Source organism: Nicotiana tabacum, chromosome 23 (assembly GCF_000715075.1).
Source record: "Nicotiana tabacum cultivar K326 chromosome 23, ASM71507v2, whole genome shotgun sequence".
In the NCBI taxonomy this organism is placed as follows: domain Eukaryota; kingdom Viridiplantae; phylum Streptophyta; class Magnoliopsida; order Solanales; family Solanaceae; genus Nicotiana; species Nicotiana tabacum.
Genome location: NC_134102.1, coordinates 82,186,319 through 82,258,407, shown reverse-complemented (window position 1 = coordinate 82,258,407; position 72,089 = coordinate 82,186,319). Strand labels below are relative to the sequence as shown.

The following is a 72,089-nucleotide window of genomic DNA, read 5'->3' as shown; positions in this document are numbered from 1 at the left end:
AAACTACATACTCAATTAGCCAAGGACCTTCCATTTGATTTCATCGAGGAGAAATTCACTATACACCACATGCTCCTCACTCCTGCAGGAAATATATCCCTCGAACCTTGGTAAAAACCATTGAGAACTCTTCGAAACCCATTTACACATAACCAAGCTATCTGAACCGAATCTCTCTAACTCAACCCAGCCATGCAGGTTGCCAAAACCCAAGAACATTGCCACGAAACACCTGTAGAGACTAGCCACATCATAAGTACCCAAAGAACCGATCATACCCATTACTGTGCTAACCCAACCTACTATCAAGTTGTCCTATTTCTCCAAGTCCTTTCCAAATTGCCTTCAAATTGATACTTCTCCTTGCTAGAACACCATGATCCCTAACCAAAATTCACCACACAAGAGACCCTAGTATAAAACCATAATGCCCTAAGGCCCATAAGCCGCTGACTCTCTTCTTAAGCACCCCAAGGCAACACAACCGAGACACCCACTCTAAAGAGACCTTATGTGAACCTAAAACTGTTTCCTTCACCTTCTTGATACTGAAATGCATAATCCACAATGATATAAAAATGCTACGAGTCTCGACACTGTCCAATGCAAATATCAGATCCTAGCCATATACAAATCTCAAAAATTCCAAATCGCTATATATAAATCTTGAATCCATTAGAACCATTCTCAAGAGTCATCCACTCTACCCAAATCTCAATTGAACCGACCAAACGGACCGAACGACCTGTTCCCCATTAGTACACCAACATCCAAGGGAGTAACCCACACCCCTAAGTAACCGAGCAAATTCTCCATTCCATGTACATTACATCCTTCGTGAATAACCACTCGATTATTTTATGATTCCCATATACCCATAGAGTGTAATACCACTCATATCCAGAAATTCCCTTACCCGAGTCATCCTCAATCTCAACTTCTGCAAGTCATAACTGATTCACCAATATACCTCAAACCGAATCCAATATAATACATAATCATGTAATTAACTTATCGATAGCAGACTCCTCCACTTGGCTCAAAGCCATAGATCAAAACACACAACTCACAATGCCCGTACGCTATTACTGCCCTAATACCGTAGTGAGAACCAAATCCTTCCTGAGCTCCTATAATGTAAACCATCTAATACTTCACATTATTTGCAAATCTCGCATTCACCCTTGTAATAGTCAAGCCAACTTCCACAAGCGATCCAAACTCAAATTGCAATATATATCATTCACTGATAAATGAGAACTCTCTACAAAACATCATAAGGACCACACAACCTCAAGAACCTCGCAGGAGATACCCGCCTGCTCTGCCTCAAACCAACATCTCTTTATACTCTTCCACAATCATAACTATTACACAATCACTTAATCTTCATGAGTTTGAACTCATAACACGACATGAAATCTACTGCACTCCACAACTAAACAACATAAAAGGTCCTTCAACACACCCATAACTCGAGGCCATACGCCAAATCAAGACAGAAATCAAACACCCAATAGTTCTTGCTACATCTCAAGTAAACTCTTCTCGTCACATTCAAACTATATGAACACATCTCGCAGTCACATCATACTCGTCACGTGCCATCCAGCCACAAATTCCACTAATAGGGACATTACCAGACATATATATCCAAAAGCACGTGCTCATATAATCAACATCTCTGCGCTCAAGCCACAATCAAAACTCGGCCTCAAGTCCTACAGACTGGCCCATCATCAACATACTGAAATCACATATCGTACCTCATTCATAGAATCACAAGACGATGAATGCATAGCTGATACCGAGTGCTCACATACGCATACGAATGCGTGGAAGGAATTCAAAGAGTTACGCTTCAAACTGAATCAATTCCGCACTATAAGGAAAGAAAGATGGGAAGTATATCCTAAATGTCCTGTAGCCTCTCGAAGATAGGTATGGATGTCATCATACGGATCCGCAAGACTCTACTAGACACTTTCTCATGACTTGTAGAACCTATGAACATAGAGCTCTGATACCACCTGTCACGACCCAAAATCTGACTAGTCATGATAGCACCTAACCCAACCCGCTAGGTAAGTCAATTAACCACTAACCAATTCCAATAACAATTTATAAAGCAATTAAGTAATGAAAAGTCTTAATCTTATAAATTCCCCGAGAACTGGTAATACAAATCATGAGCTTCTAAGAATAGAGTTTACAAAGCAAAAATGAAATAAATACATAGTCTGTTTGAATAGTACATAAACAGAGTTTTACAGATCTAAAGCTACCAAGAACAAGAGGCATCTACAAGCGGTACACCGGTACATATTCAATCCAGCTCCCATGGGACACAGCAACAACATCAGCCAACATCTGCACGCAAGGTGCAGAAGTATAGTATGAGTACAACCGACCCCATATACTCAAAAAGTAATAAACTTAACCTTAGGTTGAAAGCTGTGATGAGCTAACACAAGGTCGGGTTCAATACCAAAATCCCACAACAGTTCATAACAACACAAATACAAGGATAAAAGAGGTATCTCAGAAGTAAAAATGCTCAGCTCGTTAACAGTTCCAGAAAATGGTCATTCTTTTCAAGTATCTCAGTGAAAAACCCCAAGTCTCTTACCGAAAATGCCAAAAATACGAGTAAGTTCGAAAATTGTAATTTTCCAAATATCCTTTCCACAATAAATAAAATTGTTTCATTTTCTTTCCAGATAACAAGTATAAAATACCTCTCTATGCCTATATATCAATGTGTATATAAAAAAATCATGAATGAAGTGATACCGTATAGCACGAGGAAAAATGCATCTCTATGCATGTATGTCATGCGTGCATGCAAATGCCATGTATCTCAAAGATGAACTCGTATAATCACACTCTCAAAGTACTCAATCTAACTGTCTCGCATCCTCTCTCACTATGCTCAATGCTCAGCACACTCAATCACTCAGCGTTATACAATACACACACACACACACACACACACACACACACACACATATATATATATATATATATATATATATATATATATATATATATAGTCGACTGCGCTCACTGGGGGGTGTACAGACTCCTAGAGGGGCTCCTTTCAGCCCAAACGCTATATCGTTGCGGCGTGCTGCCCGATCCCATAATATATAAATAGCCATAAGGCTCGTTGCAGCGTGCAACCTGATCCATATACATCCCTAAGGCTTGTTGCGGCGTGCAACCCGATCCCATAAATGTAATCAATATATCATGTTGCGACGTGCAGCCCGATCCCAAAATATCACTCTCACTCAGGCCCTCGGCCTCACTCAGTCATCTATCTCTCCAGTCTCACTCACGGGCTCACAATATCATTAAACTAGCCTGGCAACAAATCAATAAATAATAACTGAGACTGAGATATGGCATGAATGCATGGATATGACTGAGTATGAAATATCAATGACATCAGTGAGGTGATAGTAAGAAACGACCACTATGGGTCCAAACAGTATCGGCATAATGCCTAAACATGATATCTAGCATGATTGACATCTTAACTACTTTATCACATAGTGAAAACACGGATATCAACAAAGTTCGACCATTATACTGTGCCATGGAAACAACAGAGTCCCAATTCACATGGTGCAAGCCCGTCCCCTAGCATGTGGGTTACCTCAATACCAATCACATAATACGTATTTTGGGGCTTCATACCCTCAGCACTAAGATTAGAAAAATTACTAACCTCGAACAAGCCAATACCAATGTCGAGCAAGCCAAGCGATGCTCCAAAGATGCCATCCCGCACGTTCAGACCTTCGAACGGCTCGAAACTAACCAAACACAACTCAAATGCATCAAACAATGTTAAAGGAAACAATCCTGATCGAAAAAGATCAAATCGGCCAAAAAAACCCCACCCGGGCCCGCAACTCGGAACCTGACAAAATTTACAAAATCCGATAACTCATTCAATTACGAGTCCAACCATACTAGTTTCACTCAAATCCGACTCCAACTCCATGTTCAAAACTCAAAAATTCATATTATAAAACTTTAGGCCAAAACCCCTAATTTCCTCTTTAAATTCCATCAACTAAACGCTAAAATCGAAGATAGATTCATGAAATATAACCAAAAGCGAATAGAGAACACTTACCCCAATTCATATGGTGAAAATTGCTTCACGAATCGCCTCAATCCGAGCTCCATAGCTCCAAAAATGTAAAAATGGCTGAAACCCTCAAAATAGAGTACTTTATACTTCTGCCCAGGCATCCTCTTACGCGAACGCGGTAGAAACCTCGTGTTCATGAAGCACAAATCCATACTGCCTCACTTTGCACTACACATTCGCGACAAAACCCTCGCGAACGTGAAGAAACACACTACCATACTTCCGTGATCGCGAACAACTCCCTGCGAACGCGATGAAGAATCCATATAGACTGGCCAACCCCCACTCAACACTACGCGAACGCATAGCCATGGACGCGGACGCAAAGACTACAATCTTTAATCCAGTGCGAACGCGACCTCAGAAGCGCAAACGCAAAGTACAAATAGCTCCACTGACCAAACACCTTTAGCGATCGCGGCCAAGCCTTCACGATTGCGAAGAACGTCAGAAGCAACAGGTAACAGCAGAAAAACCAGCAATGCGAAAACTATTCGAAATGATCCAAACTACGTTCGAAACTTACCCGAGCCCCTCGGAACCCCGTCTAAATATACAAACAAATCCCATAACATAATACGGACCTACTCAAGGCCTGAAAACACACAAAACAACATCAAAACAATGAATCACACCTCAATTCGAAATCTATGAACTTTGAAACTTTAAACTTCCACAACCGATGCCGAAACCTATCAAATCATGTTTGATTGACCTCAAATTTTTCCCACAAGTCACATTCAAAATTATGGACCTACTCCCACTTCCGGAATCGAAATGCGACCACGATATCAAACAACAGAAATGAAATAAGCAATAGAAAGCATGTTTAATATAGCCTATTGCATGCCAGACATTATTTTTAACCCATCTCCTAGACCAAGCTCCAAATCTTGAATGAGATGACCTAAGAACCAACTCCAAGAATTTTAGTTTCTTGGTCAATAACTGCCCATGCTATTGGGTATATGTCACGACCCAAATTTTCCTCTCCGTAGGATATTGGGATGGAACCTAGTCTCTAAGACAAGGTAAGCCTAACACTTATTGAATTAATAAAAAAATTTGACCAACAAGTTAAATATGAAATAGAACTTTATTATACAACTTACAATTCCCAAAACCGGTAGTACAAGTTATAAGCTCTATTGAGTTTACTAGGAAAATTTCTAAATACAACTGTTTGAAATGGAAGTTAAATAGTACAAATACAAAATCAGAGGGTGACTCTGAGGCCTGCAAATGCGATGATAGGTTTACCTTGAGTCTCCACAGCTCGACCAACCAGCTAATTATCAACAACAACTGTGACACCTGGATCTGCACAAAAAATGTGCAGAAGCATAGTATGAGTACATCACAATGGTACCTAGTAAGTATCAAGACTAACCTAGGTGAAGTAGTGACGAGGGGCAGTCAAAAAACCTACCGGACTAACATCCTGAACAAATGTTAAGGTGAACTAGCAGAGAAACAATATTAATATAAAGCTAAGCACGATAAGAAACACAAAACAATAGTTGCAATGATACACTAATAACAATAATATTTAATGGGAAGCAGTCAAGTAGTAATGCCATAGAGTAAGCTGGACACAGTCTTAGTCCGGTGAAACCAAATAAAGGAGACCCAACCACAACTCAATAAGAACAACCGCTTTCATACCATATCTGTTCGACCATTTCCACAAGGTACAGAACCTCAAAATCACAGCTCACGGGTCCCAATTCTTGAACCCTAATCACTTGGCATCTTGTGCCCACATTACAATTCATAACCGCACATACGACTCACGTGCCAAGAGAACAACTCTCACACAGAAGGCAAATAGATGAGAGTACATGCAATGGTCAACAACGTCAGGATTTCTCTTCTTAAATCGATAGGGTGATTTAACTATGTGTATGCTTGTGTAAGTGTGCTACCACAGTTCAAGTCAACCGATAAGAGTAGAGACAATGAATTACACAAAGAAATGATCACCACAAAAAGTACAGAGTAATAAAAGCAACATTGAAGTTGAAATAATGACTAGCACAACAAAATTAGCTACACAGAGTTGAGCAAATAGTTCAACACGAAGAAGGACAATTAATAATATGCTAAGAAAATAACAATCAAAGATAAGTGCACATAAAAAGGGGAAATGACAACATAGCCCTCCCGAGATACCGCCTCGTAGTCTCAAATCGTAAGTGAATCACAATGGCATGGTAGAAACCTCGTGCAAATAATAACAACCGCACGACAGAAACCTCGTGTAATAATAATGACCGCGTGGCAAAAAACTCATGCCACAATAACATCCGCATGGTATAAATCTTGTGCCACAATAACATCCGCACAACAAAAACCTCGTGCCACAATAACACTGAATACTACAGCAAAACGACAATAACACAGGAATACAATAAGTAATTCAACTCAAGAACTCCGTAACACAAAAAGACAGAAGAACGAACTCACCAGGAAAGACACAACAGTAGATAATGGTACAACATAAAAATAGCTTAACAAGGAAGAGATACTGTGTAGCAATGATCCCACATAAGTATAATTCAACGATAAGAGGGATGTAACGACCCGACCGGTCGTTTTGAGCATTTGCACTTTGCTCGGTAGTTTACAAGCATGAGTAGCTCTGTATGATGCAGTATGACTTATGTGAATCATCAGTTTTGATTTTAAGGTTATTCGGAATCGAATTGGAAGAATGGATTTCATTCTCGAAGGTTTAAATTGGGAGAGTTGACCAAGTTTGACTTTTTGTGAATTTGAACCCGGAACGGAGTTTTGATGGGTATGTTTGCTTCATTGGGTGATTTTGGACTTAGGAGCGTGTATGGATTGTGATTCGGATGTCCGTAATGGAATTTGTCTTGAAATGACGAAAGTTGAATTTTTGGGAAGTTTGACCGGGTTCCATTCTGTTTCCTTTTTTTATGTCTATAAGGATCTTATTCCAGCTGTTCAAGAATTACTTCCTAATGCTGAAAGGAGGATGTATGCAAGGTATATTTGGGCAAACTTGCAAAAAACATGGAGAGGTGAAGCAAGAAGAAAAGCTTTCTGGAGATGTGCTAAGGTTAGTTTTGAGGTAAAATTGAAAGAAGAATTTGAACACTTGGATAAACTAGGGCATAACATTTGTGAATCCCTACTTAGTTATAAAGGAAAATGCATAAGTACCCCCCCATGCATAAGTACCCCCCGACCTATAGCCGGATTCCCAACTACACACTCTACTTTTGCAGGAATTTTATTACCCCCTCCCCCCAAACTCTTTTAAAGTAGAATTATTTGCACTCTTAAAGCATATGTGACAGAATGTGTGTACTTCACTCTCCTTGGGCGAGTGAGAAGCAAGAAAAATGGTTTTCAGATTTATTTCTTTATTTCTTTTTTACATTTTTAGTGAGATATATAATTTCTTACTTTTTTTTCCTTTTCCTTTTCCTTTTTCTTTGTCTTTTCCTTATTCTCCTCTACTTCGCTATTCCCGTCAATAATATACAACACTCGCCGACGACTTTTATGGCCCTCTTCTTTAATTATTTTGGTTAGTCTTCTTTCTATCCCTCTCAAATACACAAATCAAACTTTCATAAAATAAATTATACATATGTGAAGCAAAACCACTTAGATATGGAAATATCCATCACCGGAAAATCTTTTTTCTGCCGGAAAAAATGGAGTTTTTGAATTTCAAACTGGAAGAAGCCTTTTCTTACCCAGCAGACATACATATACTCACATAATTCACCATCACTCCTCCTATTAATCATAAGAGCCACTATTTTTATGCCCCCATAATTACCGGTGAAAGAAACCATCCAAAACGCCATCACCACAATAGTCATTTAAAGTCCTCAAGCCTAGCTTAGCAACCCAAAAAAAAAACAGACCAGGGGCCAAAAATTAGAACATGGGGTGAAACCTTGTTGTTTAGTGTGGTGGTGACGAGAGTAAATGAAAAAGAGAAAAGAGAAAGAAGAAAATAAGGGAAAGAAAAGAAAAAATTTTTTTAAATAAAATATACAATTGTCTAGGGCGTGTAATTCACCTCCCAGTAGAAATCTAGTTGTAGTATTTCAAGGGTGGAATTATTCTGCTTTAAAATAGTTTGGGGGAGGGGGGGTAATAAAACCCCTGTAAAGGTAGAGTATGTAGTTGGGAATCCAGCTAAAGGTTAGGGGGTACTTATGTATTTTTCCTAGTTATAAGAAAGAGTACTGGTGTAGGGCTTATTTAGTGAAACTGTTAGGTGTGATATTGTTGAAAATAATATATGTGAGACATTTAACTCTTGGATTGTGGGTCCTAAGCATAAATCAGTAATTAGTATGCTTGAAGACATTAGACATAAGATAATGAATAGACATAGGGATATGATCAAATTTGCTGAAACATATATCGATGCGACATTTCACCCATGGAAAGATTAGTTTTAGAAGAAAATAAAGAAGTTGGTAGGAGATTAAAAGTGATGTGGAATGCTGATACTGGCTTTGAAATTGAGGAAAGGTAATATAGGTTAATTGTTAACATGGTTAGGAAAACATGTAATTGCAGATTGTGGCAGTTGAGGGGTATCCCTTGTGCCAATGTAGTTTGTGCATTATCTCATATTGGGGAAGATCCAGAAGATTATGTTGAGCATTGGTATAGAAAATATACATACTTGAATGCTTACATGTAGTTCATTTAACTAATCCCCAATATGAAGATGTGGCCTGAATCAAATAACCCACCAGCCGAGCCACTTAAAGTTAAATCTGTCACGACCCAAAATCCACTATAGGCCGTGATGGCACCCAACGTCGCCGTTAGGCTAGCCAAAACTTAATTATTCATCCTTATTACCTTCAAAATCATAAATTTTATTAAGGAAGGAAGTTTACGCTTTTAAATCCACGAAAACATATATAATTAGTAGTTTATTAAATGAAATGAGAGTAGATTATAATATATACATTCGTAAGCATCACTAGCATATCCCAAAACCCGATGTTATGAGTGCATGAGCCTTCACTAAGGAGTATAATAATAATACAACATATGTCTAGAATATAAAGGAGACATGATAAAATAAATAGTACGATAGAGACTCTGTGGACTGCGATGTGTAGCCTGGAATGCAGCCCACATAAAGTCTCCTCAACATCTACGCCTACGGGCCAAGATGGTCACCAAATGAACCAGACAGATCCTACACATTTAGTGCAGAGGTGCAGCATGAGTACGTAAATAAACGTGTACCTAGTAAGTGTCACGACCCAAAATCTCACCAGTCGTGATGGCGCCTATCTCAATACTAGGCAAGCCCACAATCTTAATAAACCACCATATATTTTAAATTTGAAAACAAAATAATTAAATTCAGTAGACGAAATCTCACAAATACAAATATAAAACTCCCAAAAAACCCGGTGTCACTGAGTACATGAGCAACTAATATGAATACAATTCCTGACTGATACAAACCACTGTCTGAAAGTATAGAACAGTACAATAACTAAAGGAAAGAGGGACAAGGTCAGCAGACTTCAGGCAGCTACCCTGATAGTTTCCAACTGGTAACACACTGAGGTTTAACAGCTGTCGTGTCCGGAAGCACCTGGATCTGCACACAAGGTGCAGAGTGTAGTATGAGTACAACCAACTCAATAAGTAGCAAGACTAACCTCTGGGCTGAAAGTAGTGACGAGCTCTGTAGGTACAGTCCAGTATAAATAATGGTACAAAAATATAGGCATGCTTTCAAGTTCAACACTAAAACTCAGTACAAGTGAAATAGATCAATACTGCATGATATGAGAAATATGACATCTCAGTAGAAAGACCTCATGTAAATACTGGTCATAAATTATTCGGTCACTCGGTACAGTTTATGGCCAATCCAGCCCAGGAGTTTCCAATCCGTATATATATGGCCAATCCGGCCCAGGGGTGTTCCAACACGTATATATATACACATCTACTGACAGTCAGTCGCTCAGTACCGTATAAGGCCAATCCAGCCTTGGGGAAATTTATCCCCAAATGTAAATGATACGGACAAGATCCATATCCAGGTAAATTCATTACAATATAAATAAGTAAGGTAAGTCCATGCCCTGGGAAAATCCATCCCGAATATATATATAATCATCTTAAGTAAGGCAAGTCCATGCCCTGGGAAGTCCATCCCGAATATATATAATCATCTACTCTCAATGGGGGTGTGTACAGACTCCGGAGGGGCTCCTTCAGCCCAAGCGTGATATAAAGCCTTTATGGCCTACTGTAGGCGGGCAATCCCGATCCGTATAATAGTAAAGCATGTAAGGCCTGCTGCAGGCGGGCAACCCTGATCCATATAATAATAATGTATTAAGCCATTATGGCCTACTGCAGGCGGGAAACCCCGATCTGTTTAATGATAACATATATAAAGCCAATATGGCCTGCTGCGGCGCGCAGCTCGATCCCATAAATATCCTCACAATGGACGAATATGACCGAGTGTGAAATGTATATTTTTGAAATAATTAATTCAACAGCAACACGACCCCATGGGTCCCAAATATATCGGTACATAGCCTAAACATGATCTTTAATAAGAGTCTCAACTCAATTTCCTAACACAAGGAGAATATTCGGATAATAACATGATTCCTTATATTTTACAACTCCACAGAATTTATTAAGTCACAACTTCTCTGGTGCACGCCCACACGCTCGTCACCTAGCATGTGCGTCATCTTCAACAATTGATATAACACCAAATTCGGGGATTCATACCCATCAGAACCAAGTTTAGAAGTGTTACTTACCTTAAATCGTGAAATTCTTTACTCCGCTAGGCTCCTTGCCTCGTGAATTGGTCTCCAAATGCCTCGAATCTAGCCACAAATAATTTGATTCAGTCAATAAAAATTATTGGAATTAATTCCATAAGAAGATACAAATTTTCCATCAAAATCCAAAAATGGCCTGTGGAGCCCACATCTCGAAACCCGACAAAAGTTACAAAATCCGAAAGCCCATTCAACCACGAATCTAACCATATTAATTTTACCAAATTCCGACCTCAACTCGACCGCCAAACCCTCAAATCTTATTTTTAAATTCCTAGGTTCAAATTCCCGATTTACGCCTCAAAAACACGTAATCTAGTCGGATTATTCGATGATAATTCAATATTATGAAGTAGAAATGATCACAAGTGACTTACCTCAAGTTCCCCTTGAATTCTCTCTAAATATCGCCCCAAAACCCCTGCTTGAAGGTCCAAAATGGCAAAACTCGGAACTCCTCTAATTTTATTCTGTCGAGGGCTTGTCGCACCTGCGACTAGATTATCCGCATCTACGGTCTCGCAGGTACAATGAAATGTCCGCTTCTACGATCTCCCACAATGCTCCCTCCGCTTCTGCGCGTTTCCTTTCGCACCTGCGGCCTCGCAGGTGCGGAAAAATGCTCGCACCTGCGCACTCTGCCACACCAGCCCCTTGCCACTTCTGTGCTTGTCAAGCTCGCTTCTACGGGCTCGCACTTGCAATGGAATTTGCGCAGGTGTGATTGTATCAGATGACATAAACTTCAGATTTTTCTTCTAAGTCCTAATTTGGTCCGTTAACCACCTGAAACTCACCCGAGGCCTCCGGGACCTCAAACAAATATACCAATAAGTCCTAAAATATCGTACGAACTTAGTCGAGCCTTCCAATCACATCGAACAGCACTAAAAATACGAATCACACATAGATTCAAGCCTAATGAACTTTGAAACTTTCAATTTCTACAAACAATGCCAGAACCTATCAAATCACGTCCGATTGACCTCAAATTTTGCACACAAGTCATAAATGACCTAACGGAGGTATTCCAACTTTCAGAATCGGATTCCGACCCCAATATCAAAAGTCAATCCCCCCGGTCAAACTTTCCAAAAATTTAACTTTCGCCATTTCAAGCCTAATTCCACTACGGACCTCCAAATAATTTTCCGCACACGCTCCTAAGTCCAAAATCACCATACGGAGCTATTGGAATTATCAAAACTCCATTCCGGGGTTGTTTATATATAAGTCGACATCTGGTCACTATTTTAACTTAAGTTTTTAATTATGAGACTAAGTGTCTCATTTCACTCCGAAATCTTTCTGGACCCGAATCAACTAACCCGGTAAGTCATAAAACAACTATAAAGCATAAATTGAGCAGTAAATGGGGAAAACGAAGTTTTATTACTCAAAACGATCGGTCGGGTCGTTATATTCTCCCCCTCTTAAACATACGTTCGTCCTCAAACGTGCCAAGCATTGTTTCCAAGCCATCACATCACTATTCTATCTACCACACACATACCCGGGGGTGATCCCATGCCACCCTATTCCGTGTAAATTGTATAGGCCTGACAACACAACATTATTAAAAATCATTACTTCAATCTTAGCCCATAAACCTTGGAATTCAATTTCCAACATTCATAATTTCTTTTCAAGACCTAAATATCACATCAACACGATGTATGAGTCTGAACAAGCTGTATTAAGCCATAACCATATCCTCAGATATAATCACTTAACATACTACACAACTCGCATGCTCGCAACACCATTTTCGATGACATTAACTACTCCAAAGTAACCCGGTAATAGTATTAAACCCCATATCAAACAAAACCTCGTTCTAAAACTTTCGCACACTGCTGATAATGAAAGAAATATGCGAAATCTCATAACATCTTATCAGATCGACAAGTCATGCAGCTCTCCCGCCCCAACCAGAACCAAAATCACTTTCTAAGCCGACTTTCAATATTATCCTCCCAATATACCGTAATCAAACCTGATAGTACCCATTCTAGGTCCAATATCCTTATAGTATTAAACACAACTATCACATTGACATGCCACACCAATACAGTTCAATCCATAATTGCGCAACCTTATAGCCAAAATGGAAGATGTCTCAAGGTAGAGAACCGTATTGTAAGTTCAACAAACACCACCACAACTGTAATGCTATAAGCTCATTATATATATAGTAGAACCAAGACACACAAATTTAATAAGAGTGACCAGCTCTTCTATAGATCACATTAACATCACTCGCACGGACAACTCACGTGCTATAGTATCAATATCTGGACCCGCACGGACAACTCACGTGCTATAGTATCAATATCTGGACCCACATGGATAACTCACGTGCCAATAATATAAATATTTGGACCCGTACGGACAACTCACGTGCCAATAATATCAGTACATGGATCCGCATGAAAAACTAACGTGCCAATAACATAATTCGCCTGGCATGATCACATGCCTTTAATTCAAGCATATCATACAAGAGCAATCAAATAAATACACATGAACCATCGTAACTTATCACAACTCCAGCACTCGCATGTCTATCACATCCTTCATGCACGATTATCCCACTAGGAATGTTCCCATAATTCCTCCATACCACATATCAATAACTCGTATATCAGTAGTCTATTAACTAGGTGAGTATCGCAATATCGATGACATCTGAAAGTGAGAACACAATGCGCCTTTTGAAATGCGCACCCTTCTCAGGGATTACCGAGCAGTTATAACATTCATTTAAATATCAGAAGTTGACCATATTGTCCAAATATTCGGGACCTTCCCTTCAAGACTGAATTGTCACCTCGTATATGTAGATTTTAATCCCGCACAATACACCGCATTTATCATGATATCATGTGACAAGCACAAGAATCTCGTTATCATCTTTGAGTCACCAACAATTTACATACCCTATTAGTTAGAAACCTTTCTCTTGCTTCTTTCCAGGAGAAAGCTACAATACACAACACGTTCCCTATACCGGTATGAGATATCCGGCTCAAACTATGGTAGAAACCATCAAGAACACTTTGAAATCCATTTTCACATGACTAAGCTATCAGAACTGAATTCCTCTAACTCGACCAAGCCACACAGGTTGCCAAATCTGAAAGTATTGCCACAAAACATATGTAAAGTCTTACCACATCGTAACTACCCAAAGGACCGATCATACCATTACCATACTGGTCCAGTTTACTACTCAGTTGTCCTATTTCTCCGAATCCCTTCCGAATTTATCTTCAGATTGATACTTCTCCTTGCTAAAACACCACGATCTTTAACCACAACTCACAATAAGACACCCTAACATAAAACCACACCGCCCTAAGGCCCATAAGTCAATGTATTCTTCTTAAGTACCCCAAAAACACCACAAACTAGACATCCACTCTGAAAGACCTTATGTAAATTTGAAATTATTCTTCTTACCTTCCTTATAATAAATGTATAATCCATAGTCATACAGAATTTTCGCAAGTCTAGGCACCATCAAATGCAAATCTCAAATTTTATCCATACACAAGTCTAGAGAAATTCTCAATAGCTATATATAAACCTCGAACCTATTGGAACTTTCTCGAGAGTCACCCACTTTGTTCAAATCCAAATTACACCGCCCAAATAGGCTGAAAGACACGTGCCACATTAGCACAACATCACTCAAAGATTAATCCTGCCTTGAGACCACCGATCAAATTCATACTCCGTGTGCACTACATCATTCACAAATAACTACTCACTCATCCCATGATTTTCATATACTCATAAAGCGCAATATAACCCGTATCCAGGATTTTTCTTACTCGAGTCATTCTCGAACCCCACCTCTGCAAGTCATCACTGATTCCCAAGTATGCCTTAGGCCAAAACAAAAAATTGACACATAACTATGAATTGAATTGTCAATAGCAGACTCCCCCACTTGGCTCAAAGCCATAAATTTAAACACTCGATAACTTACAATATCAATACTCTATTATTGTCATAATACCGTAGTCAGTACAACAAAAATTCTCCTCAAACTCATGAAACGCCAACCATAAAAATACCCCAAATCATCTGCTAATCTCGCATTCATTCTCTTAACACTCAAGTTAAATTTCTCAACTAGATTCAAATTCAAATCTCAACACATACGCCCCACTGGCAGAAAAGAAACTCTCCACTCACATTATAAGGAACATACCTACGTAGATTACTCCGCAGGGGATAACCCACCTGCTTAGCCTCAAATTGGTACCTTGTTATACCCTTTCGCAGTTACAATTACTATGAAATCACTTAATCTTTATGAGTCCAAATTCATTAACCAGTCATGAGAATTTAATTTATTCCAAAATTTAACAATGTGAAAGATCCTTCAAAACATTCACACTCGAGACTGTACGTCACATCAAAACGAAAATAAAGCACCCAATGGCATTCCTTTACATTTCAAGGAAACAATTCTCATCACATTTCAAGGAAACAATTCTCATCACACTGAAATCGTCTTAACACATCCCGCAGTTACATCATACTCATCACAAGGCCATTCCACCGCTCATCGAGCCACAAATTCTACTCGTAAGGACATTACCGGACATATGAGTCCAAATGTACGGGTTACAACTGAAGCTACCGAGCCTAAGCTGCGGTCTAAACCTGGCCTCAAGTCATCCACATTGTCCCATCACCAGAACACGGAATACACATATCAAACATCATTCATGGAATCACAAGCCGGCGATACAGAGCTGATACCGAGCGCTCATGTGCGCATACGAATGCATGGAAGGAATTCAAAGAGTTATGTTTCAAGTTGAATCAATTTCGCATGATAAGGAAAGAAAGATGGGAAATTATCCTAAATGCCCTGTAACCTCTCGAAGATAAGTATGGGCATCATCATACCGATCCGCAAGACTCTACTAGACACTTGCTCACGACTTGTAGAACCTATGAACCTAGAGCTCTGATACCAACTTGTCATTATCCAAAATCTCACCAGTCGTGATGGCGCCTATCTCAATACTAGGCAAGCCCACAATCTTAATAAACCACCGTATCTTTTAAATTTGAAAATAAAATAATTAAATTCAGTAGACGAAATCTCACAAATACAAATATAAAACTCCCAAAATGTGTCACTGAGTACATGAGCATCTAATATGAATATAATGCATGACTGATAAAAACCACTGTCTAAAAGTATAGAACAATACAATAACTAAAGGAAAGAGAGACAAGGTCAGCGGATGCCAGGCAGCTATCCTGATAGTCTCTAACTGATAACACACTGAGGTCTAACAACCGTTGTTTCCGGAAGCACCTGGATCTGCATACAAGGTGCAGAGTGTAGTATGAGTACAACCAACTCAATAAGTAACAAGACTAACCTCTGGGCTGAAAGTAATGACGAGCTCCGCAGGTACAGTCCAGTATAAATAATGGTACAAAAATATAAGCATGCTTTCAAGTTCAACAGTTAAACTCAGTACAAGTGAAATAGATCAATACCTGCATGATATGAGGAATATGACATCCCAGTAGAAAGACCTCATGTAAATACTGGTCACAAATTATTCGGTCACTCGGTATAGTTTATGGCCAATCCAGCCCAGGGGTGTTCCAACCCGTATATATATATATATATATATATATATATATATATATATATATATATATATATATATATATATATATATATATATATATATATATATATATACACACACACACACACACACACACACACACACACACAGTCAGTCACTCAATATCGTATAAGGCCAATCTAGCCCTGGGGTAATTTATCCCTAAATGTAAATGATACGGACAAGATCCATGTCCAGGTAAATTCATTACAATATAAATAAGTAAGGCAATTCCATGCCCTGGGAAATCCATCCCGAATATATATATATATATATAATCATCGTAAGTAAGGCAAGTCCATGCCCTGGGAAGTCCATCCCGAATATATATAATCATCTACGCTCATTGGGGGTGTGTACAGACTCCGGAGGGGCTCCTTCAGCCCAAGCGTGATATAAAGCCTTTATGGCCTACTGCAGGCGGGCAGTCCTGATCCGTATAATAGTAAAGCCTGTAAGGCATGCTGTAGGTGGGCAGCCCCGATTCATATAATAATAATGTATAAAGCCAATATGGCCTACTGCAGACGGGCAGCCCCGATCAGTTTAATGATAACATATATAAAGCCAATATGGCCTGTTGCGGCGCGCAGCTCGATCCCATAAATATCCTCACAATAGACGAATATGACTGAGTGTGAAATGTATATTTTTGAAACAATTAATTCAACAGCAACACGACCCCATGGGTCCTAAAAATATCGGCACATAGCCTAAACATGATCTTTAATAAGAGTCTCAGCTCAATTTCCTAACACGAGGCGAATATTCAGATAATAACATGATTCTTTATATTTTATAACTCCACAGAATTTATTAAGTCACAATTTCTATGGTGCACGCCCACACGCTCGTCACCTAGCATGTGCGTCATCTTCAACAATTGATATAACACCAAATTCGGGGATTCATACCCTCAGAAATAAGTTTAGAAGTGTTACTTACTCAAATCGTAAAATTCTTTACTCCGCTAGGCCCTTGCATCATGAATTGGTCTCCAAAGGCCTCGAATCTAGCCACAAATAATCCGATTCAGTCAATAAAAATTATAGAAATTAATTCCATAGAAGATACATATTTTCCATCAAAATCGGAAATTTCACCTAAAATTGCCCGTGGGGACCACATCTTGGAACCCGACAAAAGTTACAAAATCCGAAAGCCCGTTCAACCACGAGTTTAACCATACTAATTTTACCAAAATCCGACCTCAACTCGACCTCCAAACCCTCGAATCTTATTTTAAAATCCCTAGGTTTAAATTCCTGATTTACACCTCAAAAACACGTAATCTAGTCAGATTATTCGATGATAATTCAATATTATAAAGTAGAAATGATCACAAGTGTCTTACCTTAAGTTCCTCCTGAATTCTCTCTGAAAATCGCCCCAAACCTCGTGCTTGAAGGTCCAAAAATGGAAAAACTCAAAACTCCTCCAATTTTATTATGTCCAGGGCCTGTCGCACATGCGACCAGATTAGCCGCATCTGCAGTCTCGCAATGCTCCCTCCGCTTCTGCGCGTTTCCTTTCGCACCTGCGGCCTCACAGGTGCGAAAAAATGCTTACACCTGCGCACTCTGCCACACCAGCCCCTTGCCACTTCTGCTCTTGTCAAGCTCGCTTTTACGAGCTCGCACCTGCGATGGAATATCCGCAGGTGCGATTGCATCAGATGGCAAAAACTTCAGCTTTTTCTTCTAAGTCCTAATTTGGTCCGTTAACCACCCGAAACTCACCCGAGGCCTCCGGGACCTCAACCAAATATACCAACAAGTCCTAAAACATAGTACGAACTTAGTTGAGCCTTCCAATCACATCAAACAACACTAAAAACACGAATCACACATAGATTCTAGCCTAGTTAACTTTAAAACTTTCAATTTCTACAAACAATGCCGGAACCTATCACATCACGTCCGATTGACCTCAAATTTTGCACACAAGTCATAAATGACATAAAGGAGGTATTTCAATTTTGAGACCCCGATATCAAAAAGTCAACCCCCGGTCATACTTCCCAAAAATTTGACTTTGCCATTTCAAGCCTAATTCCACTACGGACCTCCAAATAATTTACGGACACGTTCCTAAGTCCAAAATCACCATACAGAGCAATTGAAATCATCAAAACTCCATTCTGGGATGGTTTACACATAAGTCAACATCCGGACACTATTTTAACTTAAAGCCAAATGTTCCAAAACTATTCAAACAACGTGCAAATCAATCAGAATATACTTTAATGCTTACATTTTAACAATTGATAATGATTCTCAACTCCACTTAAAAAGTCAATAAAGTCAACCCTCGGGCCCACATGACCGGATTCTGAAATTCTTCGAAGATAAACTTTACCCATAACATTACGAACTCAAAAATATGATTTATCCCTGATTCCATGTCCAATCTCGTGGTAAAAATTCCAAAATACCAATTTCTAGGTTTCTTTCAAAGATTCTCGCAATTTCTACTAATTTTCATATTTAAATCACATATAATCCATGTATTTCACTAACATTAGGTGAAAATTACTTACCTTGTAATGGTTGATGAAAATCTCCCCTTGAAGCTCTCCAAAAATCGCCCAAGCCAAGAGAGAATGAAAAAAAATGGGCCAAATCCCGTATAAAAATCAAGTCTGCCTAGTGCTGCCTCACATTTGTGGAACAGTAGCTGCTTCTGCGGCTCCGCACCTGCGAAAATTCCCATCACAGGTGCGGTTCCCACTAACCCAGCCAAGTTCTCTTTTACGGACAAAATATCTGCTCATGCGGTCTCGCTTCTGCGACCGCTCCTGCGGTCCAACATCAAAGGCCTAGATTCTGCATTTGCGGTCCCACCTCCGCTTCTGCGAGACCAAACTCCGCACATGTGGCACTTCGTCCAGCTGGCCTCCTTCGCTTCTATGATGACCTTCTTCGCACCTGCGTGTCTGCACCTTCGGCCAAACACATCGCAGGTGCGATGGCACCAAACTTCAGCAGCCTTCCGCATTTCCTCAAATCCAAATTTCGATCCGATTTCAATCCGTTTCAAACCCGAGGCCCCCGGGACCCCATTTGAACATACCAACACATTCCAAATCATGATACAAACTTAGTCGAAGCCTCAAATCACGTCGAACAAAATCAAAATTACGAATCGACGACCGAAATCTTTCCTTAAATCTTTCAAACATTCAAACTTCGCCGAACGCGTCCGAATTATACTTAAACATTACGGAATGACGCCAAACATTATGCATAAGCTACAAATAACAATACAAACCTATTCCAAGACTCGAAATCCCAAACGGACATCGATAACATAAAAATCCACATCGAGTCAAACTTAAGAAATTCTTAGACTTTCAAAATGCCAACTTTCCATAATAAGCGCCGAAATACTCCTGGACTACCCGATACTCAACCCAAATATACGCCCAAGTCCGAAATCATAATACGAACCTAGTGGAACCTTCGATTCCCGATTCCGAGGTCGTTTACTCAAAAGTCAAACCTTAGTCAATTCTTCCAATGTAAAGCTTTCGAAATTAGAATTTTCCATCTGAATCAACTCTGAACTTCCCGAAATCTGATTTCGACTACGTGTACAAGTCATAATACCCGACGTGAAGCTACTCAAGGCCTCAAACCACTGAACGACGCACTAGAGCTCAAAACGACCGATCGGGTCATTAAATTCTCCCTCACTTAAACATACGTTCGTCCTTGAACATGCTAAGGACTGCTCCAGAGTTGTCCAAAATCCCTGTTTAACACCTCATGCATCTACCCGTGCCACCACAACCCATATGAGCACGTTAGCTTGAGCCAGACTGAAGATCCTTCCTATAACCTTAGCTAACAAGCTTTAGAACTAAATTCCAACATCCGTAATTTTCCATGAGACCCGATTCTAACATACGAACACCGCATCAATCACCAGACATTGTACCCAACATGACCATGCTCCTCCGAAAAAATCACACAATGTACCACATAATTCACTTGATCATAATAACATCCTCCAACCATAATAACTGCCATTTCATGAATCTGGTGCTCGCAATACCCCTCATAACACATTTAATCCCTGTTCTAATTCTCGCGATACTGCCACAAAGGAAGAGATGTGTAGAAACTAATAACCACTTGTCGAATCAACAAATCATGGAGTCTCTCCTCCTGACAGGAACCATTACCTCATTCTAAACTGAATGATGATGTTTGCTTTTTAATATACCCTACATAACTCTGATCACACTGATTTCAGGTCCAATAATCTCGTCTCGCCCAGTACAAGCTGCACGGGCAATAAGACACCTCAAACACCGTCTAAGATCTTATGCAGCACTATCAAAACTCCAACAAGCTACTACTCCAATATAACTCATAAGGAGGAATGAACTCTGACAGGAAATTACCTAACCCGCGTATCAAATAAAACGACTGAATAGATGTTGTGAACCTACCTCAGGGATGAAAAACACAAGGCACACAAAATAAGTGTAAGGAACTATGCTCAACATCTCACTGTTGCGGCGTGCAACCCGATTCAATATGACACTATTGCCGCATGCAATCCGATCCAAACAACATGCCCGTGGCGGAGTGCCACCCGATCCAATTAATATACCCGTGGCGGCGTGACACCCGATCCGCACATAACAATCAAGAAGAAAACACACATCAAGCCGTAATGCTTATACTTACAAAATGCCCGAATATCGACCATAATCACACCAAGTGCATAATAAAAATCCTGGGGAGATGGATAGCGCCATACTCTATGAAACCCAAGCACAACTAAAGTGCGTTAAATGACCTACATCTCGAGAGCTATCCTGCTCATATAACACCACAAGCTACACGGGACCTCAAAACCCAAATTGCACATAGATATTACACGGAATAGATGACGACGAGAATAACATCCCATGCCCGACGACTCTTCCGTAAGCATTACTATGACGAATGAACACATCCAACCTGACATAGAGCACATATTCACATTAGACCCACCAACAGACTTCAAACCGATTCTGATTGTACCATATTGGGCAATAACCTTTTAAGGATCCATAATGGACCTATTCATGACACACACGAGTAGCCGTCCACTCCGGACCAAACTCCCACAGTTCACAACCAAAGGAATAGAGCGCCTTCTTGCATAAAATCTCAAGTCACTAATATGTCACACTTATACAAATCTCCCTGTGGGGTACGCTCCCATGACCTTCCGCCCAGGTAGAAAATTCCGCGCATCCATACCACCAACCGTACTAATACTGTAAAGCAAATCAAGAAATCGCAAATTAATACATGAAGCCTCCTACACAGAACGTCGTTCTCAAGTGACACTAAAGAAAATGCCAACCCACTCTGAACATCTGAATTCTCCCCTGCTCATTAGAGCTCGTGACATTCTTGTCAACACGGAACCACAACCTTGATCCTCAACTTTGAAATTCTCATGCTTCTCCCTGCACCTATCCTGCCGCTACGCGAGAATACAATAATTCATCATAACCCCTGAACTACTAGTAGAATAAATACTTCATTGGCTAGAAACCTTTCACTTAGCTCATTTCAGAAGAACCAATGTAACACACAACTGAATTCCTAAACCGCAGAAAATACAAACCTCAAGTCGTGATATAAACCGCCAAGACTCTTCAGGAATCCATCTATACCAAAAGGACATTTGAATCAAATACCTCCCAAATCAATCAAGTTATGGTGGTTGTCAAGCTTGCACGCAAACCACATGTATAACTTTACACGCCGAAGGAACTGATCATTGCCACAATCATGTTGATTCAACCATTACTAACTGACCCTACTTCTTCCACTTTGATCTTAACTTGCCATAGAAATAATAATAGTTCCATTCAAAAACGTAACTAAACTCAACAACACTCATCCCGAGTGACCCAATTCACAAGACCACATCGTCTCAATACCCATGAACCACCTCATACCCTCATCACGCACACAATAGCATCTCCAATTGGTACACCCATTCTGAAAGGCCTTCCGCTAATCTGAAACTGTTTCTCCTACTTCTCTAATACTGCCCCGCAGACCCGATGATAACATAGAAAATTCCCCAAGTATTCTTCACACTTTGCTACAAAATCCTGGTCTTCAGTCATATAACGAGCCTAAAAGTCCTTAGACACCGCTCTTACATCCTTGAACCCATTAGAACCATTGTTGAGAGTCACCCACTCTAACTTGGTCCCAAATATATAACCCAAACCTAGTGCGATGTTAGCACATGAACACTCCTAAAGGAGCAGCCGGATGAATTCCTTTCCTCGTACATCACATCCACAATAAGCACAAACTCTGATTCTTCCCAAAAACCTACAAATGAATTGATAAGGCGAAATATAGCACACACTCATCAAGTTCTTTGCTCGAATTACCCTGATGTTTTCTTTTCTTAGTTATAAAGAACCCACCAATGCACTGATAACCAGAAACCGCACAAGCCGACAACCATGCAATCCAATCGTAGACAGCAGGCTCTCCCACTTAGCTTTCAGCTACTACCTCATAAATCTAGAACCCTCAAAGATTCCTCCTTCTCAATCACCATGATCTCGCACTGCCAAACCGCCAAATCTCTTGTAGTCTCTTGTTAAACTTTTCTTGAACAGTCTGAATCATTGGCCACAATCGCATTTTGACCTTCTGTTGGGTTGTAAGTAGAGCTCTTCGTAGAAACTTCATCAAAATCACATAATCGCCAACCTTCTCACAGGAGATAGCCCACTTGTGGAATTCCAAACCGACATCTCCCAACGACGCTGCTCGGGGTACAACTACGATGAAATCAGTAAACCCTCCTAAGCACATGCTCATCCACCAATTGTACATGTCTGTTCATTCCCCATTGTCATCAACTGAAAGTCCGACAATACATTCCAAACTCGAAGTCACGTTTTACACCTCTTCATTTCCACCAAACTTCTCTCTGCCATAATCAAGCTTCCTCCATCCAGCAGCCACTATCCCAAATGAAATGCATAGGCTTAGTCATTATCCACCATGATTCCCAAATCGCTCTAAACTTTACTCAAGGCAAGTGGATTTCCTACCACATAATCCATATGCTACTCTGCCACTCTCACTTCGGTTAAACCACCTCCTTTAAGAAACTTCTCGACCTCTGCTCTTTATACTTGACCTGCTAGTAATTTTACCACCAAGAGACACCTCCCGCCATGTCCTTCCTCATCCTTTGCTTCCCAAGTGTTGCCTCAAATCAAAATCCTTCTCTGTAGCACCTGAACTAATAAATTGCTACCAACTCTAAGACTCCTCGAAGATCATCTTTCTCGATCCATCAAATTTTGAAGCACCTGTTCGATTCTGAAATTGCTACACACCGCCATCTCTGACAACCGCTTCTTAGACACAATTTCACCACACTCTGTCCCGAAGGCAAATCAAAGAAGACCATAACACCGACGAACATTAATACATTCAAACAAGGACAACGACACCATATCACAAATGAAAATTCCACCACGCTCAAAAATATCAAGTCTCGTTACTCCATCAACCAAACCTGAATATCCATAGTCTGATTGCCCTTCCTCCGCTGGAATTAGATGTCGAACCTCTAAACCATGAACTGAGAAATCATCCTTTCGAGTCATTCACTACTGCAATCAATAAATAAACACCCTACCATTACACCAACATTATACGATAACAACGCATGAACATCATAGCAACCTGTGCATAGCCTCAAAACCATAGGGAATACAGATACTGAGCCGAAACGACAGAACATTCTTCCACAAGGTGGCAATAATAGCCCGCCCGAACATGCAGGGAAAAATATTATGCACCACGTCTGCAATACCACTACAACTCCTCGATTCCCAATTGATAGCAAGCGCTTCACGTCGCATAAGATTAAGTAGGAAGGAAATAAAGGCATAAACCTCAAAGGAATCAAATTGCACGATGAGGAATCAAGAAAGGAAGTGCTCCTAACAGCCATGTAGCCTCTCGAAAATAAGTACAGACATCTCTGTACCAATCCGCAAGACTCTATTAGACTTGCTCATGACTCGTGAGACCCAAGTGAACCTAACGCTCTGATACCAAGCTATCACGGTCCAAAAATCACTATAGGCTGAGATAGTGCCCAACGTCGCTGTTAGGCTAGCCAACACTTAATTATTCATCCTTATTACCTTCGAAATCATAAATTTTATTAAGGAAGGAAGTTTACGCTTTTAAATCCACAGAAACGTACATACTTAGTAGTTTATTAAAAGAAATGAGAGGCGATAATAATATATAAATCTGTAAGAATCACTAACATATCCCAAAATCCGGTGTCACGAGTGCATGAGCCTTCACTAAGGAGTACAATAATAATACAGCATCTGTCTAGAATGTAAGTGAGACAGGATAAAATAAATAGTACGATGGAGACTCTGTGGACTGCGATGCATAGCCTGGAATGCAGCTCACATAAAGTCTCCTCAACAGCTGCGCCTACGCGCCAACATGATCACCAAATGAACCTGTCAGATCCTGCACATTTAGTGCAGAAGTGCAGCATTAGTATGTAAATAAATGCGTACCCAGTAAGCATCTAGCCTAACCCCGGAGAAGTAGTCATGAGGGATCAACATCGACACTTACTAAAGGTCCAATAAAAGCAATATGATAAATCATAAGCAGATATGAAGCACCATAATAATAATGGGGTAAAATTGTAGGTTACATAACCTTCCAAAAATTTCTTTTAAAGATATAGATTTCTTCATCTCGTATTCTATCTTAACAGCTCAGATGTATCATGTGCCAGTAACAAATGGATAAGGAAATATCACATAAATTTCTGGGCATCGGTGGAAGGATAATCTCGTGAATATTCGAACTACTAGCGATATAATGCACGATTATGCCGAGGTCGTTCGGCCTGATCCAGAATAATGTGTACACTACCGAGGGTCGAGCGGCACGAACCATAGTTGCATCTATTATACTACCGAGGTGTTCGATCCACTCCACAAGAAAGGAAGGAAATCATCGAATTACGAGACACGTGCTTACAATACAGTACATGAGCACAAAGTGAATACAAACCTTATCATTTCTCAAATAATTTGCCAACAACTCAAGGTAATAAGACTCGGCCTAACATATATGCAAATATTTATAAATCAATTCAATTATAATTTCATTTAATTAAGCTAGAAGGATGGATTCAAGTATTTCAAATATTATATGGTAAAGTCCTAAGTTTACCCTGACATAAACATGCTTTAGCCACGTACGGACTCTCATCACCTTGTACGTACATAGCACCCACAACTATTAGCATATAATAATTACATCACCTAGGGGTAGTTACCCCCTCACAAAGTTAGACAGGAGACTTACCTCGCTCCGAAGTTTCATAACCGGTCCCAAAGCCTCTCTAACACCTCAACTCAAAGCCAAACATTCCGAAACTAATCAAACAAGGTGCAAATCAATCAGAATATACATCAATGCTTACATTTTAACAATTTATAATGATTCCCAACTCCGCTCGAAAAGTTAATAAAGTCAACCCTCGGGTCCACGTGCCCGAATTCAGAAATTTTTCGAAGATAAACTTTATCCATAACATTACGAACTCAAAAATATGATTTATCCCTGATTCCATGTCCAATCTCGTGGTAAAAATCCAAAAAGGCCAATTTCTAGGTTTCTTTCAAAAAATCTCGCAATTTCTACTAATTTCCATGTCTAAATTCACATATAATCCATGTATTTCACTAACATTAGGTGGGAATTACTTACCTTGTAATGGTTGATGAAAATCTCCCCTTGAAGCTCTACAAAAATCGCCCAAGCCAAGAGAGAATAAAAGAAAATGGGCTAAATCCCATATAAAATCAAGTCTGCCCAGCGCTGCCTCGCACATGAGGAACAATAGACACTTTTGTGGCTCCGCACCTGCGGAAATTCCCATCGCAAGTGCAGTTCCCACTAATCCAGCCAAGTTCTCTTTTACGGACAAAATATCCGCTCCTGCGCTCTCTCTTCTGCGGAGTACTGACCGCTCCTGCGGTCTAGCATCAAAGGCCCAGATTCCGCATCTGTGGTGCCTCCCCTTCTTCTGCGCGATGTGCATCTGCGTGCCCGAACTCCACACCTGCGGCCCTTTGCCTAGCTGGCCTCCTTCGCTTTTGTGACGACCTCCTTCGCACCTGCGTGTCCGCACCTGCGGCCAAACCCATCGCAGGTGCGATGGCACCAGACTTCAGCATTTCCTCAAATCCCAATTTTGATCTGATTTCAATCTATTTCAAACCCGAGGCCCCCGAGGCCCCATCCGAACATATCAACACATCCCAAATCATGATACGAACTTAGTCGAAGTCTCAAAACACGTCGAACAACATCAAAATTATGAATCGACGATCGAAACCTTTCTTTAAATCTTTCAAACATTCAAACTTCGCCGAACGCGTCTGAATTATATTTAAACATTCCGGAATGATGCCAAACTTTACGCATAAGTCACAAATCACAATACGAACCTATTTCAAGGCTCATAATCCCAAATGGACATCGATAACATCAAAATCCACATCAAGTCAAACTTAAGAAATTCTTAGACTTTTAAAATGCCAACTTTCCATAATAAGCGCTGAAATACTTCCGAACCACCCGATACTCAACCCGAACATACGTCCAAGTGTTAAATTATGAAATGAACATAGTGGAACCTTCAATTCCAGATTCCAAGGTAGTTTACTCAAAAGTCAAACCTTAATCAATTCTTCCAACTTAAAGTTTTAGAATTTTCCATCTATATCAACTATGAACTTCCCGAGATTCGATTCCGACTATGTGTACAAGTCATAATACCTGAAGTGAAGCTATTCAAGGCCTCAAACCGATGAACGGCGTGCTAGATCTCAAAATGACCAGTTGGGTCATTACAAAACTAATACCTTGTAGACACAAGAGATGTATGAGAAAGGACAAAGATGAACCAAGAAAAAGAAATGGGGAAAAATATCAAAGAAAAGAGCTAAGATGACATGTTCTAACTGCCACCAAATTGGCCACAACAAAAAAAGGTGCAAATCAGGGGTATGTCCTTTTTAATTTTCATTGATCTACTTATTTGTTAACCTTCATCTTCTAACCTTTGTTTTGTTAATTATAGCCTCAAGAAAGACCAAGAACAACAACTGAAGCAACACCAAACAGTCAACCTGCTACTCAACAGTCTAGTAATACTATTGAAGCAATGCCAATGAGACAACCTAGTACCCGACATTCCAGTGTTTTTTCTTCTTTGTGTCAAGATACTACAAGAGTTAGAAATAATATTTCTACTGGGGAGAGGACTAGGAATAGGAGTTGGCAGAGGAAAGGGAAGGGGAACTGGTATAGGAAGGAGAAGGGGGGCTGGTTCTGATTCAACAAGTACAACAGTCACTGCACCTGCTGGATTTGCTACTGCTGCTTCTCTTCATGCTGCTAGTAAATCTGTTTCTGCTGCTGTTGGGAAAAAAAAAAGAGAACTGGGATTTGGCATTTACATAGACACATAACCTGGAAGACAAGTTCTTAATGTAAGCTCTTTCACATTTCTATATGATAGCTATTTCATAAGTTATTAATAGATTGCCTAATAGATATCACTCTAAATTTACAGACCAGAACACTAAGTAAAAAAGTCATCTCTAGTGGGAGGCAATTAAAGAATGCATCACTTACCAATATTAATCTTGGATTCAAGCCACCTAGATTGAAATGGAAGGGAAAAGCTGCTATTACTGGAAACCAACTTCAACAACAAAAAGAGAAGCAAATGAAAAAGAAAAAGCCTCATTAAAGAAGATTTCACTTTATGTAGTTTGTTCAAGTGTTTTGTATGATTTGGTTTTCATGAACTTAAAACTGCAGTTTTAGTTATTTGCTATTAAAGCAATGTTTGAGATATATGTTTGACATTTTATTTTGTGACTATTGCCTTGGTTTGAGCAATGAAATTTGTAGTTTATTCTATAAATTGTATTTGCATTGGTAGAGTTTATTGTACAGTTTGTATTTGTGTCTTTTAGTTGCGGTTGGGGAGAACATTAGTCATGTCAAAATTTTACTGAAATATTAGTCCAAAGGTGGTTCAACTTGTATTCATCTATGTTTCTTATATTGCAACATTCAAAAGAGCTACTAGTTTACATAACTGCCAATACACAAAAGAGCTCCTTCAACCAACTAAATTTCAATATACATAGCAAATATTACATAAGAAACTCTCTAACAATCCAAACGAGTATCACAATCACTAGCAATATTCTATACTTTCTCCTCATCTTCTTCTTTTCTTTGTCGTATTTTTTGATCCTCTTCAAAAATTCCCAAATTACAATCCTAGCTTGTTCAGGAAATTCATCTTCAAACCACTTAAAATATTTACACCCTTCCTATAAAACAATAAGAAAGGTCCATAAAAATGGAGTCTTGGCCAACCAATTTGAAGAAATAAAATAGGCGCAAAAAATAACTTTAAAAATTACTTACTCGACCATATTGGCATCCAAGATACCTACGACCTAGGTTATTTTGTGACCACAAAATCATCAATTCTGCCCTTTTACCACAATGACAATACAAGGTGCCTGCCATTTTTGATAATACTTCGTAATAGAGAAAGAGGGAATATAGAAGTAGGAAAAGGTCGGGGAATAATGGGGAATAATGGGGATTTAGGTTTAGGAATTAGAGAATTGGGATAAATATAAAAGGAATTCATTAAGGGTATAATAGTAATTTTGCAGTTTTTTAACTGTTACAACCAAGAAAAATTTAACCTAACGTGCTGCCCAGCGTTTGTATCTCACTCGAGTTGCCATGTCAGAGACGTGTGTTTACTTGACACAATAAAACCAAACATAAAGTGTCTATATGATCACTTGATAAGTTGGAGTGTGAGATAGACATCTTGGGCCAACTTTAGGTGTCTCTTTATGTTTTTTGCCGATATGATAATATAAATATTTTTACATTATCAATGCATATAACTTAAAACTCTTGTAAATATGATAAGTCATTGTCGATTTTTCGAATAGCTTACTCAACATAGTTTAATATAGAGCAAACTTCATTTGGTCAGCCACTAGAAACTAATATCAGACGCTAGCCACAAAATTACAGTATGCATTTTATAGCCCAAAACTAATTAAAAGGCTAGCCACCGACCCAACTATCACGGAAACATAGTGTTGAGCTGCAGACACGCCGGATACTACAACACATTCTCCGGAAGAATCCCGCCGGAGATAGGGAACTTGTCCGAGCTCGTACGTTTCGATGCTGCTAACTGTGGACTTTCCGGCAACATTCCGTCGGAGATAGGGAAGCTTAAGAAATTGGATACTTTGTTCTTACAAGTGAATTCTCTTTCTGAGCCGCCATCAACCCTTCTCTCTCTCTCTATTTTTCTTCCTTTCTCTTTCAACCTGTCTCTATATATCTATGTGTGGATTGAATTGAATTGATATATGTATAGAGATTTTGGGGGTTTGAAATTAGGGTTTGGGAGAAAAAGGGAAGGAAAATGGGTTCGCGATCGAAGTAAGAGGGGGAAAGAAGGGAGAAAGAGGACTGGAATTGTTTGGTGGGTTTTGGGAGTTGAAATTTTGGAAATTCAAACGTGAATTGTAGTGTCCATTTCTGCTGCAGCTGCTGCCTTCATCCTTCCTTCTTCCAAAAATAGATTTTAGTATTATTTTTGAAGTATTTTGCTTGTTAAATTTTTAATTTTTTGTCTCACAATCTTCACTATACAAAATAAACTGTCACTATATAAAATATATACAAAAATAGACTGTCATTATACAAAACATATACTAAATAGACTGCCACTATTAGGGGTGGGCATAAAATTCGAAAAACCAAATTCCGAACCGAACCGAATTAATTTGATATTTCGATATTTTTCGGTATTTTTCGCTATAGGATTTTCGGTATTTCGGTACGGTATTCTGTATTGAGTTTTTGATATTTCAGCATACCGAAATATTTAAGTCCAAGCTCACCTCTATTTCTATTTTTCAGCCCAATAAGCCTAAGCCCAACACCACAAGCCCCCTAATTCCCTGTGTAAACTTGAATTCTGCTGCTCGTTAGATGCTGGCATACTGCTTGTTAAAAATTTAAAATGATTTCCTTTTAATGAATTCTGCTGCTGGCCTGCTGTTGCAAACTTGCAATTGTAATTGTACTGGTTGCTCATGCTTCCTTATAAACCTTTTGGCCTTCTTGCTTAGATAAAGTGTATTTCCTAAGGCTTACTTCTTATGTTATCATTATGGACATAATTGTTTTAAGTTATGAATGATGAGAATTGAGAAAGGAACTTTATTTACATAAAAGAAAATGCAGCAATGCCTTACATTGGAGAAAATGCCGCTTAATATTCTTCTTTAATTGTTTGGTTACACATATTTCATACACAGTACTCATATGTGAAAATGCTTTATACAAACTGCTAGCTTAGCACAGCGTGTCCACTCTCCATTTACATAATCTATTTACGTTTGTAAAATATTTCCTTTTAAAAACACGATTCCGTTAATGTATCAAACCGAAACCGTAACGAAACCTTACCGAACCAAAATAAGAAATATCGAACCGTACCGAACTAGTTGGGTACGGTATTTGGTATACACAATTGATAAACCGAATACCGAAATACCGAACCGAAATTCTTAAATACCGAACCGAAGTACCGAATGCCCACCCCTAGTACCAGGTCCATAAGCTATAAAATATTATGGTCCACAATAATATCTTATTAAGGCTTATCTTGTAATATCTATAATATAATGTCACTATACAAAAAATATACAAAATAGACTGTCACTATACAAAAAATATACTAAATAGACTGTCACTATACAAAAAATATACAAAATAGACTGTCATTATACAATAAATATACAAAATAGACTGTCTCTATACAAAAAATATACAAAATAGACATTTCGGGCTATTAAATGTAATATGTTTGGAGCGGAGGGCCATTTTCTATCAATGGACAAAAATATGGGCTATTAAAATTTTGAGGGGCTACATAGAGTAATTTTCTCTGTAATATACGGCAAATGGCCAAATATATCCCTATACTATGAGAAAATATTTAAATATATTCTTTGTTATATTTTGGGTCCAAATATTTTCCTGCCGTAATGCTATTGGTTCAAATATAACCACTCTGTTAAGTTTATCCAAGGTGGACATCAAACGCTAGTTGACATTGATATTTGATGAGGTGGATGCCATATGACATACCATCTCAACGCCCCTAATCCATATATAAATGATCAAAATTTGAAATATAATATTTTTCTTGGTAGCAGTAATGATGGCAATAGTGACGAAGGTGACGAAAATTTTAGTGGTGGAAAAAAAATAGAAAGGAGGGGTAAAATTGGTTAGGCACGCTGAGGTGGCAAGTCATGTGTCATCTACCTCGTCAAATGTGAGTGCCATGTAGGATTAGATGCTCATTTTTGGACAAATTTAACGGAAAAATGATATATTTTAACTATTAGTATAAAAATAAGATTATATTTGGACTCAAAGTATAAAGAGTCACTTTTAAACATTTTGTGACAGTACATGTATATTACACTTTTCCCTTTAATATATCATTATTCATGTAGTACTAATAATTTATTAATCATACAGTTCACTAAATTTTATCTCAATTCTTCTTCTTAACTGTTCTTCAGCTGCTCTTCTTCCCCTGCAGCTATGCCACACTTCCGGCGTTAGATTCAAAAAAATTAGGCCTCAAATGGAGAAGAGCGGTGGTTCACTGCGGACGCGTTCACAGGTGGCGCCTGACTGGACGTTACATGAGTCACTGACCCTAGTGAACGAAATGAAATCAACCCAAATTGAATGCGGCAATACGCTAGCGTCTTTCCAGAAATGGCAATCAACGGTGCAAAATTGCAACTCGCTGGGCGTGAATCGGAGCCTGAATCAGTGCAAAAGGCGGTGGGAATTTATGTTGGAAAATTACAATAAAGTTAAGCCCTGGGAAACGGCGTACTGGACGACGTCGTTTGATGGGGATAGGAAGAGTGAATTGGGTTTACCGGAGGAGTTTGATTTCAAGTTGTTTAGTGCTATTGGTAGGTATTTGAGTTTATTACAGGGTGAGGATGGTGGCGGTGCTGAAACTGACCCGGATTCTGACCCGGAAGCCCAGCGGGCTCAAGGAAACAATTCTTTCTTGGAAATTGGTACTATTTCTGCTCTCGAATTTATTCTTGCTTTTTTAATTGAATCTTATTATATAGTTTAGTTGACATTTGAGTTCAAACTACTGTGTGAATAATTGTTGTTTAATTAACATCTGAAATTAATCAGGATTTCTCACTAGTTCTTATTTGGAAAATTTGGAGATATTAGATGTTGTACTAAAATACATCAATTTATAACGAATGTCGCAGGAGAAATCTTTTCAGAAGCAAAACCAATGTGGATTGAGGTTTCTCGTAGGAACACTTGGAGCGTACTCAAATCTAGATTAAGACACTCATAGGTCAAAGTTGATACCAAAACAAAAAATTAGATTTTTAAAAAATGAAGATTATGAAGCTGGATAAACTTTATCCCACAAAATTTGAATTAAAACGATTGAACTATTTGATGGTTTCTATCTCAATAAGCTTTTTGATGGCCTTAGATGGTGTAAAATGTGGTTAATGACTAACTTAAGCCTAGATTGTGATTATCTCAAGCGTGAACATGTTTATAATGATATGAACTGATAACTGAAACTCAAAGGAACAGAGTTTAAAGTGGAGGGATAAAAACTTTTGGGGAAGCAATTTCTTCGGACAGAAGAAGATTATGTAAACACTTACTCGAGATCTCACTTATCAGATTCCATTGTGGAAGAAACAATTTTTTCTGCAGCCAAGCTAGCATTATCTATCAATGAAGAGTGCAGCTTGGTACTGCGGGGATAGACATATTACTAATCATTTTATGAACTTAGATTGATGATATGCTGAATTTTAAATCATGTTTAGTTGGGAGATTCTATCGGAGAGCCGAAAGGTTGATACAATGCTAGTGTGGGTCCCGCCAACATGTAATGTAACTGTTGGGTGACAGTATTCTCAACGGATGATACTCTACTCCTATTTCAAGTTCCAATGAAGTTTGCAGAAATGGTGTTAAAATCTGAGAGTATACGGTCATTTACGCTTTGTTATTGCTGAACTGCTGGTCTTTTCAAATGGGATGTTTGGATCTACGAAGGAGAATGATGTTAGTGAGTTTGTTTGTAATATCTCTCCATTTATGACATGCCTGAGAACTTACTGACTGATCTCCAAAATTTGTGGATAAGGATTTCCCCATCCCTATACGATTAATGTAGAGGAAAGATCGTCATTTAAGAATGAGAGAAAAGATGTCATAGTTGAGTACAGTAGCTTCTGTGATTTGTTGGTGAAAGGATTGAAGTTGAGAAAGCAGTTTGAGGCATTTGGTGAAACTAAGGCTGAAAATAGTTAAACCAGCCTCCGGAGTAGGAATGGGAATAAAGACCTCTCCTCGGATGCCGAAAACTAAAACGGAGAAGAAGATGATTAGCAACTTTAGTGTAACAGAATATGAGAGGGATTAGTAATGGTTCCGCCCCTAGGGCACTATTCGCCTTGGGAGTGGTTTGGCCATCAAGTTGCTTTGTGGGGTAGGGGACCAGACTGGTGAGTGCTGTGGTTGTTGTGTGCAGGGTATGTGACACCCCCAAGCAATTTACTTGAGAATATTGTCACCCATCAGTATAAATTGGCTGCCACCATTGGTCCAACATCTGGTTCTTTTTAAGAGTTCTTCCACAGCTCTACTGTGCCAGGTAAATATGTTGATAAATTTGGAGGAACATTATAATAAACCTCAATTAGTTTGGGATTGAGGCATAGATAATTGATTGGTTGATTGATGTGTGTGCTTGATTTATAGGCACACACAAGTTGACATGAGGAAACTATTGTCTCGTATTGACTGAAGTCATTGACTAGAGGAATTGATAAATCTTAGAATACTGTTATTACGTGTGATAAACACACATGTCGAGATGAGGAACCTTTTTTCTTGTAGTGAAGATCATTGACCGAAGGGCACGTTGATCTTAGAATTGAATCAACTTTTTGACTCTTTAAACCTTTATTATAATTAAAATTATTCCACTCTGATTAGGATCATTGACTTCAAAGGTGTTTTATGGGCACGCCCTCGGATGTGTCTCTAACGAAGTGTGCTTGTGACACGCCTTGGAGTGGCAGTGATAGACATATGTCTCGTGAGATGTTTTCTCCAAGGGTTTGGTCATATGCCTAGACGCGCCTAGCTCCTTTAAGCGAGGTGAGCGCCTTGCTGAGCCCTTTGCAATTATGGAAATCCACATCTAAATTAAACCCTTTGGGAAGAGAAGGATGACAATCATAAAAGGAATAGTCCAAGTATTCATTATTTAAGACTTAGTTTAGAAAGCAAATTATAAAATACAACCTTATCTAGTTGCTCATAAGAAAAATATAGGTGTCTAGAACGTGGCTGGTCGGAGTAGCAACTGCAAACAGCGTGTGATAGGAGCGGCGACAACTGGAATGATTGACAGTAACAGTGGCAACAAGAGCCAACAAGCAGAGAGAAACCAAATGTAGAGGCAGCGTCTTATGAGTCTGAAGTGAAGAGATTTTACGAAGAAGACAAGAAAAACATACTTTGGTCTTAACTTATCCAACTCTAATGGGTTATTGGCTTGGAAAAGAACGAATTGGCTCTTAAGAAACGAAGAAGGCGCTCGCCCTTGTTGTACAAATGGGTTATATAGTTTTTCACTTTTGAATAATAAGCCATTGGGTATCCAACTTTTGTAGAAATAATCCATAAAAAGTGTTGACCAAAAACTAGTATTTTGGTTAAGAATGATTCTATTGCGATTAATTTGCTTAAAAGGAAAATGAAAATGTCATATTTTGATCTTCTGATTATTCTTTATTCTTCCCTTATCAAAAAACAAATAATTTTATCTTATGATTAGATTTTTATATTGTATTTCGTATACTTTCTACAACTCTTTTTGGAAATTTCTAAAATATTTATGTGTTTTAAACATTTACTTAATATTAAATCCAAGGTGTTAAGTAAACTGCTTTGCCCCGCACCAGACGCCTTTTAAGACATTGATTAGGATAATGAGTATCTTATTTCTGGGTAAGCTTGGTAATTACGTCACCAACCTCTCCTCCATTAATGAATGATAGGTGTTGATTCCTGGGAATGCAAATGTCGACATTCAGTTCACTTTCCATAGTGGTGATTCTTTGTTCTCTCTTTGCATTCTTCATTTAAGTGAACAGATGAACTTGTCGTTTTATCTTCTGGTTTCTGATGCCTGATTTAGTGCAAAATGACTTGCTGAATTTTGTCATTTTGCAGAACTAAATGACTGCAGATCCTCACATGACAAATAGACTGCAAATCTTCATCATTGTAGTACCATTCTAGATTTAATTAGCATAACTGATCATTCTTGCACATGACACGACAAACTTTTTGGCGAAATCATCTTTCCTTACTTAGTGTAAGGTATACCATAGAGAAAGAAGAAGTAAAAAAGAAAAGCAATATCTTGAAATGAAAATTGACTTTTCAGTATCAGCTAAATGTGTTACATTCTTGTATCATCAGGTCTTAAAAGGCAGCGCCAAAGGACGAAACCACGAAAGTACAAAATGGAGGAAAGGTTGAATCCATGGAGACGCATCTTAAATGAAAACAGGAAATATGAGCAATCCATGGTGGGGATAAAGCATGAAGCTAGCGTAGATGCAAAGTTGGAAGCCCCAAGTCATGAGAAATCCAGCTTACAGATAAAGCATGAGACATCCAGTCCGGAGGAAAAGGTTGAACTTCCAAGCCTTAGCCTGGTCAATACGGTAAAGGCTGAGCAGATTAATGTAGATAATCCAGAAGAAATGATGGCTGCAACTCTTAGGGAAAATGCAGAATTAATCACTGCAATAATCGAAGGAAGTCCGATGGATGATAGAGATTGCAGACTTGCTGATTTGAAGAATTTTGAGGCTGGACGTGTTCATTTGATCAGAAGTCAAGGCAACCAACTTATTGAATGTCTCGGAAAAATTTCAGACACCCTTAGCCAGCTTTGTGATTCAATTCACAAAAAATAACTAAACTTTAATAGTTTAGCGTTTTCCATTATGGTACGCTTTGTAATGTGACGACTAATCAGCTGCTTTTACTTCTATCTTCATCGATGTAATGATGAGATAACTCGGATTGCAGGAAATTCTGATATTTGTTGATTCTTCTATGAGAGATACAAGAAATCCAAGGTGCTCTTTGCATTATATAATAGTGACACTTCCGGACACTTGAGGTTGTGTGTAATGTATGTAGACAGTGTGCTCGTGTCCCCTCCCCTGCAAAAGGTTGCCTCCATCATTCTGTGTTCGTTCATTGTCAAACATAGCTGCAGTTCGTCCCTCCCCTTATCCTCTCAATTTTAGTGGTCTTCTGGTTGCAGTTGAAGGTAAAAGCATAACAGTAATAAAAAAAATGGAATATGATCGGTAGGATATTGCTTTTTTGCTTTTCGATAACTCTGTCTTAGATATCTATCAGGTCTGATTAAATTTTTTACAAAGCTCTCAAATGTTAAGAAGATGCAATGTTTGAAGATGCAGAATGCTGGGCTAAACTGTCGACTTCAAAAATGAAGAAATTTGAAGGATAGAGAGTTTTGTATTTGTCAAATACTTTGCTTCAATTTTTATGGTAATGTTTAACTGGGCACAAAGTTTAAGAAGCAAAAAAGGTCTCTTGACATTAGGAGTAAAATAGAAAGTTTAAATTTAAAAGCCTATCATTGTTTTTGTAAGATGGAAGGCAGAGAATATTTAGGGAAACGGGGTTCTAAAAATCGAAACGACCGGTTGGATCCTTACATAGGTGAACCTTCAAAAATTCTTTCCTACATATTCTCTCTTTCCTGTTGTCTCAATTACTTCATTAAATTACACTTATATAGCTACAATCTTAAAGTATACTCATGAAAGTACGAACACCTGAAGCTAAAACCTTGAGGAACCAAGACTAAGGGGACAAAGCATCTTGAAGTTAAATCCTAGAAGTCCTCAAAATGTGATTATATAGTACATTATATTTAATTGTAACAAAGATTGAGGAGACAAAGTGTCACGACCCAAAATCTCAATACTAGGCAAGCCGACAATTTCAATAAACCACCATATCTTTTAAGTTTGAACAACATAATATATAAATTCAGTGAAAGAAATCTCACAAATACAGATATAAACACTCATAAAATCCGGTGTCACTGAATACATGAGCATATAAAATGAATACAAAGTCTAACTCACAAAACATTGTCTAAAAGTATAGAACAACACAATAATTGAAAGAAAGAAAGTCAAGGTCCGCGGACTCCAGACAACTACCTTGATAGTCTCCAACTGATAGCATTCTGAGATCTAACGGTTGCCGTGTCCGAAAGCACCTGGATCTGCACACGAGGTGCAGAGTGTAGTATGAGTACAATCAACTCAATAAGTAACAAGACTAACCTCTGGGCTGAAAGTAGTGACGAGCTCCGCAGGTACAATCCAGTATAAATAATGGTACAGAAATGTAGGCATGCTTTCAAGTTCAACAGTTAAACTCACTACTAGTGAAATAGATCAATACTGCATGATATGAGGAATATGACATCTCAGTGGAAAGACCCCATGTAATACTGGTCCCTAATCATTCGGTCACTCGGTATTGTTTATGGCCAATCCAGCCCATGGATATTCCATCCCGTATATATATATACATCGACTAACAGTTAGTCACTCAGTACCGTATATAGCCAATCCATCCCTGGGGTAATTTATTCCCCAAATATAAATGATACGGACAAGATCCATGTCCAGAAAAAAATTATCACAATATAAATAAGGCAAGTTCATACCCTCGGAAGTCTATCCCGAATATATAATCATCTACGCTCACTGGGGGTGTGTATAGACTCCGAATGGGCTCCTTTAGCCCAAGCGTGATATAAAGCCGATATGGCCTACTACAGGCGGGTAGTCCCAATCCGTATAATAATAAAGCCTATAAGACCTGCTACAGGTAGGCAGCCCCGATCCATATAATAGTAAAGGTTATAAGGCTTGTTGCAGGCGGGCAACCCCGATCCATTTAATAATAATATATATAAAGCCAATATGGCCTGCTACGACGCGCAACTCGATCCCATAAATATCTTTACAATGAATAAATATGACTGAGTATGAAATGTATATTTTTAAAATAATTAATTTAACAGCAACACGACCCCATGGGTCCCAAAATATCGGCACGTAGTCTAAACATGATCTTTAATAAGAGCCTCAACTCAATTTCACTAACACGTGGGAAATGTTGAGATAATTACATGATTCTTTAATTTTTACAACTTCACAGAATTAATCAAGTCACAATTTTAATGGTGCACGTCCACACGCTAATCAACTATCGTGTGCGTCACCTCCAAATAATTTATATAATACCAATTCGGGGATTCATACCCTTAGAACCAAGTTTCGAAGTGTTATTTACCTCAAACCGTATAATTTCTTACTCCGGTATGCCCTTGCCTCGTGAATTGGACTCCGAAAGTCTCATATTTAGCCACAATTAATTCGATTCAGTCAAACAAAAATATAGGAATTTATTCTATATGAAGATACAAAATTTTAACAAAATTCGAATTTTCACCCAAAAATCGCCCGTGGAGCCCACGTCTCAGAACTCGACAAAAGTTACAAAATCCATAAGCTCATTCAACCACGAGTCTATCCATTATGCTCTGCCATGGATTTGAGCTGAATAGAAGAGAATCCCTAGAGCTGAATAGATTGCCAAAGCAGAAAATGAAGTTGGAATGAAATGGAGGGAATATTCTAGAAGATTCAACTGAAATCTTACTATTGCAATCCAACTGTACATGTATATGTAGGAAAACAAAAATAGAACTAACTCAAACACTAGATACAGTTAACTAACTCTACCACTTATCATAGTAAGCTTAAGTTACAACCAATTAACTACCTAACCAGGGTAAGAACAAATTTTCAACTCCCAGCTTGCTCAATAGATGATAATGTGGGGTCTTCCCAAGTCCTTTGGTAAGTAAACCTGTAACTTGGTCTTTGGTACTAATATGATGAGTCTGAATGAGACCTTGCTGCAACTTCCCCCTCGCAAAATGACAGTCGATGTCAATACGAGAAATATTGGATTGGAAGCTATTTGTATAGCTTCTTTACTGTCACAAAAAAGGTATATGGACAATGTCACACTTATGCATATTCCTTAAACAGCCCCACAAGCCAGGATAGTTCAGCCACTATTGAAGCCATGCTTCTAAACTCTGTCTTTGCTAAACTTCTTGACATTGTGCTTTATTTCTCTGATTTCCAAGAAATCGAAGATTGCCCATACTTCACAATGTATCTTGTGACTGACTTTCTGGACTGTGGACAGGCTGCCCAGTCTGAGTCACTCTAAGCAACTAAAGTGTAAGCTTGCGCATATGACATCAACAACCCCCAAACCTGGAGCATTCTTCACATATCTGATGACTCTTATGGCTGCATTCATGTGTGGCCTTTTAGGTTTGTGCATGAATTGACTTAGAACCTGAACCATATAGGCTATATCAGGTTTGGTCATGGTAAGATATAACAACCTTCCTACTGGCCTTTGATAAGGTTCAACATCTTCCAGTACACTGTTTTCCTCATCCTTGGTCTGTGTAGCTTCTTCAAACTCTACTGATGTTAGCTTCTAATTAACTTCTAGTGGTGTAGACACTAGTTTTGCTCTCCCTTGATACCAAAACCCTGAGGAAGCTACATATATACATCTTCAAAGAGATCACCTTGCAAGAAGGCATTGTGTACATCCTTTTAGCTACATGAGAAAAAGTCTCCTTGTTGTCTAAATATTTATTTTGGTTGAAACCTTTGGGTACAAGCCTAGCCTTGAACCTTTTCACTTTTTTATTGGCTTTGTATTTGACTTTATACACCCATTTTTATCCTATAGGAGTTTTACCTTTAGGTAGATCAACTATATCCCAAGTCCTGTTTTCTTTTGAGGCTTGAATTTCCTATTGCATAGCAGTGACCCATCTTGCATCCTTGGTTTTCTCAGAATAATGTTTAGGCTCAACAATAACTGATTGTCTAGTGAGACACTTCACATATGAAGGAGACAATCCATCATAACTCAGATAATTTGACATAGGATATACACAAGAGCTTGTCACACAACCTTGCAACCATCTGGTAGGACCAGTTATTCTTTGTGACTTTTTGATTGCCATAGGTTTGGGCATCCTCTACATGTGAGGAATATTGAGGAGTGTCAATAACTTGTGATGCAGAAATGTCAAATTGTGCCTCAGGACTCAGTGGTGAATCAACATCATCAAGTGCATTGTCATTAGCAGGTGTAGGTGGAGTCTCCTAAACATCATCATGTACATGTGAAGGTAAATGCTCACCAGTTAATTCAAGAAATGGTAATAAAGGATTGGATAACATCTTTATCGAAAGAAAACACCTGCTCCCTAAACACCATATCTCTATTGATTATAAATTGCTTAGACTGCAAGTCATACAATTTAAAATCCTTTTTTGTGGGTGAATATTCCATAAAGACTCTTGGCAATGCCCTAGCAGAAAACTTGTCTTCCTTACATTTCCAGCATAGCATAAACAACCAAAGACCCTCGGGCGATCTAATGATGGTGTAGTGTTAAAGAACATTTCATAGGGAGACTTTCCTTTTAAGGTTGTAGAAGGCAATCTATTAATTATGTGCACATCTGTAAGAACACACTTACCCCAGAATCTAAGAGCTACTGCAACTTAAAACCTCAAAGCTCTAGCTGTTTCAAGGATATACCTATGTCTTCTTTCCACTATGCCATTATGCTGTGGAGTACATACACATATGGTATGATGAAAAATTCCAGTGTCTCAACTAACTAATTCATATTTGAATTAACAAATTCAGAGCCATTATATGTTTTCAACATTTTAATAGAATAATCAAACTGAGTATCAGGGAACTCGAGTTGTAGATGGACCATGACATTGAACTGTATTAGGGAAGTTGCGAGAGAGGTGCTAGGGGTCTCGAATGATTTCTCTGGTGGCCGCAAATGGGACTGGTAGTGGAATGTAGAGGTCCAAGGTAAAGTGGAAGCCAAGAAAGCAGCATATAAAAAGCTTGCAAAGAGCATAAACGAGGTAGAGAAGAGGGCCAACAAAGAGTTGTATAAGAAGGCTAAGAAGGAGGCAAAGTTAGCGGTCACTGCGACTAAGACTGCAGTGTTTGGACATTTACATGAAGAGTTAGGGGAGAGATAAGAAGTTGTACCGGCTGGCCAAAGTGAGAGAAAGGAAAGCCCGTGATCTGGATCAAGTGAAGCGCATAAAAGACGAGGAGGGTAGACTGCTAATGGATGAGGCTCAGATTAGGCGGAGGTGGCAGTCATACTTTCATAAACTCTTGAATGATGGGGAGATAGGGATATTATGTTGGGTGATCTGGATCATGCTGGGAGTCATTAGGACTTTGGGTACTGTAGGTTCATAAGTATGGGGGAGGTCGAAGGGGCGATGCATAGGATGAGCAGGGGTAGAGCTATGGGCCAGACGAGATCCCTATTGAATTTTGGAAGAGCGCGGGTAAGACAGGCTTGGAATGGCTCTCTAGGTTGTTCAACATCATTTTTAGGACGAAGAGGAGGCCTGAAGAATGGAGATGGAGTATGATGATTCCATTGTACAAGAACAAGGGTGATACCCAAAGTTGCAATAACTATAGTGGTATCAAGATGCTAAGTCATACGATGAAAGTTTGGAAGAGGACGATGGATACTACAACAAAAAGGGCTTTTAGCGGCAATAAAAATTGCCGCAAAAACTGTTACCGGCAATTAACTAATGGACGGTGTAGCCGGCATGGCTAAAGGTTTTAGCGGCTATTACAACTAGTGCTGGTGAAGGCCCCATTATTGCCGCTACAAGTATATGAGTTTTACTGACTATTATTTAGCAGTAATTAAATTGCCACTAAAGCACCTACCAAATTTCCTGTGTCATATAATTTGTGGCTTATATTATTGCCGGTAAAGACCCGATTAATTGTCTGTAAAAATAACCTTGTTAGCAGCAATTATAATGGTCACTATAAGCTATTTATTAATTCGCTTTTATCTGTGTATTTGATGACTTTCTATTCTGGCCAATAAAAGATCCATTTTATTGCTAAACATTTTAATGACTTTTTTATTGCCAATAAAAATTATTAATAATTTTTTTTTCATAATTTCTAATATTCGTTCATCATGCCTATTCATATTGAAAAATAATATATACTAATAAGATTCATTTTTAAAAGGATCAATACACTTCATTAAATCCACAACAAGCGTAATTTTGGAAGTGTCAATAGTATAAAGACAAAAAAAAGTAAACTATTTGAATCTAATAACCGATCAATTGGCATCTAATAACTGATGTCATCAAATAGCTACAACGCTTATCAAGTAGCTACAATACTATAAGATAAATGACACATTAAAGTTTCTCCAACTCTTGATTATTGAAGCCTTCACACGTGAAAGCTCTGAACATCGTAGTATAATCCTGCAATTATAAAACAAACTAAATTTCAATAGTATGGCCAGGGAATATAAATATATAATATAGTCTTATTACCAAGTTATAACATTATCATCCGAGCAAGTGCTCAAACAAAACCTAATCCATGATAGATAACACCCTCTTTATAAATAAGCATTAAGATGAACAAGATTTTCTACACCCAATCACCAAAATATTTATGCAACTACCTGGACAGCTGTTATGGCAAATAATAAACATTGGAAGTAACATGCTAACTATTTGATGTATTATTAACTATTATTAGTCATCTTTCTCTACCAGTTTTGCCATGATAATATATATACAGCCACTATTGGGATATTTAGCGACTTCTCGTTACTTATGGTAAAAAGAGTTGACTGAGAGTCGATCAAAATATGCTAAAGATAAAAGAGGAGCTTCTACTAACCTTGTAAGTTGTCACTACCTTGTAGTAATTCAAGGTCTTAACAAAGAAGTTTGTCCTACTGTTTATTATGACCCTATATCTAGTAAAACTCTTTATCTTAGATAGTCAGAAATTCAAGAAAAAAATATAAAAAGAAGAGATTCCTTGGAATCAATACTAGTAGCAAAGTCAGTCATCCATTAAGCTTACGAAAAATTAGTATATGACTTAAACAATTCGAGTCAAGTGCCTATTGCACTATAAGTTCTTCTGGAACCCTTTACCTCATTGAAAAACTTTTTTATGATAATAAAGTATTTTGTGTTTAAAGAAAATTACAGAGCAGATAGAACGTGATTTGCAGTAAACTCATCAAGATTTGGAATTCTTCTCAGGAGACTCACCACTATTAGGAAGATTAGTCTAACAATTTACTTGTATCTCTGAACTCCTGATATTTAGTATATCTTGAACAGTTACTTGAATTATAGTTCAGACTTGGTAATGAATTCTCAAACTACGAATTGACACTAACAAGCCTACAGTTGCCTAATGTCTAAGTAAACCTCTTTAGTAGAGTTTGTAGAGGCTCCTGTAAAAGAAGGTTAGTTAATGAGATGTAATGAGGTTTTTGTTAATGAGATGTAATTATGCCTACCATATCTACTGTGATTTTGATACAAGAACATATAGGTGAACCTTCAAAAATTCTTTCCTACATATTCTCTCTTTCCTCTTGTCTCAATTACTTCATTAAATTACACTTATATAGCTACAATCTTAAAGTGTACTCATGAAGGTACGAACACCTGAAGCTAAAACCTTGAGGAACCAAGACTAAGGGGACAAAGCATCTTGAAGTTAAATCTTAGAAGTCCTCAAAATGTGATTATATAGTACATTATATTTAATTGTAACAAAGATTGAGGAGACAAAGTGTCACGACCCAAAATCTCACATGTCGTGATGGCGCCTATCTCAATACCAGGCAAGCCGACAATCTCAATAAACCACCATATCTTTTAAGTTTGAACAACATAATATATAACTTCAGTGAAAGAAATCTCATAAATACAGATATAAACACTCCTAAAACCCGGTGTCATTGAGTACATGAGCATATAAAATGAATACAAAGTCTAACTGACAAAACATTGTCTGAAAGTATAGAACAACAAAATAATTGAAAGAAAGAGAGTCAAGGTCCGCGAACTCCAGGTAGCTACCTTGATAGTCTCCAACTGATAGCATTCTGAGATCTAACGGTCGCCGTGTCCGAAAGCACATGGATCTGCACACGAGGTGCAGAGTGTAGTATGAGTACAACCAACTCAATAAGTAACAAGACTAACCTCTGAGCTGAAATTAGTGACGAGCTCCGCAGGTACAATCCAGTATAAATAATGGTACAGAAATGTAGGCATGCTTTCAAGTTCAACAGTTAAACTCACTACAAGTGAAATAGATCAATACTGCATGATATGAGGAATATGTCATTTCAGTGGAAAGACTTCCTGTACTACTGGTCACTAATCATTCGGTCACTCAGTATTGTTTATGGCCAATCCAACCCAGGGATATTCCATCCTCGTATATATATACACATTGACTGACAGTTAGTCACTCAGTACCGTATAAGGCCAATCCATCCCTGGGATAATTTATTCCCCAAATGTAAATGATACGGACAAAATCCATGTCCAGGAAAAATTTATCACAATATAAATAAGGCAAATCCATGCCCTGGGATGTCCATCCCGAATATATAATCATCTACGCTCACTGGGGGTGTGTACAGACTCCGAAGGGGCTCCTTCAGCCCAAGCGTGATATAAAGCCGATATGGCCTACTGCAGGCGGGCAGTCCTGATCCGTATAATAATAAATCCTACAAGACCTGCTATAGGCGGGCAGCCCAGATCAATATAATAGTAAATGTTATAAGGCTTGTTGCAGGCGGGCAACCCCGATCCATTTAATAATAATATATATAAAGCCAACATGGCCTGCTATGACGCGCAACTCGATCCCATAAATATTCTCACAATGGATAAATATAACTGAGTGTGAAATGTACATTTTTAAAATAATTAATTTAACAGCAACACGACCCCATGGGTCCCAAAATATCGGCACGTAGTCTAAACATGATCTTTAATAAGAGCCTCAACTTAATTTCACTAACACGTGAGAAATGTTGAGATAATTACATGATTCTTTAATTTTTACAACTTCACAGAATTTATTCAAGTCACAATTTTAATGGTGCACGTCCACACGCTCATCAACTATCGTGTGCGTCACCTCAAAACAATATATATAACACCAATTCGGGGATTCATACCCTTAGAACCAAGTTTAGAAGTGTTACTTACCTCAAACCGTATAATTTCTTACTCTGGTATGCCCTTGCCTAGTGAATTGGACTCCGAAAGCCTCATATTTAGCCACAATTAATTCGATTCAGTCAAACAAAAATATAGGAATTTATTCCATATGAAAATACAAAATTTCTAACAAAATTCGAAATTTCACCCAAAAATCGCCCGTGGAGCCCACGTCTCAGAACTCGACAAAAGTTACAAAATCCAGAAGCTCATTCAACCACGAGTCTAACCACACTAATTTTACCAAATTCCGACATCAACACGACCCTCAAATTTTCAAATTAAACCAAGAGGGTTTTTCTAAAATTTCCAACTTAATTCACCCATTAAATGTTAAAAACAACCATGGATTCGGGTAATTTGACCAATATTGTGTTAAGAACACTTACCCCGTTATTTTTCTTTAAAATCTATCAAAAATCGCCTCTTCCCGAGCTCAAATCCGTCAAAAATGAAAAATGGGAACTTAAACATTTTGTCCAGGCATTCCTTCTTCGCGGACGCGACAGGTCCCTCACGTTCGCGAAGGACAAATTGTGATGTCCAAGTTTCCTCCTTCGCGAATGCGGCAATACCCTCGCGTTCACGAAGCACAAAGTGCTATTGACCCAAATCCTTCTACGCGAATGCAGGAGCCCACTCGCGAACGCGATGACCAAACTCTCCAGGCCGGCTTTTCCCTACGCGAGCGCGATGACCCAATCGCAAACGCGTAGCTTTGTCCCTCAAACCTTCGCGAACGCATGCAATTAGTAGCGAAAGCGAAGCACAAAAATCTAGCCTGCCCCAGTTCCCCTTCGCGAAAGCAAGAGCCATCTTGCGTACGCGAAGAAGTAAACCAGATACAGGTATCAGAAAATTCCAGCCAAGTTCCAAGTTCAAAATTCATTCCGTTAACCATCCAAAACTCACCCGAGGTCCCCGGGACCTCAACCAAACATACCATCAGGTCAAAAAACATCATACGAATTTAGTCGAACCCTCAAATAACCTCAAACAACTCTAAAACCATAAATTATACCCCAATTCAAGCCTAATGAAACTAAGAACTTTCAACTTCTACATTAAACGTCAAAACCTATCAAATCAAGTACGATTGACCTCAAATTTTACACACAAGTTATAAATGACATAAAAGACCTGTTCAAATTTCCAGAATTGGATTTCGACCCCGATAACAAAAAGTCAACTCTTTGGTCATACTTCCCAAAAATTCAACTTTCGCCATTTCAAGCCTAATTCTACTACGGACCTCCAAATCACAATCCGGACACACTCCTAAGTCCTAAATCACTATACGAAGCTATTGGAATCATCAGAATTCAAATCCGAGGTCATTTACATATAAGTTAACATCCAGTCAACTTTTCCATCTTAAGTTTTTAATTATGAGACTAAGTTTCTCAATTCACTCTAAAATCCTTCCGGACCCGAACCAACTAACTCGTTAAGTCATAAGACAATCGTAACACATAAACTGAATAGTAAATGGGGGAACGGGGTTATAATACTCAAAACGACCGGCCGTGTCGTTACATTCTCCCCCTCTTAAACAAACGTTCGTCCTCGAACGGGTTTAGAATTATACCTGGAGTCTCAAATAGGTGTGGATATTTCCTCTGAATCTCCCTCTCAATCTCCTAAGTAGCCTCTCCGACTGGCTGGCCTCTCCACTGTACCTTCACCGACGCTATGTTCTTTGACCTCAGCTTTCGAACCTGCCGGTCTTAAATAGCCACCGGCTCCACATCATAAGTCAAATTACCTTCCAGCTGCACTGTACTAAAATCCAAAATATGAGACGGATCCCCGACATACTTTCGGAGCATGGATACATGGAACACGGGATGAACACCTGATAGACTAGGTGGCAAAGCAAGTTCATAAGCCACCTCTCCAATCTTCTTAAGTATCTTAAAAGGCCCAATATACCGAGGGCTCAACTTGCCCTTCTTCCCGAACCTCAACACACCCTTCATCGGTGAAATTTTGAGCAGAACCTTCTCCCCAACCATGTAAACAACATCACAAACCTTCCTGTCGGCATAACTCTTATGTCTAGACTGCACCGTGCGAAGCCGTTCCTGAATCGCTTTGACCTTCTCCAAAGCATCCTGAACCAAGTCAGTACACAATAGCCTAGCCTCACCCGGCTCAAATCAACCCATCGGAGACCGACACAGTCTCCCATATAAAGTCTTATTCGAATCCATCTGAATGCTCGATTGGTAGCTGTTATTGTAAGCAAACTCCGCGAGTGGTAGAAATTTGTCCCAAGAACCCCCAAAGTCTATAACACAAACGCGTAGCATATCTTCCAATATCTGAATAGTGCGCTCGGACTGTCCCTCCGTCTGAGGGTGAAATGTTGTACTCAACTGAACATGTGTGCCCAATTCTCGCTGCGCTGCTCTCCAAAACTGTGATGTAAACTGCGTGCCCCGATCTGAAATGATAGACACTAGCACACCGTGTAGGCGAACAATCTCGCACATATAAATCTCAACCAACCGCTCCGAAGAATAATTAGTAACAACTGGAATAAAATGCGCAGACTTGGTTAACAGATCTACAATCACCCAAACAGTATCAAACTTCCTCAAAGTCTGTGGAAGTTCAACTACAAAATCCATGGTAATACACTCCCACTTCCACTCTAGAATTTCAAGCCTCTGAAGCAATCCTCTCGGTCTCTGATGCTCGTACTTTACCTGTTGATAATTTAAACACCAAGATACAAACCCAACTATATCTTTCTTCATTTGCCTTCACCAATAGTGCTGTCTCAAATCCTGATACATCTTCGCGGCACCTGGATGAATGTGGTACCGCGAACTGTGAGCTTCCCGGAGAATCAACTCATGCAAACCATCTATATTTGACACACATAGCCTGCCCTGCATCCGTAATACACCGTCATCCCCAATAGCGACTTCCTTGGCATCACCGTGCTGAACCATGTCTTTAAGGACAAGCAGATAAGGGTCATTATACTGACGTTCTCTGATACGATCATAAAGAGAAGGCTGAGAAACCACACGGGCCAAAACTCGGTTCGGATCCGAAACATCTAATCTCACGAACTGATTGGCCAAGGCCTGAACATCCAAGGATAAAGGCCTCTCTACTATCGGTAAGTATGCCAAGCTACCCAAACTCTCCGCCTTACGACTCAAGGCATCGATCACCACATTGGCCTTCCTGGGATGATAGAGAATGGTGATATCATAATCCTTAAGCAACTCCAACCACCTCCGTTGCCTCAAATTAAGATCCTTCTGTTTAAACCGATACTGTAGACTTCGGTGATCGGTATAAACCTCACAACGGACACCGTACAAATAATGCCGCCAAATCTTTAAGGCATGAACAATAGCTGCTAACTCAAGGTCGTGGACCGGATAATTATTCTCATGTACCTTTAATTGTCTGGATGCATAGGCAATCACCCCACCGTCTTGCATCAATATTGCGCCGAGACCAACACGCGACGCATCACAATACACAATATAAGACCGTGAACCTGTAGGCAACACCAATACTGGGGCTGTAGTCAAAATTGTCTTGAGTTTCTGAAAGCTCTCTTCACACTCATCCGACCACCTGAACGGAGTACCTTTCTAGGTCAATTTCCTCAAAGGCGATGCAATAGATGAGAAACCCTCCACAAAGCGACGATAATAATGGATCAAACCAAGAAAACTCCGAATCTCAGAAGCTGAAGATGGCCTGGGCCAACTCTAAACTGCCTCTATCTTCTTTGGATCCACCTTAATTTCTTCACTAGACACTATGTGTCCCAAGAATGCCATCGAACTAAGCCAAAACTCACACTTAGAGAATTTGGCATAAATTCTCTCCTCTCTCAGCCTCTGTAATACAATACCCATGTGTTGTGCATGCTCCTCCTGGCTACGTGAGTACACCAGGATATCATCAATAAATACTACGACAAATAAATCAAGATATGGCTGGAATGCACTATTCATCAAGTACATAAATGTTGCTGGGGCATTGGTCAGCGCAAAAGACATCACGAGAAATTTATAGTGTCCATAACAAGTCTTGAATGTCTTTTCTAGAATATCTGAATCCCGAATTTTTAACTGGTGATACCCAGATCTCAAATCAATTTTGGAGAATATCCTCGCTCCCTGAAGCTGGTCAAATAAATCATCAATAGGCGGCAAAGGATATTTATTCTTGATTGTAACTTTATTCAGTTGCCTGTAATCAATACACATCCGCATAGTACCATCTTTCTTTTTCACAAACAAAATCGGTGCACCCCAAAGTGACACACTAGGCCTAATAAACCCCTCATCAAGGAGTTCCTGAAGTTGCTCTTTCAATTCTTTCAACTCAACTGGTGCCATACGATACGGAGGAATAGAAATGGGCTGAGTGCCCGACACCAAGTCAATACCAAAATCAATATCCCTATCGGGTGGCATACCCGGCAAGTTGTAGGAAATACATTCGGAAAGTCTCGCACTATCGGTACTAAATCAATAGAAGGAGTATCTGCGTCAATATCTCTCACAAAGGCAAAATATGACAAACATCCCTTCCCAACCATACTTTGGGCCTTCAAATAAGAAATTACCCTGCTCGAAACATAATCTGGAGAACCTCTCCATTCGACCTTCAGCAACCCCGACATTGCTAATGTCACAGTTTTTGCGTGACAGTCCAGAATAGCATGACATGGAGACAACCAATCAATACCCAGAATTACATCGAAATCAATCATATTAAGCAATAAGAGATCAACTCTAGTCTCCAGTCCCCCAATAGTTACCACACACAACTTATATACACGATCCACAATAATAGTATCGTCCACCGGCATGGATACACGAATAGGTGAAGCTAAGGACTCACAGGGCATATCCAGATAATGAGTAAAGTACGATGATACATACAAATAAATGGAACCAGAGTCAAATAATATAGAAGCCTCCCTGTGACACACTGAGACAATACATGTGATCACTGTATCTAAAGCAACGACATATGGCCTGGTAGGAAAAGCATATAATCGGGCCTGACCGCCACCTGATCGGCCTCCCCTCTTGGGCGACCCCTAACTGAATGAGCCCCAACCCGAGCTGGCTGGGCGGGTGGTGAAGAAACTGGAGCATAAGTAGTAGCCTGACTCCTCTGCTGAAATGGACCTCGTGTAGGGCGGGGACAATATTTCCTCACATGACCTAGCTCTCCACACTCATAGCACTCTCTCTCGAAGAATCATGGCGAGTTTTGAGGTGGACCTTGAGAACCAGAATAACTACCAGAAGAACCTGGTACAGATGATCCCTGAACTGAAGGAGCACGTGGCATACTCTAGGCTAGAAGTGCACTGAGAGATGACTGACCCTGATGAGAAAAGTATGAACCATGGCTGGATGATGCACCACGGTGAACTGGACGACACGTCTGAGCGTGTCTGTAAGGACGACCCTTGCTATGGTAGGATTGCCCTCCAGAAGGTACCCTACCAGAACTGCCTGAACCTCGAAGCCTCTTGTCCTCCCTCTCCCCATGCTCCTGGCTACGGACCACCTCTATCTGCCGAGCAATGTCAACCACCTCATCAAAAGTGGCACCAGATACCCTCTCCCTAGTCATAAGTAACCGCAGCTGATATGTGAGGCCATCAATGAACCTCCTAATGCTCTCCCTATCAGTGGGAACCAACCAAACTGTGTGACGGGCCAACTCAGAAAATCTCATCTCGTACTGCGTCACAGATATGCCATCTTGACGTAATGGCTCAAACTGCCTACGCAGCTCCTCTCTGCGAGACTACGGCACAAACGTCTCCAAAAAGAGAATGGAGAACTCCTTCCATGTAAATGGTATTGCACCAACCAATCTGCGCCTCTCGTAAGCCTCCCACCATTTGAAGGCAGCCCCAGAAAACTGAAAAGTAGTGAACGAGACCCCATTGGTCTCCAGAATACCCGATGTCTGAAGCATCTGCTGGCACTTATCTAGAAAACATTGAGCATCCTCTGACTCAGCATAGCTAAATGATGGAGGTCGAAGCCTCACAAATCTCTCAAGTCTCCTCTGCTCATTATCTGCCATAACGGGGACTACCGGGGATTGAGCAGCTGCAGCCGGCTGGGCTAGTAGTGCCCCCGGTATCTGAAGTCCCTGCACTACCTGATCTGGAGTACAAGCAACAGGGGTATGAGTACCTCCCCCGACCTGAGAAGTGGCAGGTGCGGCCTGAGCCGAAACCACCTGAGCAAGGTCAGTGAAAACTGCAAATATCTGGGCCAGAGCCTCTTGAAGGCCTGGAATCACAATGGACACAGCTGGTGCCTCAGCTGGTCCTGTCGGCTCAGCTATATCTAGAATCTTCTCCTGAGCTGAAGCAACTGGTGGTTCTACAGGTGCTGCTCCTACTACTGTACGAGCTACACATCGACCTCTACCTCGGCCCCGGCCTTCCGCGGCCCTAACTTGTGGCTGACCGTCCAATCTGGTAGTACGTGTCCTCACCATCTGTGAGAGAATAGAATAAGAAATTTAGTTTCCAGAATCAAAATATTCGCACGACAGAATACAAGAAAGTGAAATTTTCCTAAGGGTTCTGCAGCCTCTCGAAGATAAGTACAGATGTCTCTGTACCGATCCGCAAGACTCTACTAAACCTGCTCATGACTCGTGAGACCTATGTAACCTAGGCTCTGATACCAACTTGTCACGACCCAAAATCTCACCCGTCGTGAGGGCGCCTATCTCAATACTAGGTAAGCCAAAAATCTCAATAAACCATAATTTCTCTTTGAGTTTGAACAACATAATATTTAAATTCAGCGGAAGAAATCTCACAAATACAGATATAAACAATCCTAAAACCCGATGTCACTGAGTACATGAGCATCTAATATGAATATAAAGTCTGACTGACAAAACACTGTCTGAAAGTATAGAACAGTACAATAACTGAAAGAAAGAGAGTCAAGGTCAGCGAACTCCAGGCAGCTACCTTGATAGTCTCCAACTGATAGCACTCTGAGTTCTAATGGTCGCCGTGTCCGAAAGCACCTGGATCTGCATACGAGGTGCAGAGTGTAGTATGAGTACAACCAACTCAATAAGTAACAAGACTAACCTCTGGACTGAATGTAGTGATGAGCTCCGCAGGTACAGTCCAATATAAATAATGGTACATAAATGTAGGCATGCTTTCAAGTTCAACAGTTAAACTCAGTACAAATGAAATAGATCAACACTGCATGATATGAGGAATATGACATCTCAGTGGAAAGGCCTCATGTAATACTTGTCCTTAATCATTCGGTCACTCGGTATTGTTTATAGCCAATCCAGCCCAGGGATATTCCATCCCGTATATATATACACATCGACTGACAGTTAGTCACTCAGTACCGTATACGGCCAATCCATCCCTGGGGTAATTTATTCCCCAAATGTAAATGATACGGACAAGATCCATATCGAGGGAAAATTTATCACAATATAAATATGGCAAGTCCATGCCATGGGAATTCCATCCCGAATATATAATCATCTACGCTCACTGGGGGTGTGTACCGACTCGGAAGGGGATCCTTCAGCCCAAGCGTGATATAAAGTCGATATGGCCTACTGCAGGCGGGCAGTCCCGATCCGTATAATAATAAAGCCTATAAGACCTGCTTCAGGCGGGCAGTCCCGATCCATATAATAGTAAAGCTTATAAGGCCTGTTGGAGGCGGGCAACCCCGATCCATTTAATAATAATATATATAAAGCCAATATGGCCTGCTGCGGCGCGCAGCTCGATCCCATAAATATCCTCACAATGGATAAATATGACTGAGTGTGAAATGTACATTTTTAAAACAATTAATTTAACAGCAACACGACCCCATGGGTCCCAAAATATCGGCACGTACCCTAAACATGATCTTTAATAAGAGCCTTGGCTCAATTCCTCTAGCACGTGAAAAATGTTCAGATAATAACATGATTCTTTAATTTTTACAACTTCACATAATTTATTCAAGTCACAATTTTAATGGTGCACTTCCACACGCTCGTCAACTATTGTGTGTGTCACCTCCAAATAATTTATATAACACAAATTTGGGGATTCATACCCTCAGAACTAAGTTTAAAAGTGTTACTTATCTCAAATCGTATAATTTCTTACTCCGCTATGCCTTTGCCTCGTGGATTCATCTCCGAAAGTCTCGTATCTAGTTACAATTAATTCGATTCAGTCAAACAAAAATATAGGAATTTATTCCATGTGAAGAAAAAAAAATTTCTAACAAAATTCAAAATTTCACCAAAAAATCGCTTGTGGGACCCACGTCTCGGAACCCGACAAAAGTTATAAAATTCAAAAGCTCATTCAACCACAAGTCTAACCATACTAATTTTACCAAATTCCGACATCAACTCGACCCTCAAATCTTCAAATTAAACCAAGAAAGTTTTTCTAAAATTTCCAACTTAATTCACCCATTAAATGTTAAAAACAACCATGGATTCGGGTAATTTGACCAATATTGAGTTAAGGACACTTATCCCGTTATTTTCCTTGAAAATTTCTCAAATATCGCTTCTTCCCGAGCTCAAATCCATCAAAAATGGAAAATGGGACAAAGTCCCATTTTCAGAACTTAAACATTTTGTCTAGGCATTCCTTCTTCGCGAACGCGACAGGTCCCTCGCATTTGCGAAACACAAATTGTGCTGTCCAAGTTTCCTCCTTCGCGAACGCGGCAGCACCCTCGCGTTCGCGAAGCACAAAGTGCTACTTCCCCAAATCCTTCTACGAGAACGCGAGATCCCACTCGCAAACGCGATGACCAAACTCCCCAGGCCGGCTTTCCCCTACGCGAACGCGATGACCCAATCACGAACGCGTAGCTTTGGCCCTCAAACCTTCGTGAACGCGTGCCATTAGTCGCGAACGAGATTTTGCGAATCACAAAAATCTCGCCTAGTCCAGTTCCCCTTCGCGAACGCGAGAGCTCTCTCGCGAGCGCGAAGAAGGAAACCAGACACAGGTATCAAAAAATTCTAGCCAAGTTCCAAGTTCAAAATTCATTCCGTTAACCATCTGAAACTCACGCGAGGCCCCCGGGACCTCAACCAAACATACCATCAAGTCCCAAAACATCATACGAACATAGTCGAACCCTTAAATCACCTCAAACAATGCTAAAACCACGAATCATACCCCAATTCAAGCCTAATAAAACTAAGAACTTTCAACTTCTACATTAAACGTCAAAACCTAACAAATCAAGTCCAATTGACCTCAAATTTTGCACACAAGACATAAATGACATAACGGACCTGTTTAAATTTCCAGAATCAGATTTTAATCCCGATATCAAAAAGTCAACTCCCCAGTCAAACTTTCCAAAAATTCAACTTTGTCATTTCAAACTTAATTCCACTACAGACCTCCAAATCACAATCTGGACACGCTCCTAAGTCATAAATCACCATACGGAGCTATTGGAATCATCAGAATTGAAATCCGAGGTCATTTACACATAAGTCAACATCCGGTCAACTTTTCCATCTTAAATTTTCAATTATAAGACTAAGTGTCTCAATTCACTCCGAAATTCTTTCGGACCCGAACCAACTAACCCGGTAAGGCATAAGACAACTGTAACGCATAAACTAAGCAGTAAATGGGGGAACGGGGTTATGATACTCAAAAATGACCGGCCGGGTCGTTACACAAAGCATCTTGAACTTAATTCCTATAATTCCTCAAAATGTGATTATATAGTACATTAAATTAATATAACAATATCTGTAGATATCAACAGGTATGAAATAATATAAAAGGGTAGATGTGATATAAGTAGTTTCTGCTAGATTATTTCAATACTACAAATAGAATAACAACATGATCACCGTAAGACAACCACAAAAAAATCTTTTGTATTCAGCGAAAGATGCAATATGTGCCATACCTCCAAATGTTGCACTTGTATTAGAAAGCATCATAAGTGGAGGAAGCCGCAGGATAAAATCTCACAATAAAAAAAGAATAAAATATATGAGACGAAACTAAAAATTGTCTATCTGCTCAACATTAGAGAGAGCGAGAAGGGACAAATCCAGTATACAATAAAAAATGAGAAACAACTGAAAAGAATTAATAGATCTATCCCCATAAAAATAAAACTAATCTTGGCCCCTTCACACATTTATGAACGAAAGGGATACCTGAAGAGCTTGTACATGAAAAAAGTTTATCACAAATTCGTAGAACAAAAGAGAGGAAAAATAAAAGATAAAGACAGAAACGCACATAATGAATTGATCAATTTATCACGCTTGTATTTAATCCATCAATTGCACCAAGCAATCCACCAATTCCTGAGCCATCCTATTCAATTGCACATAGAAAAGACATCAGATTTATGGCAACAACAGCAGGAAAAAAGTCATCTTATTTAAGATAAAGTGTAATCCATTTGAAGTGCCCTTCAAATAATAGCATAACTAGTATATACTAATTAGACAAAAAAATGAATTTCATGATAGTATTATCGGCTATGCACCTCCTATATCATGCAAGCACTATATAAGAATAATAGGATAATTCTCATCCACTTAACGTTCAACTTTTCCAAAGGCGGATAGATCAATTCTAGCTGACTTTGTGACAATGTCATACCCCTAATACACCATCTGTAATCTTCTTGGAGGTCATCCTCACCACCATTCTCAAGTCTCAAATTCAAAACACATTTAAAGTGTGATGTAGTATTTGATGAAACCTAAAAGTTTTCATGCATCAAAGCAAAATAACTTTAAGTAATAAACCACCAAAATTGCTGTAAGAAAATAACTACTCATTTCATGCCAAAAGCAGTAGCAATATGTGCTCCCGCAATTAAGATACTAACTCATTCCACGGAAGGGAGGATGAGGAGGTGTGTGTCTATTTTCGAGAACCAGTTCGGTTTCGTGCCAGGGCGTTCGACTACGGAAGCCATTCATTTGGTGAGGAGATTGGTATAGCTGTATAGGACAATGAAGAAGGACTTGCATATGATGTTCATTGACTTAGAGAAAGCATATGACAAAATCCCGAGAGAGGTTCTGTTGAGGTATTTAAAGGCTAAAGGTGTGCATGTTGCATATATTAGAGTGATTAAGGACATGTATGATGGAGTTAAGACACGGTCAGGATATCGGGAGGAGACTCAAAACACTTCCTGGTTGTGATGGAGTTGCATCAGAGATCAGCTCTTACTCCGTTTTGGTTTTCCTTGGCGATGGATGCATTAACACGACACATTCAAGGGGAGGTGCCGTGGTGTACGTTATTTGCAGATGATATAGTTCTGATTGATGAGACTCGAGGAGGTGTTGACGACAGATTGGAGGTTTAGAGGCAGACTCTTGAGTCTAAAGGTTTCAAGCTGAGCAGGACCAAGATGGGGTACTTGGAGTGTAAGTTTAGCGAAGTTACCCAAGAATCGGACATGGGTGTAAGGCTTGATACACAGGTCATCTTCAGGAGAGAAAGTTTCAAGTGCCTTGGATCTATAATATATGCAAGATAACTGGGAGATTGATGAGGATGTCACGCACCATATCGGAACAGGATGGATGAAGTGGAGGCTCGCTTCCGGTGTCTTATGTGATAAGAACATATTGTTGAGACTTAAAGGTAAGTTGTACAAGGTAATAGTTAGACCAACTATGCTGTATGGAGCGTAGACATAGAATTATTTACCCTTCCCTAGATTTTATACCGTTTGTTGCTTAGATGCTTAGTACTATTGATATTTTAACTTTCAGTTTATTTTTGTTTTATTTTATCTAAAAGAATGAAAACTACAAAAATATTTTTCTTTATTTTAAATAATTGATATTTATCTAGTTACTTTTAGTTTATCTTACTTTTCATAAAATTGAAAAGTACAAAAAATTGTATTGACAGAAAATAATATTATTTTACTTAGTTTAGTGTGATTCTTAAGTTGTAATCTTAATAAATATTGAAGTATTTTGAATATTGTCTATTTACTTTAATCACTAGCATTATTAGTCCAATGCATTTTGGTTTATCCTTAGCGGAAAAGAAAAGTAGACAAAAAGAAAGGGATATCATGTTATTTTCATATAAAAGAAAGTACACACATGCACATTTGTAAAATTTCACTCTTAATATTTGGTCATTTCTCACGTCATCTCTCACACACATAAACAACAAAATCATCAATTAAATTCCCATATAATTCCACTCACATTTTTAGCCAATAAAAAAGCACACACATAAACAACAAAATCATCAATTGAAATCTCATAGTATTCCACTCACATTAATGGAGTCCACACGATTTTGATGTTCACTTCTTCTTCTCCAAGAAAATTCCAAAGGCTAGGGGATATATAAAAAATACCCCAAAAGCAGAAAAAGAGGAGGTCACGGACGGAGAGGAAAAAAGGCTAGGATTTTGAGAGTTGTTTCTCTGTTTCTTTGATTTTTGAGAATTTATACAAAAAAAAAAATCTCTGTTTTGAAGGTTAATTTGTGGTTGAGTTCAAACAATAAATATTTTTCTGTTTCCTCCCTTCGATTTCGAATTTTTGGTTTTCAAATGGAGTTTAGCTGAGGTTCAAGGTTCGATTTCGGTCGCCGATTCGAGTCCCTCGCAGTTCGCGGTTTCTATCGAAGTTCATATTCCAGTGGATATTTTCTATTAAAATTTAGTCGATCAATCAAGTAAGTTTCTTTTGAGGTCCATTTCTTTACTTCATTTTTTACACTTATATTTCTGCGTATGTGATGATGATGTTAAACATGATATTGAGTCTTTCTGTTCTGTTTGAATCTTCGAACCATATTCCTAGAGTTTCATTAATCTTAGTTTGGGAGATTTAATATTCAAGGTCTTGAACTAGTTTCTTTGATAATTTATCTTTCCATGTCCTTTATTCTTATCAACTTATTTTAGGTTCTGTCCAGGTTGAATCGATATGGCTTAGCACATAATGAATTATTTACTACTCCTAATAGCTTGAGTTAATATTTGAATATAATCTTTGATCATCTTTAGGTGAGGCTGTTCTAGTATATTTCTAGTGATATTCCTTTAGGCCTTAAGTTTATTAATTAGGAATTCACTAATACTCTTTTATCAATAGCTACAATGATCTTTCCATTTGATACACATGAGACGTAAATTCTAAATTTAGATTTGGCTAGATCTTTACTTTATTTTTGTCTTTTAAGTTAGTTTGAGAAGTTGTCTTTGGCTTATTTTAAGACTTTCTTTCTCCTCCTATTTTTTATGGGCTGTGTCGTTATGGGGCATGGAAGAAGAGTTTTGAGACTTGGTTTAGCTATATCTTTTATCATCTAAAGTCAGTTGATTTCAATGATTATTTTCATAGCAGTATGCTTTAGGAACTTCAAATAATGATAGGCCAATATAATGTTTACATCATTTAGCTTTGCCAATTGAGACTAATTGTTCGTGCTTAATTGTACTTTTTTATTATCCATCATTTGATATTTATGTGCTTGTGGAATTACCTGATTGAGCACGTGTCGTATAGAATTAGAATGTTGCTAAAAGAATAAAATAAATTGTTTGAAGGGGTCGTAGGGCGATACTGGAAATGCGAACAAAGTGGACTCTAATTATCTTACTACTCTTATTTTTATTTTGTTATATTATTCACTAGTAGCATGTTTAGGCCGATCACACTTGGGTAGGAAAACGTTAGCTCTTTCCTTTTATTCATTGTGAGAGGTCGTTCTTTAGTTTATTATTTATCCGGGAAATGCCCCGTAGTACTTGTACTTGAAGGTCGTGATGAGCATCGTGAAGGAAGCAGTGTAGGATAGATTAGAATTTTTAGTATATTTTCTTTTAGTACTTTCTTTTCTTTTCCCTTATTTTTCTTTTATTTGGTGGGACAACCTCGAGCCTCTTTTGTGTTTATTTTCACTTTTAAGTGTTTCTACCTCAACCTGAGTATTCTCTAAAGTCAACCGGATCAAGAATGCAACTGTACTAGTTACATGACTTGAGAAATGCCTAACACCTTCTCCCCGAGTCAAATGGACACCCTTACTCAAAATCTCGGGTGCAGTCAGTTTTAGAGTCAAATGTGTTTTGGAAGAATTTTTTTTTTTTTTAAAAACGGTGACCTAGCACACCAAACCAAATGTCAGGTGGCAACTCTGAAAAAATCTTTTAAAAATACAACTTTGTCACTTTCAAATTGAAAACCCTTCTGAGCTTTAAAACCACTTTTATCTTTTTAAAGGATTAAGGTAAAAAAGAAAAAGAGGTGTGACATGAAGTAGAGTGTTGGCCCGTCAAGAACTCTCATGTCCAGAAGATGAAAGTAACTGAGATGCAGATGTTAAGGAAAATACATACCAGGTTAGATAAAATTAGGAATGAAGTCATTCGGTATAAGGTGGGAGTGACCCTTGTGGAGGATAAGATGCGAGAGGTGAGGATGAGATAGTTAGAGCATGTTAAGAGAAGAAGAATAGAACCCCAGTTAGAAGGTATGAGATGTTAGCCTTAGTGGGTATCGGGAAGGGTATAGGTATGACTAAGAAGTCTTGGGGAGAGGTAATCAGGCGGGACACGGCGCAGCTGGAGCAGACTGAGGATATGACCCTAGATAGGAGGGTGTGAAGGTCGAAGACTAGGATATAAGGCTAGTAATTAGTCGAACGTTTCTCTTTTTCTTTCTCAGTTCGCTAGCATTAGTATTAGTATGATATCGTTTTATTCATAGATTGACATTACTACCTAGAGTATAATTGCTTTCTTGGCTTCGGTCTTATTTTTATCTTGTTGTTATTCCTACTTGATGCCATTACTTTTTTTCATATGTTCTCCAGTCGAGTATCTATTGGAAATAGCCTCTCTACCCTTCCAAGGTAAGGGTAAGTCTGCGTACATCTTACCTTCCCCAAACCCCACTTTCATTTGTGGGAAATTACTGAGTTTGTTGTTGTTAATCAAACTGAGTATTGATCATGGAGAATAATCTTTTCATTAACATACAAGTCTCATCTTTAGCATTCATCAAGAAAATCCAAATGATTCTTGAAAAGTCATCCACAACTGTAATAAAAAACCTTTTGCTATCATAAGTTGATCCTCTGAAGAGTCCCCATACATCAACATGAAAAAGATTAAATGGAGCCTTTGATCTACTATTACTGACCGGAAATAGCAACCTAGTCTGCCTAGCTAATGGACAAACAAGACACATTACACAAGCACTGTTTCTATTTTTATTTTGGAGGTGCTTGATTTTGTCAATCCTCTTAAGTGTCTCCATAGGCAACTGTCCAATTCTCTGGTGCCATGTCCTCAGCTTTATTAAATCTTGACTAACTGACATAAAAGTGGACAATTGGTGTAAAAAGCTTCCTCCTGCGTATGCAATCTTTGAGTATATGCAGTCTATTTATTTCACTACCAATCTTCAACACATTCCCAATGTAGAGATCCTGAAACAAACATATATCAGGAAAGAAAGCTACCAAACATTGCAACTCTTTTGTCAATTTTGAAACTGATAGTATGTTATACAAAGTTCGGTACATGAAGTACATCGTTAATCTCCTGGTCTTTGAATATAGATCCACTATGTGTAATTGCAGCCACGTCTCCATTTGGTAAATGAATTGAATTTGCCTTTAGAAATAAGGTTAAATTATGTAATGATTCTAACTTTGAAATAATATGATTAGAGGCTCCTCTATCTACGATCCAAACATCTTGATCCAAGTTAGACAATAAGAACATTATAATACCATAATCCATTCATGTTGCATTAGCTGCTACTTCAGTCTCCTTGCCTTTAAGCAGTTGTAGAATTTACTGATATTGTTCTGGAGCAAATGTGGGAGCAATAGGAGTAGAAAAAGTTGTAGCCATTGGACCATCTTTAGCCACAAGGTTAACAATTGTCTGTGGATTGTACTTCTTCCAGAATTTGTTCTCCTTTGGATATCCTACTACCTTGTAACAAGTTTCTTTAGTGTGACCTTTTAATTTGCAGACATCATATTGTAGATTGTAATTTTTCTTTGGCCTCTGCTGACTCCCAGATCTAGTTTTCATCAGTGCATCCATTGCACCCCATCAACAGTGGTAAAGGTGTTAGACATAGTCCTTTTATTCTCATGTTCTATTAACATTGTAACGATCCGACCAGTCATTTTGAGCGTTATTATTCTGTTCGGTGATTTGAGGTCTCAAATAGCTTCATATGATGTATTACGACTTGTGTGCATGGTTGGTTTTGACGTTCGAGAAATTCGAGATTTATTTGGAAGAGAAATTTTCATATTTGGAAGCTTTAAGTTAAAAAATTGAACAAGTTTGACTTTTGTATAAACACTCTCGGATTCATATTTGGATGATTCCAATAGGTTCATATGGTGATTTTAGATTTGGGCATATGTTCGAATTTTGATTTGAGGTTCCTAGGTTGAATTGGCTCTTTTTCGCGAAGGTTGGCAATTTGAAGATTTAGAAATTTTCTAAGTTTGACCAAGAGTTAACTTTTGTGGCTATCGAGTTCGGAATTTAGTTTTGAAACTTGGAATAGGTCCATTTTATCATTTAGAACTTGTGTGAAAAGTTTGGTGTTATTTCGAGTTGCTTTAGTAGGAATCAGATGCTTGGTTGTGGTTTAGGAAGTTCTAGAGTTTCACTATGCTTTTTGATGCGTTTTGGTATCCGATTCATAGTTTTATAAGTTATTTTGATGATTCGAGCACGCGAGCGAGTTCGTATAAGGTTTATGTACTTATTGGTATGATTGGATGGGGTCTCGAGGGCTCGGGAGAGTTTCGGATTTATTTTTGCTAAGATTGTGTCTGTTGGTTCTGGTTTCCTTGCATTTGCGATGAGGAGGTCGGAAATACAACCATCACATTTGCAAAGGAATGGTCACGATTGCGACATTGGTCTGCGGGGAAGGGACCTCGCATTAGCAAGGATTGGGTCGCATTTTTGTCTGTTAGGATGTTTGCTTTTGTGAGTTTGTGCGTAGCTTTTGCGACTGGTCTCTTGGGGAGGGGCATCGCATTTGCAAAGAAGTTTTTGCAAATGCGATATTTGCTGGGCATGTCCGGGGTCGCATTTGCGAGCCTTTGTTAGCTTTTGCGGAGGTCGCATTTGTGAACCCTTGGTCGCAAATGCGATATCTATAGCCTGATAAATAGCTGCGATTTCGGGACTTAGGCTTATTTTATCACATTTTAAGCCCTAGACTAGGTGGGACGCGATTTTTGGAGGGAATTTTCACACATAACTATTGGATATGTGATTTTGACTCAATTTTAATATTTTTCACGACCTAAAATCATACCTTAAAGATCGTGATGGCACCTAGTTCCTAAGACTAGGTAAGCCTGTCACATAACGAGATCAACAGAGAATACCAACTTAAATATTAAATAAAAGCTGAAGAGTGCCATAACATAACCAAAAGCGGAATACAATAGTCACATAAATTTTGGAACCCGGTAATACTGAGTCATATGCTCTATAGAGAGTACACTAGAATCTCAAAATACAACACTGTTTGAAAATACAATAAATAGTAGAAAAGAAACAATAGAAGGTGACTCCGAGATCTACAAGTGGAACAAGAGATATCTCTTGAAGTCTCCACAACCCAGCTCAGAACTCTAGCGACCAGCATGATCCGAGGTACCTGGATCTGCACAAAAATGTGCATAAGTATAGTATGAGTACTCCAAAATCGGTACCCAGTAAGTATCAAGACTAACCTTGGTGGAGTGGTGACTAGGTTCTAGTCAAGACATTCACTAGACAAATAACCTGTGCAAAATTCAATATAAAACTATATCTCCACTATAGTTTTATTCTCTCAACGGGAAAAGGTTACTATATCTCCACTATAAAGAGTGATCATGAAAGATAATTTGACAGTAATACATTTGACATATTCTGGAATGAGTAAGGAATCATCCATAATCTCTCATCTCCAAGATCTCCTCAGTAAAATGGGGTTGTTTAAAGGAAGAATATAACTTTTTAAGATATGGCTAGAACAGTGATTGCAGAAAACTCTCTACCACATCAATTATGGAAAGAATCAGTAAGTACAATATGCTATATTGTTAACAGATGTATGATCAGCCCCATTTTCAATAAAACTCCTTACGAACTTTGGAAAGTTAAGAAATCCAACATAAATTACTTTCATCCATTTGGATGTAAGTGCTTCATCTACAATAAAGATAGAGACAATCTTGATAAGTTTGATCCTTTAAGTGATGAAGGTATATTCTTGGGATATTCCTCCTCTAGTTGAACTTATAGAATTTTCAATAAACATACCTTGTGTATAGACAAATTAGTTCATGAAGTGCTTATTGATACTAACTACCGTCCTGAGAATATTGTAAGGGCAAAAGATGAAGAAATTGCAGGTGTTCCAAAAACAATTTAGAATTTTGAAATCAATGTTGGATAGGCGGTAAATGACTCAACTCATCTACTAAAAAAGCTGTTAAAGAAGCTCTATCTACTCTTGAATCAAATCAAGATAGTCTGGAAAATCTTGTGGAAAACGTACCAAACGAATGTAAAGGAAAACTCGATTATCCTCACAAATTCATCATAGGGAATCCTCAAGATGGAATAACTACCAAAAAATACCAAGAACTGAATTCACATGTCGCACTCATCTCTCAACTTGATCCAAATAAAGTGGACGATGCTTTCAAGGACAATCACTGGGTTAAAGCAATGAAGGAAGATCTTGAGTAATTCGAGAAGAATAAGGTATAGAGTTTGCTTTACAATCCTCCAAGTATATCGATCGTAGGAGCCAAGTAGATTTTCATAAATAAGCTAAATAAATTTGGGCAAGTGGTAACAAATAAAGTAAGGTTAGTAACTCAAGGATACTCATAACAAGAAGGCATTGATTATGATGAAACATTCACTCCCACAACCAGGTTAGAATCTATTTGTATACTTCTTGCAGTTGCTCACAAAAGTTTCAGACTATTTCAAATGGATGTTAAGAGTGTATTCCTAAATGGCTACATCTCAGGAAGTATATGTAAAATAACCTTGGGCTTTGTGAAATTGTGAACTACCTAATCATATCTACAAATTGTCAAACCTCTTATATGGTCTGAAGCAAGCCCATAGATCTTGGTATGACATGTTAATTTTTTACCTTATAGATCATAGTTTTCAATGAGGTAACATTGATACAACTCTGTTTATTAAGTGTTCAAGCTCCGTAAATCATATTATTCAAATTTATGTGGATGATAATTATTTTTTGTAGAACTAAATATGCCCTCTGTGAAGAATTTTCCAACATTATGAAAGGAGAATTCAGAATGAGCATTATGGGAGAATTAACCTTCTTCCTTGGACTCCAATCAAGCAATCCTCCAAAAAAAAATTTATCAGCCAAACCAAGTGCACAAAGGAACTTATAAAAAGGTTGGGAATGAACAATGCGAAATATATAGGAATATCTATGAGTCCATTCACATCACTTGAAGAGGATAAGGATAGAAAAAAAGTTGATGAAGCGATATACAGAGGAATGATTGGCTCACTTCTTTATCTCACTGCTAGTCGACCAGATATTATGTTAAGTGCATATAAATGTGCAAGATTTCAGTCAGCTCCTAAGGAATCACATCTCTCTGTGGTAAAATATATCATTAGATATCTTATGGGAACAAGTAATTTTGGGTTTTGGTATCCCTTATCTAACAATTTTGATCTCAAAGGATTTTCATATGCAAACTTTGCAGGAGACAAAAGTGATAGACAAAGCAGAAGTGGTACAAGTCAGATGTCAAGCAATGCTCTAGTTTCTTGGCGTAGAAAAAAGCAAAATTGTTTTGCTTTATCAATAACTGAAGTTGAATATCTTGTTGTTGGTAGTTTTCACACTCATGTCTTATAGATTATGCATTAGCTTCTTGATTGTAATATTTGTCTTCCATCTACACCCATTTTATGTGATAATACCAATGTTATTTGTTTATCAAGGAATTCAGTACATCACTCTAGGGCTAAACATATAGAAATTAAGCATCACTTTATTCGTGATCATGTTTCAAAAGGTCATATTTTACTTGATGATATTTTTACAAAACCCTTGCTTGAAGAGAGATTCTATTTACTACGAAATCAAATTGGTATAGGAAATGACCCTTTTTAGTCTTTCATGGTTATTTCTATAATATTTTATTACCTTATTTTTTTAATTGAATTTTTAATTAAGTACTACTCAATGCATCTTATATGATTTGATTTTCATTATTGCATGCAGAAGACCATAGTGACTTCAAAACAGTCACTTTAGATCTCTTTCCACACCGTCTTGTTTATCAAAGCACCCCTTCATTGCCTCAACAGATCTCTTAAAACCCCTCTTCTTTTTCATTCCAAAAATCACCTTCTGAAAAAAAAACAACGGCTAAACCAAAAACCTCTCCATCTGCAACTCGCAAAACCAACGACCACAAAAGACCCCAGTTGCTAAGAAAATCGTCTTTCTCGAATCGTCTTTAGATTCTAGCCCACTCAAAATTGATGATGAATCAAGTGATTCCTATGAAAACCAAGTTACGAAGAAGGCTGAAAAAAGACACATGGATCCTAGTACCAAAAGCTTTGCATGCAAGAAAGGGAAGATTGAAAAAGTCGAGTTTGGGCTCAAAGACAAGTTGAACTTCTATAGACCTGCAGAGAAATACAAGTTTGAATCGTACAAATCCATGTCTATCGCCTATGGACGCACTATAAGTCTGTCTCACATGAAGGATATTCACTATGATGTTCTCACCATATTTGATTTTCAAAAGTTGTCATCTCTTTTTAATATTGTTAGTAATTATTTATGAAGAAGCTGTTAGGCTATTTTATGCAAATCTTTTTGAAAATGATACAGATGATTTGGAATCGATGGTTCTGGGCACTTGCATCATTCTTGATGCTTATCAGTTTGAAAAAATCTTCTCTGCAAAATTTCAAGGATTTGATGTTTTTGTTGGAAGTTCGTAGCCTAAGGGTTTTGGAGTGTCATTTGAAAATCCTTCTGATTATTGAGCCTAAAAATTTGATTTTTGAGTATCGTGTGTTGGCTGATATGATTGCAACTATTCTACTTTCCAGATCAGTTCCTTAACCACTAGGGATATTTTTGTGCTTTATTGTCTTGTGGAGTATAAAAGGCTTAACTGTTGTGGATTCTCAGTATATACTTGAATGTATTAGGGATGTATCCTTCTTTGCTACCAATTTATCATATGGTCTTCTCATCTCTCATATTCTCAAAGTCACGAAGATAGATTTATCACCCTTTTAACCCAAAAATATTTCCAACACCTATGACAAAATTGCTTTTGCTATAATGGGATACACCTTATCTAGAGATATGTGGGTAAAGAAAGTGAAAGTTGTCTAGGCATCCATCATAGTAGCTCTGCCACGACCCAAAATCCAACCACAGGCGTCGTGATCGCACTTAGTCTCTAAGAGTAGGTAAGCCAATTTTAATTACGTTTCGAGCTATTTTTTTTAAATAGATAATTTAATACAAATGTCGAAACCAATAACGAAAATAATTATAAGAACCTCCCAAGACTGGTAATATAGAGTCACGAACTCTAACTGAATACATGCAATGATCTCAAGGATCGGATATACAATACTGTTCAAATAATAATTGACAGTACAATAAAATGGAAAGACTCCAAGGGATTGCGACGACCAAGCAGCTCTACCTTGAATCCTTGCGATCACACTCTAACTCTGTCCGAATCTTATATCTCTAATACCTGGCTCTGCACAAAAATGTACAGAAGTATAGTATGAGTACACCATAGTCGGTACCCAGTAAGTATCAAGACTAACCTTGGTGGAATAGTGACGAGATACAATCAAGACACTCACTAGTCAAATAACTTGTACAATATAGTAGTATACAATAGTACGGGAAAATAACTAGCAATGATAACAACGAAAATCAACCGGTAATATAAACAGCAGGGCAACAAGAATACCATAAATATTGCTGAAACGAATAAGGAACACAAGTACAACCAATTAATAAAGTCCTTTAAATATACGCCTTTCAAATGTAAGTCCTTCAAATATAAATATTTTACAAATAAGTTTTTCAAAAAACAAATCTTTTGAATATAATTCTTTCAATTAAAGTCACTATGTGATACCTCATTTCATAATCATAAAACACGGGTCTCAGTCCACTTTTATATTTTCGTAACACGTGTCTCAGCCCATTTTTATATTCCCACGGTATCTTGTGCCCATATTTCTATCATAACCGCACGGACAACTCACGTGCCAATAATAAAAATCATCATTTACTCACGGCACCTCGTGCCCACATCTCATATCATAACTGCACGGACAGTTCACGTGCCAATATCAAAATTATTATATTTTTTTGGCACCTCGTGCCCATATTTCATATCACATCTGCACGGACATTTCACGTGCGAATAACATAATTCGCTCGGCAATAGCCACAGGCTCACAATTTCAACATGGATCGGACTATTACCAAGTTTACCGAAACAACAAGACAAATTGCACAAGATACAAAACAAAACACATGGAAAATCACAATATCACATGAAAATTACCAGCACAATAACCCCACATCATCACATAAAAACTACCAAGTGTTTTGGAAATGTCGGCTTGCCTAGTATCACGATAGGCGCCATCACGACGGGTTAGGTTTTGGGTCGTGACACCACCCTTATCCCTCCGCCCTGACAATATCAATAGCCACCCTTATCTCTCTTATAGCCACCCTTATCTCACCTTATAATAGCCTCCCTTATCGCTTCGTATAATAGCCACTCTTATCTCTCCTCCCACACAATACTCCAATACATATAACAATAGTGAATTGTCAATGTCACCCTTATATCCGTATATTATCAACAGTGTGAGGCCACCCTTATGACCGCATAATAATAACTCAAATCACACAATAATTTACTCGTAATATTATCACAACAACATAATACAAACAATTCATATCACAAATTGCTCATAAAACACAACCATTTCCAAAGGTACAGCAAAATCAATAAATTTCACAGCAAATAGCCCAAGGCCACACACAACATTTATAAATTTTCTAATAATAAAAATATAATTGAAAAGCAATTCAGCAAGAAAAATAACATCCTTTAATCACAACTTCAGGTAAATAATTTATGTTTTTTATTAACTGAATTTCCCTTTTATTATTTGCAGATAAAAATCAATAATGAAATTAAATTCCACGAACACGGCAACTTAACAATAAAAGTGCTCACGAATGGACAATATAGTAATAATTCCAAATAAACATTTAGGAGCAACTAGGCAAGTAAAGAATGCGACATGGCAAATAAAAGATTTAACAGGTGCCAACAATTTCTAATTTAATACATAAGGGTGTCTAAGAATTTTAACCGATATAATTTACACATATAAGCCAAGTACGTACTCGTCACCTCGCGTACATGGATTTCAATCACACAATTTTCACATAAGACTCAATGCCTAAGGGGTAATTTTCTCACTCAAGGTTAGGCAAGATACTTACCTTTTTTAAGTTAGGTCGCTATTCCAAAATAGCCTTATTTCGTGAAATGACTTCCGGGAGGCTCAAATCTAGCCAAAATAATTATATAACTTCATTAAAATTTATCAGAAATAATTCTGGATAATAAAACGTCGACTTAAAATTTCACTTTAAAAAGTCAACCCGAAAGTCAACACGGGGCCCGCATCTCGGAACCCGACAAAAATTTATAAAATTCGAACACTCATTCCGAGTTCAACCATACTAATTTTATCAAATCCCGATAACGAATCGACCTCCAAATCTTCATTTTGCGTTTTTTGAAAGACTTTGCAAAAATCTCATTTTCTTCCAATTGATTCACTAATAATTGATGGATATAACAGTAGGATCATAAAATATAATCACTTTTAGATATAGAATACTTACCCAAGTCAAAGTCGTGAAGAACTCCTCAAAAATCGCCCAAGACCGAAGCTCCAAAAATCCAAAACGAAAATGACGAAATGACCATTTTTGATCCTTAAACATTCTGTCCAGTTTCGCATTTGCGAGCAAAAATGTCGCATCTGCGGCCTCGCTTTTGCGAGTCAAACATCGCATTTGCGATCTTAACTTGCCTGCCAATATTGCGCACCGATGTGGCATTTTTCGTATCTGCGCTTTCGCAAAAGCAGCAATAACGCCGCAGAAGCGAAAGACAAAGCTGGAGCATCACATCGCATCTGCGATCAATATTTCGCAGGTGCGATCACGCACCTGCGCTCCCCTTTCCGCAACAGCAATGTAACAGGACTGCCCATACATCTCAGAAGCGACCTGAAATCTCGGAGGATCGAACACGCACCTGTGCACCAAAATTCGCAGGTGCGACGCACCAGAACCAGCAGCCCAGAAATTCTAGCATTTCCTTAAGTCCAAAAATCGATCCGTTAACCATCCGTAATCCACCCAAGGCCCTTGGGACCTTAACCAAATATATAAACACGTTCCAAAATACTATATGAACTTAGTCGAGGCCTCAAACCACGTGAACAACGTCGAAATTACAAATCGCGCCTCAAATCGAATTATGAGTTTTTAAATCTTCCAACTTCTATAATTTGCGCTGGAACGTATCAAATCAATCCGGAATGACTTTAAATTTTGAACACAAGTCATAAATGACATAATGGAGTTGTTCTAACTTTTGGAATCGAAATGCACCCGTTATCGACAAAATCAACCTTCGGTCAAACTTATAAATATTTTAAAACTTCAACTTTTCCAATTTCGCCAAAAATGCGCCGAATTGACCTACAGACTTCCAAATCTAAATCTGGACATACGCCTAAGTCCGAAATCACCATACTAAGATATTGAAATCATAAAAACTCTATTCTAGAGTTGTTTGCACAAAAATCAAACTATGGTCAACTCTTTTCACTTAAGCTTCACAAATAAGAATTTTTCTTTCAATTTAATCCCGAATCATTCGAAAACCAAACTCGACCACACACGAAGGTAATAATATACATTATGAAACTGCTCGAGACCTTAAGCCACTGAACGGGATGCTAATTCTCTAAACGATAAGTCGAGTCGTTACAAGCTCGGACAGATGAAGCTTTAGAATCAAATGTTTAACAGTCGACTAACCAAGATCCATTGCAGTAAATTCAGCTAGGACTAAAGTACATGTTGAACAACATTCAAGGACGAGTTGATAAGATTCGAGAAATGACTAAGGACACTGGGACAGATGTTGCTAAACTGAAGATGCAATTAGAGGCTGTGAACATCTAATTTTTGACCACACCCAAATTCTATGCTATTTTAGTATAAATATTTTTTTAGGTCTAATCTTAATATTTTAAACTTTTATATTACTCTTAATAGGTTTTATTAAAAAAAGAACTACAAAGACATTCACATACTTATAGTACAAATTTTTATTTCTATTTGTAAAGAGAAAAGAAAATTTACAAATAATATATGATTTCTTTTAATTATAATTTTAATGATTTATGGTATTTTTCTTAGTAATATTAAAAGTGTATATATATATATATATATATATATATATATATATATATATATATATATGTTGTTTACACTAGAGTTAGTTCATTAATATTTTATCTTAATAGTTCAATTAAATTCTTCTTATAAAAGAAAAAAACAAGCATTCACGTGACCTTTAAAGTTAGGCAACAAATGTAACT

General features: G+C 38.5%; 1 protein-coding gene and 3 long non-coding RNA genes across 4 annotated transcripts; 3 read left to right on the top strand and 1 right to left on the bottom strand.

Annotated features, from left to right (window-relative positions):
* The first annotated feature begins 24,407 nt into the window (after positions 1-24,407).
* LOC107778033 (uncharacterized) lies at positions 24,408-28,706 on the top strand. Its single transcript, XR_012705975.1, has 3 exons — positions 24,408-27,784; positions 27,861-28,272; positions 28,356-28,706. It is a non-coding gene; the product is annotated as an uncharacterized LOC107778033 (long non-coding RNA).
* A 206-nt stretch (positions 28,707-28,912) lies between these two features.
* On the bottom strand, positions 28,913-29,399 carry LOC142177496 (uncharacterized). Its single transcript, XR_012705974.1, has 2 exons — positions 29,228-29,399; positions 28,913-29,130 (listed from the first exon to the last, which is right to left on the bottom strand). It is a non-coding gene; the product is annotated as an uncharacterized LOC142177496 (long non-coding RNA).
* A 2,977-nt stretch (positions 29,400-32,376) lies between these two features.
* On the top strand, positions 32,377-37,151 carry LOC107778032 (uncharacterized). The gene is made up of 2 exons (XM_016598214.2): positions 32,377-32,961; positions 36,431-37,151. Exons 1-2 carry the CDS (start codon positions 32,508-32,510, stop codon positions 36,931-36,933), a joined length of 957 nt encoding a protein of 318 aa, XP_016453700.1. The 5' UTR covers positions 32,377-32,507; the 3' UTR covers positions 36,934-37,151.
* A 21,307-nt stretch (positions 37,152-58,458) lies between these two features.
* Positions 58,459-66,318, top strand: LOC142177007 (uncharacterized). The gene is made up of 2 exons (XR_012705794.1): positions 58,459-59,005; positions 65,602-66,318. It is a non-coding gene; the product is annotated as an uncharacterized LOC142177007 (long non-coding RNA).
* The last annotated feature ends 5,771 nt before the right edge of the window (positions 66,319-72,089 follow it).

Coding starts and splice junctions, on each gene's coding strand:
- LOC107778032 (XM_016598214.2), top strand. CDS start 32,508: ATGGAGAAGAGCGGTGGTTCACTGCGGACGCGTTCACAGGTGGCGCCT. Junction 32,962..36,430: donor CAATTCTTTCTTGGAAATTG/GTACTATTTCTG, acceptor TTGTATCATCAG/GTCTTAAAAGGCAGCGCCAA.